Source organism: Lactuca sativa, chromosome 4 (assembly GCF_002870075.4).
Source record: "Lactuca sativa cultivar Salinas chromosome 4, Lsat_Salinas_v11, whole genome shotgun sequence".
Lineage (NCBI taxonomy): Eukaryota > Viridiplantae > Streptophyta > Magnoliopsida > Asterales > Asteraceae > Lactuca > Lactuca sativa.
In genome coordinates, this window is record NC_056626.2 from 172,657,341 (window position 1) to 172,729,429 (window position 72,089).

At 38.3% G+C, this 72,089-nt stretch overlaps 2 protein-coding genes across 2 annotated transcripts; both read left to right on the forward strand.

The window, feature by feature from the left end:
• The first annotated feature begins 32,340 nt into the window (after nucleotides 1-32,340).
• On the forward strand, nucleotides 32,341-32,718 carry LOC111904679 (uncharacterized). Its single transcript, XM_023900415.1, has one exon. It carries the CDS (start codon nucleotides 32,341-32,343, stop codon nucleotides 32,716-32,718), a length of 378 nt encoding a protein of 125 aa, XP_023756183.1.
• Nucleotides 32,719-33,261: 543 nt separating this feature from the next.
• LOC111904681 (uncharacterized) lies at nucleotides 33,262-33,867 on the forward strand. Its single transcript, XM_023900416.1, has one exon. It carries the CDS (start codon nucleotides 33,262-33,264, stop codon nucleotides 33,865-33,867), a length of 606 nt encoding a protein of 201 aa, XP_023756184.1.
• The last annotated feature ends 38,222 nt before the right edge of the window (nucleotides 33,868-72,089 follow it).

Genomic DNA, 72,089 nt, shown 5'->3' on the forward strand with positions numbered 1-72,089 from the left:
CTTAATGTGGTAAATTTTTTTGAGTTTGTGTTTCACTGTTACCATTATAGTGTTGTTGAAGAGATTTGATTGTTTTGGTTGTCGCATTATTCTTGTTCTTGGTTGTCGCTCAAGAGAATTTTAAGAGGTAATTCAATAAATGTTATTTAACTTTTAGATTTTTGTATTTGTGATTTATACATTTCAGATTCCAATTTCTGATTTTTATATTTCTTTCTTTCTTATTCTCATTTTATACATTTCAGTTTAATCAGGTTCTGTTTGGTTGATCAAGTGCAGGAAATCTACATAGCACAAAGGAAAAAGAAATTTACAATAAGAGGTGTTTTTTTCCTTTCTATGATATTTCTTTTGTAGTTAAAAACTATGAATATGGATATGAAAAACAGAAGACTTTTATGTATATTACAGGATGAAATAAAAAACTAGAGTTTTATGTATATTAGAGTAATATTTTGTTCTTGAAGTTTATTAGGAGATGGAATGAAAGACTAAATATTTATGTTTTATATTATTTTATATTTTACAATGTTAACCTAATAATATTTTGGGCTTTATTTTGTATTGGGTTTTATGATTGGGCCTTTTCGCTAGGAAACCCTAATTAGCTTGTCTATATATTATGTCTTTCATTTTCATTGTATTGTACTTCTCTTTGATAATAATATGAAACCCTAGCCGTTATATGTATTTCATTTGTTAGTTTACATGGTATCAGAGCTCGGTTGATTATCTGTAATTTTTTCGTTTTTTTGGGGGCGATTACTGTTCATTGACACTATTCATCGACACTGTTCATCGGAGTTACTGTTCATCGACAATGTTCATCGCGCGGTTACTGTTCATCGGAGTTACTGTTCACCGATTACTCTTCATCGACACTGTTCATCGCTGTTACTGTTCACAGTTACTATTCATCGGCACTATTCACGTGTACTGTTCATTGTCACCATTTGCAATTTTGGGGTATGCCTTTTTTGCTCGTTTCTGTAGTTGGTTTGGTTTAATTTGTTCGTTTGTCGGTTTTGAGGGTTTCGTTTTCGTCTAGCTTTGTTGATTTCGAGATCTTGATCATTTTTTGCTACTACTCGTATTTACTATTTGAATGATATTGAAATATGGCCCTAAGAGATGATTCTCTTCAGTCCATTAGTATTCAACTTGATGGCAAAAACTATGCCTATTGGAGTTATGTTATGAAAAAATTCTTGCGGGGCAAGACTATGTGGGGGATTGTTACAGGTGACAAGAAGAAACCAACAGACGAGAAGGCCGCTAATTATGAAACCTTACTGGATTCATGGGAGACTGATAACTCCAAGATCATTACTTGGATTAATAATTCTGTCATCCAGTCTATTGGTACTCATTTGGCGAAGTATGACACGGTAAAGGAGGTTTGGGATCACTTGGCTAGGTTGTATACTCTGTCTAACTTTGCAAAGCAGTATCAGTTAGAGTTTGATATTTGAGCCCTCCAACAATCTTAGTGTTCAGGAATTTTATGCAGCTATGTCGGATTTGTGGGATCAGTTAGCTCTTACAGAACCTGATGTGTTGAAGGCTTTTAAGCCTTATATTGATAGAAAGGAAGAGCAACGTTTGGTTCAGTTCTTGATGGCATTACGTTCAGATTTTGAAGGTCTGCGTGGATCAATCTTGCATCGTACACCTCTTCCCACTGTTGATTCGGTTGTTCACGAGTTGATTGCTGAAGAAACTCGTATCAAGTCCCATGCTGACAAAGCTCCCAAGACAGTCACTCCTGCTGTCTTTGGTGTTTCACAACGACCCCAATCTTCAAACCAAAATCGTTCCAGAGTTGCATTTGATGAGTGTGCTTTCTGTAAGAAGAAAAACCATTGGAAGGCAAATTGTCCTTTACTAACAAGCAAGGGAAATCAACAAAAACAACTGTAACGCCTGTGTTTCCGGGCTTGCCATTTTTAGCAATGTAATAGTCTAGGTTAACCTTTGTAACCCGTTTTGAAATAATATGATTGTATTATTTGAGTATTATGTGTTTTGTGCTTAATTGCTTAATTATGTGGTTTGATTAATTAAGAACAAAAATAAGCGTCCAAATTAAAGTGTAAAATAAACTTGATATCTTTGGATAATGTTGTAGTAGTTGAAACGAGGTTTCCGAATATATATAGAATGCCCAAATCTGACTTCGTATGAGGAAGTTATGATTTATCGAAGTTTCGGCTTAGCGGTATGCAACCTGTTTTACTCGATTTGAGATCGAGGGGTTTTTAGCCGAAGCAATCTAAACGAGGATCGAAGGTCTCGTTGTTGGTATCGAAGCGATAAAAAGTTAGGTGAGAACGGACGTCAAACGAAGAAGTTATGAATTTATAACGAAGTTTTTCTGTCCCGGCCTATTAAAAATAAATATTAAAAATAAAGTTAAATTTAGCCGACGGAGTCTAAACGAAATTTGTAGAGCGTAGTCTCACCTTCGCATGAATATAAAGAACGTCGAAAACGGAGTTTGTATGAAGAAGATATGAATTTCCGAAGTTTATTAAATATTTTGTATTTAATTTTAAATGGAAAATCCGGCATTATCCGAAGGAGTCACCGATCTGATCCGAAGTACGCCCCGTGTATAGCGTAGCATGACGACCCTCGCACTCGAGTTCTTCGGATGACGAACGCCATGACGTTTCAGAGCAGTACGCCCCGCGTACTCCGAGGCTCCAGCCTCCTATAAATAGGATGCGAGGGTAGCCGAGTTCTTTTGCAACATCAAACTATCTTCTGTTGTAGCATGAATCCTACTTAAACACTCTTTACCATTAAACTTATTGCCAATATATTGTCCTTTCCGTTCTTCCAGAATTTGATTCCCTTTATCACACAAGGGCAATTCATTGAAGTCTTGTCCCCCAATGGGCAACCCCATCGTATCATGCATTATCTCTTTTGTGATCTCAATCATAGAGTTTTGTAAGACAAGTCTTCTACTATCTGGATCATAAACATCTAAAAGATAGTAGCTTAGTTGTCCCGAATCTCTTTTATAATAATAATAATAATAATAATAATAATAATAATAATAATAATAATAATAATCGATCTAAATTGTGGAAAAGTGATTTTTAAAAAATTAGTATCATACAGAAAAAAGTGTTTTCACTTTTTTCCATTCTACCTTTTTCTTCACAATATACTTAATGGTTACAACTGTTATAAAAATAACTTAATGTCTATAACTACAACATGATAGAAAATATGTAGTGAAGATGATCTTATGTTAATAAGATGAAAATATAAAAGTGTGAAGAAGGTCCAAAGCAATACTCACTTATACATTCTGACCATTTTAGTGATTAAGACTACAATAAAAATCTTGGGTTAAAACAAACATAAGTTGAAAGATCTTAAAGTTATTATAAACAATAGTGACTAATGCAACATTTCTCACTAATATCTATTATGCCTTTCAATATTTATGAAATCAAAAAGAGAATGAGTCATGTTAACCATCTTGCAAAAACGTCTGAAATCAAAAAGAGTTGCACAATGAACAATGAACAGGAATAATTTCATAGATTCTTTGAATTTTAGCTACTTTGAGAAATATCATAAGCACCATATTCATTGAATTCTTTAATTAAAGAGAAATTAATTTATATATATATATATATATATATATATATATATATATATACACACACACACACACACACCTTAGGAATAAAAGACCAGACAAAAGTGATTGCTTGAAACCAGAACCAACGAAAAGACTAATGATCTCATAAAGCTTTCAGAGCATATAGAGATAGGATTACATCCAAACATTGTAGAAATATAATCTTTTTTAACTCCAAATTTAACTACAAAAATTGTCATATAGGTTGTTATCTCAAATGGTTGAAGTTTCATTAAGTCAGTCCTTAGCATTTTGAAATTATGAATCTACCTCTCTTTTTCATGATCAATTCAATCAATGACCTTTTAAAAATCTATCAAGTCAACCATATAAGAAGAAACCAACCAATCAACTCTTAATGCACACAACACAATCCATGTTTTCCAAAATTTATGCTTTGATTTAATCAATATTCATGATCAATTCAATCCCTAACATTTTAAAAATCAATGAAGTCACAAAGGTTGCTATCTGAGATGGAAGATATGCTGCTATTTATAGAAAATTTTATAAGTCATACTAGAAAATTAAAATACCCTTAATGGTTATTAAACGCGTCATATAAAGAAAAGTGTTACAAAAAAAATTAAAAAACAAAGTTAAGTTTTTACCTAAAGGATAAGCGGGCATGTAGACCAACTTAACCAAGAAGCATTTGTTGTCCATACTTAGTCAAATATATTATATTAAATTAGTTTCAACAAATATAAAAAAATTCTAAAAGATATGAGATAAAAGTTAGCATAAGTTTTAGTTGTATATTTGAAATAAGACATATTTTTTTTTATCTAAAATGAATGTTTAAGTACAAAAACATCAAAAACATGGCTAAACCTCCCTCTATCTCTAACTTAAACGTAAATCAAAATTACAAAAAATATAGAGGGAATAGTATCAAATCTATAAACACAATTTATAGATAATATTAGACCCTATTAACAGCTACAAGTTAACTATGATTAGTCTATACAATGGTAATAAATTTGAGATGATAGATTGGAAATTATCGGTTACCTTTTAATATGAGTAGTCTTTAGACTAAAAGAGAATTGGCTTTCATCTGTAAACATCGTCTTGCAACCAGATTAATTCTTATCATCCTCAAAAGTTGTAGTAATAAGAAATTGAATCAATATATGCAAACATTACACTCAAACTCATTGTCGGTTACCTTTAATGAGAGTAATCTCCCAACTTAAGAGGTCGACATCATTATCGTCGTCCTCTTGATGGATATATGTAAAAAGAAATCCCAAATCTAGAATTCATCAAAAAAAAATATAGAGACTTGTGAATACCAGAATCATAATAGTTGGAAATTCTTATTAATCCATTTTGTATTTTTTCTCTCAAGGAAAAGTCTCAGGATCATTTATATTTTACATTTAAAGTTGCTTATGTAACCTTTTTATTAGCAGATCTTACCATTAAGCTTGGTTGTATAACCAGTCTCAATAGCTCTACATCTTTTCTTTAGCAACTGCAACTTTTAATTTGAGGTTGATGTTTGGCATGTGTGGCACTGAGCATCTTGACAATGTTTTCAATGCTCTCGCTGCCTCCTCATAAACCTTCACCTGATGCAACGGAATCAGGTGAAGATAATGAGTATGGAACGTCTAATTTCCATAGACATTGCTCACTACTACATCGACCTCCATCAGAGATTAAACTTCTCATTTTCAAGATAATGATTATCGTCTCTCATTTTATGGTTCTTAATCTTTTGTTACCTTGAGTATTCTCTTGTTGATTTGTGTAACTCGAAGATTACAAAGATTACAACCTTTTAACTCATTTGTTACAGAGATTATGTTCCACCAGATCTCTCTTCATGGTGATAGATTTGAAGCTTAGAATCCATCATAATTATGGATTCTTCAAAGAATAAAACAATTCTCTCTTCTCCTATTGCATTTAATTATATATTTAGATGACTTTAAATGTGTGAAATGCGCTCTAACATGTCTGTCTTTTATAGCTAAACATTTGTGTGACAGGAATCTTGAAAATAGGAAGTAATTTATGAGCATTCAATTTAAAAGATACGTTAAATCAGGGTTTTATGATCTTACTGAAAAAGCTACATGTTTTTCTTTTTAACCATATCCTTGTTGACTGTTTCTTCTTATTTTATTTTATTTTATTTTATTTTTTGTTTTGTACCGTCTTAAAGGAATTAATGGATAATCCTATATTCTAGTTTAAAACTCTGACACTAAAATGTCCCTAGAAGCATTCTGATGAATGTGTCAAAATTTCTCTAAGTATCTCATCGGCAAGACTATATGATGAGATTGCAATGAGTCACTCACTCACGTTGATGATTTGACATTGTCCATATCTTTAGGGTGAGACTGTTTGGTCCTTTTCAAGAAAAGTTTGTTATAAGGCTTGGGTGTTTCTTTTACCTTAAATATTATCTTTTCATCCAGATCCACTCCCTACAAACATGTTTCCATATGTAGAAAGTCCAGTGTTTTGTTGAATCAGTGTGCATTACATAATGGCTTATCTTAATTACATTGTCATCATCGTAAGAGTTACTTTTCAGGTCCTTCAATGAAAAAGGGTTATTTGTGTCCATGACTTCTTAGAAACATGGTACCATTATGAACTGACGATGGATTGATTCCAAGACTTTTACTATCCACCTCCCTAATGTTTATGATTGGTTATATAACCAACAGTTATTGAGCAACCCAATGTCTAGGAACATGTTATACCACCCATACAATATAGGAGACATTACAAAAATATTGATTTCTAAGAACCTCTATAATAAAACATACAGTAGTGAGCATCAAACTTTCACATATCAAAGAAATATTGTATTACATCGTACAATAAATGAGACATAATTTGTCCCACCCTTTTCCGATGTGCAAATGAGCTCTCACTGATTATGTCAGTGTAGCGTATCTTCATAAACGTTAGGCAACAGTAAATTTTAGGTTAACATAGAAGAGTCGGTTATTGGGATTCAAGATTTCTAACGAACTTTTCTCATTCATGATTATTGATCACATCACAAGATCATCCTAATGTTTCCATACCTATAAAATGAAGACAGTTTACTTTTTCATGGTTTACGATCATTGTCTCTTAAAAATTATATTCAACAAAAACCCTCAAAGAACCCTAACTTGCAATCATGTCTTCACCATTTTACTTCTACATTCCTAATGATGATGCTATTAAGGAAGATAACACTCTGAATACTCCATTTTTGATCTTCGCCACAAATGTTGAATTCTCAAATGACATTCCCGTGAATTATCTGAATAGAGGATCAGAAGCCTTTGTTCAATTCTTGAAAAGTCATCCTCTTAGATATGCACGTGCTAACTCTGTTGAGTTCTTCCTGCCACAACATGTCTGTGAATTCTCTTATACCTACACCTATGATGATCAAACTGACATCATCCAAGGAACCATCTGTAATGGTGATCATGTCATTCACCTCTATGTATCTATTCTTAGAGATGCTCTTTGTCTCCCAAACCTAATGAATTTCTTAGACTCCTCTTCTGAGAAGCAGTGAAGAAAGGCTATTATGAAGTTAGGTTATGATTCTTTTAAGCAAGGAAAACACAGTAGTTTAATCTTGTGCCAATGTCTTTCTATTGGTTAGAAGTACTTGACGGGAGTTATTAGAAAGTGTTAAGGGCAAAAACCTGGAAGTTTTGACCAGTTGAACTTATTGGAGATGTGCATTATGTATGCAATGGTGAAGAACAAGAATCTTGATTTTTCTCATCTTATATTTTATCAAATTGGTACATCTATCTCATGAAAGAAAAGCCATTCTTATGTTCCTTATCCACATTGGTTTTCTCTTGTTCTTGCTCATATTGTAGTTGGATACATTGGAGGCGCTAATGATACAACTTCCAAGACTATAATATCCTCAGAGTTGATAAATATTTCTCCTTCTCCACAAGATCCTCCTATTTCTCAGTCTATAGCGTAAAAAATTTTACATCCCTATGAAGTTGTTATTCATCTATTCAATGCTCTTTGTATTCAAGCTTCACTAAAGGCATTTGATGAAGACTCATATGAATCAATGTTTATTAAAGTTATAGAAGAAGATGATGACGGTGATGATGAAGCATGAAGCTATAAAACAGATTCAAGGTCTTCTGAGGATTCTGAATCTCCATTAATTTTTATGATGAAACCTGTTTTGTGATGCCCTAATGTCTCTACTTCCACTACTGCTTATCACTTTCCACCACAAGTCAATACTCACATTTTTTTAGTCACCCTCCTTCTCTTAACAACAAACTGGACATGTCAAGCCATCCCCTGAAGATCACAATGTTGTTTTTGGAACAAATTAAGTTTCCCATGGTCCTATTGCAAAGGAAACTTAGTCAGTTCATCATCCTCAACCAATTGTTCAAGCTGAGAGGGGGCTTCAACATGAACAATGACATCCCCAAATTCATGGCTATTTTAAAATTTTTATTTATGCTTATTTGAAAATCAGAGTATTTATTTTATGAGTAATACTGCGGAATTTGTTCCCAAAAAAACATGATAAATATATTATCAAAGCATTTCTGAAGAAATGTATTTTGTTTATCTTAAAACTTTGGGATGTCATCGTCAATACAGAAACATAAGCATAAACAGACCTTATTTACACTAGTGAATTACATCTCCTTTAATCTCTTAGTGTAATGTGGTTTCGTATCGATACCTATGATATAAATAAACTAAGTGGGTCAAGTTGGAAAACCTGGTGAGTACATAGGGTTTTCTACCCACAATAATATAACTATTATGTTTCATCATGAAAAAATTAACCAAATTACCCATCCCCATTATCTTCTTTATTCTTAAGTATCTTTCATAAGAATCATCTATTCCTCAATATCTATTCCTAAGGATTGTCCTATGGAATAGGCACGAAGTCCATCATTGACAGGGATTATATAACAGGCACTAAGTCTATAGTTGTCGATGTTATTTGTTAGGCACTAAGTACATAGCTTCTAGGGTTTATCTCTTTTCTTCATAGTATTATTTTAGGGAGTCCACCCACAATACATGTCAATGGGTTTTTAGAGTACATCTGATGAACATATCGTTCACAACACCTACAGGTTGCTAGCCGGCTAGTGTTCCACTGGACTGTCTAGAATAGTCTGTGGTTGTCATCTATACGCTGCTAGATGACTGGTTCATCGCTTGGGTCAAGGCTTCTCATCATTAAGGTCATGGATTCTCATCATCTTTCACCTATCATCATCTATATCATCTTTCATCCACCCATCTTTACCCATGATAATTATAGGTATAAAATACGTATATAGTTTAGATCAAATAAAACATGTATATTTTGTTCATCCAACATATATATCAGGAGCACAGATAATATGCACACATAACACATAATTTATGTTAAAAACTTCATATCTATGTATAAGATGAAAGTAACTATGCACTCACTTGTTAAAGTGATGATTCCAAATTCGGGTAGCGCTTTGCTTCTAACAATTCTATTTTCCTTCAGCAAAACCTAGTATCATTACCGCTAGATTATAGTTTAATATTTATACCGCCTATTTACAAGTGATACTGTTATATAAGTGTTAAACAATATTTTTCAGCCACTATATACAGACAGGGGCCAAACATAAAACACCGGAGGGCAAGACCATTTTGGCATTTAAGCACTTCTGAAATCCAACAACCCTATGCGGTCCTTCAAACCAGATTCCCCGTATGGCAAGTAGTTAAAATATATTATAATAACACTTTGTATATTATATTTTATTATATATATATATATATATATATATATATATATATATATATATATATATATATATATATATATATATTGTTAATAAGTTCATAATAACAATATTGAACTTAAACATAAGTTATACTGAAAGTAGGGTAAGCATAACTCACTTACTAAGAGGTTTGGCTAGGAATCGGGCTCTGTGGGGGCTGAACTTCCGAGACAAAAGCTCTTCTTCTCGGAGCCTTCTGGCACTCTAGGATTTTCCTGTAGCACTTAGGAAGTACTAGGGAAGGGGAGGGATAGTTTTGGAGTGTTGAGACATAATGAATGGGAAATGTGTGAGTTTTTGGGGTGATTTGCACCTCTATTTATAGGTTGAGTTTGGTTCAAACACGGAGCGTTACCTTGATAAATGTTGGTGTTCATGGCTATGTATCATCATCTGGTGCCAAGCCTTGGTGGGGAAAAGTGGGTCAGATCGCACCACGTGTCGCTCGTTGGTTACTTAAAACTAATTATCTTCTAAAATCCGAAACTTTTGCATACGAGCTCCGTTTTTGACATTCTGTATATCCACGCGTAGGTATCGACCGGATCTACAACTTTTGTTTAGACTTCGTCAGCTAATTTTGACTTTATTTTTAAAGTTATATTTTAACAAACTTAGACAGTTAAAATCTGTTAAAAATTCATAACTTTCTCATCTGATGTCTATTTTCGACCGTCTTTATATAGTTAAGATCTTATTAATGAGATATCATTTAGGTTGTGTTGGCTAAAAATTGATCGATCAAAAATTCGATTTTAGGGTTGTGCACTAATATGCTAAATCTTAGAAAAATTATAACTTACTCAAACGAAGTCAGATTTGGACGTTCTTTTTTAGTATGCTCTCGGTTTAACATTTACTATGACTTTTGTTTAGATCACTAAGGCTAAAAAGTATTTTATCGCAAACTCACTTTTTACGATTCCCGGTGTCGTGCCGGTTTTGCCGTAAAACTTCGACAAGTCATAACTTCTTTGTTATAACTCGGATTTCAGTGTTCTTTATATGTACGAAACCCTTATGACATATACTATAACATGGTAAAGATTATTTATTCTAAATGATCTTCTATCAAAAAGTCATTTTTTGACGCTCATTATCTCTAAATTGACTAGCCCAAATCTACGGGCATTACAAATAACCTGTTAAGCTTAATATTGAATCTAGATCCTTGCAGCTCTATGTACTCTTATTGGTCAAGTTGATGTGTTTGGTGCTCATTTAAATAGATTATAAGCAAATGTTGCAGATATCAAACATGATATTGCTGCCATTAAAGAAGTTATTCTTCCATCTACCTCCACCCGACCATCATCAAGTAATCAACCACGTCCTCCACCACCACCATCTAATGATCAATAACCATGAAAGAATGAAAATAATCCTCCACCTACTCAAGCTTTTCCTTTTGATTATCATGTGGATGATGTTACCTCCTTGTCTCAAGACACTCCTTAAATGAATGTATCTCTAAAGGACTCAAATAATCCTACATATCCTTCACCAACTACAAAATTTTACTCTGATAATGTCAAAAATTGGGAGGATACAATTGCAATTCTTGTGGTTGACCTGTTGAAAACTGTGTGTGAAGAAATTTTGGCTAACAATAATGAAAGCTTAATCCCTCCTGAAGATGAAGAAGTACTTCTAGAACTAGAATTCCTTGGTGCTTCAGTTTAGGCCCATGTTATTCCTCTCTCAATAATTCTCCCAACTAATTATCAGGATGAGAGGGAGTCTCAACCTAAGGGGGAGCTTCAAGCTCAGGGGAGAAACATGTCAACAACGATATTGAATCAGATGATGATTGCCTCTTTCTAGAAAGTGTAAGTCCTCAACCTCAATCTCTTCTCCTGTTAAACGCATAAAAGTTCCCAACATTAAAAAGTTATCTGAAGTATATTCCATGTGGGGTTTGTCTATACAAGATGCCAGAGCTCTTGCCGTTGAGTAGAATGATGCTACACATTAAGCCATTCATCTTAGAAAGAGTTCTTCCTCGTCATCTCCAAAAGCTACTCCTACTAAAGTATCAACGCCATATCCCACTACTATAATTCACTTTTTAATGTTGAAGTAGACAAGAAAAAGATAGTTAAAGACATACTTACAAAGATTGACATATCCAAATATATTGATGCCCTCAATCGAAGATTCTCTTTATATCTAATTGTGAAAGTTAGTTCTAACAAACCCATGGGAGAAATAATTCTGACAATGAACTTAATGAGAAAAGACACAAAAGGTGAATATCCTAAAAAGATTCATGTGTCCAATCTTTTCAAATATGGATACAGTGAATTGTTGGAAATTTAGGCTATCATTAAAATCATAAGGGCATTTATACACAAGAGTGGAAGCTTGCCAACATCCTAACGATCAACAAAGTAAGAAATTTGGATTTAGTCCCTCTCCCTGATGCATCTTCCATGCCTATGACTTCATTCTCTGCAAGATCTGAAGGAAGGTCCCAACATTCAAAGTTCTTAGTTCCTTATGAGACTGTCTACATCAACAATTATCTTCCAGAAAATGTTGAGTGCATTCAACATATTTTCATAAGAGAACCTAAACATGGAATGTTTTATGTTGACAATGATCATGATATGTTCTTTCAATGATCTCTTGATATTCACAAAGCTCCATCTGAATATCTCTTTCATTTGAGATCATAATGAAAAGGAAAACTAGAAGCTAGCTGCTATCACTGGATTATCTCTTATAAACTTGACAAAAGAAAAGATGAATTAGCTTGTGACGATCACAAATGGATTAAGCTTGAGATCATCTCAGATGCTGAAAAGTCCTCTTAAGAGATATTTTGGAATAGGTTTCGATATCATCAAATCAGGGGAGATTGTAAGGTTAAACCTTATAATCTGATATGTAAAACCTTTATCATGTTGAAAACCATCAGTGCCACAAATGTTGATCGGGCTTAACAATACAGCGTGTTATATTACTTTTTAGTTAAGTATCATGATCCATTATCTTTGTGATAGGATCTATTTTGCATAGTATATATCTTTAATGTATGGTAATTATCATAGTTATTCAAATCCTTGATATGTAGAGATTTGAATCTAGAATATTCTCCAACCTAATATATAAGTTACACTAGGGTTGCATGTAAAATATAGCTTTGTGCACTCTCTCGTTGTGACATATTTTCTTAATAGAAATCTGTTTTTGATTAATCTCTTTATGTTCTTGTCATTTTCTATATCTTCTCTCTTATTGACCTTTCAGTTGGTTTCATTAGATTATATTATTTGCTTAATTATTAGCCTTATGGATCCAAATTATGATTTTATTAAAATAAATAGTACGGAACTTGATAACAACAATTATGCCTACTAGAAGTTATGAAATAAACAATTTTTTCCATGTGAAACATATATGGGGTATTGTCACTGGTGTAATAAGTAAACATCATATGATCATCTGATAATTATGTAGTGTTATTGGATGCATGAGAAACTAATATTTCTAAGATTATCACTTGAATAAATAATTGTGTAGTTTAGTTAATTGGAACTTAACTTGAAAAGTAAAATACAAATTTATATGTAACGTCCCAAAAATGTAATCCAAAAATTGCATTTTTAAAACAAAACAGTATTCCAAATACATTATCCATACAACCTAAATGAAAATAAGTGTATCAAACATCATATCTATCAGAGTAATATCTTAAAGGCGGAAACCGTTTGGTTTGTGCTTTGAAATCATCCCGAGCTCTTCCATTTGAAAACTGAAGTACTTGAAACATAAAATGAAAAGCATAACCACAAAGCTTGGTGAGCTACCCAAGATACCATATACCATACAAACATAAATCACATATTGGGCCCCCGCCCTCCATCAGGCCTCGCCCAGTATCGATTCCCACTCGGCCTCAAGCCCTGCTCGGTTTCGAGCCCTGCCTGGCATCAATCCCGCTCGAATTACAGATTTGTTAATCACCAAGTCCCGCCTGACATTGGGCCCTACTCGATACACACATAATAATATAAACATATAACCTTACTAGCACATGCAATAATCGAAAAGACTATAGCATATCATACAGTCATCGAGCGTCGCCCAACATCAGACCTTGCCCGATAAGCATAAAAACAGATACTAATAGCTAGCATACAATCTACTCATCAGGCCCTGCCTGTCGTCGGGCCTTTCCAGGTAAGCATACCCTACACAACAGTCCTTGTTAACCAAACACATCGTGTTGCCCCTTGGCCATGTTGTGTTTCCCCATCATCTAAATAGTCATGAAAACCACATCCAACACGTTGTGTTTGCCCGAGTTTCAACAGCTTAATACATTATGTTGTTTTCTCTGATTCCAAGAGCTACAAAGCTCAGATCTACTTCATAATATGGTCCAGAAGGATAAAGTTTCCAACTTTATCCATTGGGACTACCCAAAAAGGTTCAAAAAACAATCCATAAAGCTTAATAATGTAAGAGCTTAATCAAAAAGCACTTAATCCATAAAGTTTGAGGTCCATCCTTTCCAGGAGAGATTCAAACACCAAAACCATCCCAAAGGTTGGTGCTTTATAGACAGACATGTGCAATGCATGTCTTGAACCCGAATTAGGTCAAAATGGGGATTCATGACCTAATATATATACATGACATCAAACCTTGATTATAATCTAGATCCCAAACACTACTAACTCCTCTTGACCTGGAGATTCATAAAGTTGCCAACTTTATGAGGTCTAACCATTCCATCATTCAAGAATAAGAAGCTAAAGGAACAAAACTCAAGATCAAACAACTTGGAATGATAAAAATCGAGTCTTAGATGCTTATAAAGGTTCAGAAGAGTACCAAACTAAAGAATGAGGGCTCGCTTGATGGATCCTTGCTTCCTTTCGCCATATTCTTCCTTCTTTAGCTTCAAAAACACTAAACTGGCTCAAAAATGGGAGGAAAAGATGATTAGGGTTTCTTTCAAGCTTTCAAGGCTTGAGGGGCTAAGGATGGACAACCCAAGCCTCTTTATTCCTTAAAATAGAGGCAAAACCCAGAAGATTAGGGCTTTCATTCCAGTCGTCAACACGTCGTGTTGACCTTAATGAAGGCCACGCTTCTTCATATCTAGACATGATGTGTTAGCTTCTCTAACACGCTGTGTCCAATCCTAAAAGGGATTTATTCCCAAAAAAAAATTCCTCAAGATTCTGGGTGTTACAACTCTCCCCTACTTAAATTAGATTTCATTCTTGAAATCATTTCTTACCATCCCAGGCACGCCAGACAGCCTGAGGAATGCAACCACAACCCCGAGCATAAATCAGCCTTTCCAAGGCTACCGAACCTAACCTTAGCAGAACTCTCCAAAATCGACGATGAACGAATCCTTAATCCCTTACAGAAAACCACTTCTACCTTACCCGAAACCTAAAATCTGAAGTCTCAAGATGGTCTGACTCCCTGACAGACCGCCCATACTGAACCACTACTAAATCCATTCCACTTATCTCCCAACTAACTACTCAACTTCTGATAACTTGAGGTTCCCACTACAAAACATAATCACATACAAATTATTGTTGCAGAAACACTTATACTTGACAGAAGGCTCACATAATCCTTCGAGTAGATGACTTATCCCTACAACAGTTAGAATTAGATGAGAGTTGGGCAACAGGTTCAAATCATTTACTCTGAGATTATTTATTCCAAACTACAAGTGGCCTAACATATCCTCCGAAGAACAAAGGACTCCACACATAAGTACCAAATCAATAATATTACCTTGACTTATCTTGACGCGCTTCACAAATAGAACCAATCCAATACACGATCACAAGAGCTTAATCTACCATCCAAACTGAATCCATTCATTACCCTTGACCCCTTTAATTGATACCCCCGGCATATAGTGTTGGACTAGATGTCTAAGCCCATAACTATTATTGGTATGTACTCGACCCGAGAGTACCATGGTCCGTTTGGGTTGCATAACACCAGGACAATTTGTTAGGATGGACTCTTGGGAGAAAGGTTATATATGATCTATTATTATATTAATATGAAATCATATGTTTTAATTATTATTGATCTAGAATTAATTTGGAATTAATTTATTGATTAAAAGAGACTAATTAAATCTACGGGGACCAATTATGATAATTAGTTATATTTATATGTGTTGGGCTTATGATCCATGTTGGACCAAGTTTATTTATGGACACATGAAGAGTTGGGCCACATGAACCATGGATCATAAAACCCATGGGTATGGATTTGGGTTATACCCATGACCCTTGGAATCCACACATATAAATACATGCATCATGACCTAAAAACGACACTGATATATACACATGAAGTTCTTAGAGAATTATGGAGATTTTTGGGTGCATGGAATTCTCTCTCAAGAGTCACCTTTGTTCTAGGTGAGTTATGATTCCATTTAAGGTGAAACACTTGGGGCACTAAGTTCTTAAAGGCCAAAGTCTTTCTAGCAACATCAAATTCATAGAGACTTCAAGCCACATAAAAGGTATGTCACTCTAACTAGTATCTTGTATTTTTTATGACAAATTGGATGCTAGTTATAGGTTTAATGCCTTGGAAACTATTTGCATGTATAATTAGTGAAAACATAGATCCAAGGTATTTAGGATTGTATGTGCACCATAGGATGTTGTAGTATACAAAACCCATCAGTGGTATCAGAGCCATGGGTTGTTTTCAAGTTATACTTGCTGAAATGGCTAAAAATCAAAGTTTTTTGCTGTCTGGACAAGGGACTCGACGAGTCCATTGAGGGACTCAACGATTCCATGTACACACTCATCCAACTTGTCGATTTTATTCTTGCACTTGGCGAGTTGGAGCCCCTGACAGCATCTTTTCGATGTTTTGGCTGGAATTGAGCTAGAATCATTACCCTAACACGTTTTTGTATTTATAAACATGTTTTTGATGTGGTAATGATCATGCTAATCCAATTTCAAATATAATTATCATAATTTCAAGATTTGTATTTGTTTATATGTTCATGCTAATTTCTTGAAGATTGATGATTTGTATTATCTTGGTCTTATGAGTTAGTTTAGATTAATATAAATATTATGTGATAATTTGCTTTCGATCCAAATTGATCTAAAAGTTGTTCATAATACCTTTTTTTGTAATTTGTCCTCAAGTTATATGAAAAGTCACATTTATGATTTTTAAAACTCATAAGATTTTCATAAGTATTGAAAATAAAGAGTCTCATTTTTTAAATGTTTTAAAGTCTTCCATAACTTGTCCTCAAGTTATGGAACTTGAAGAGTTTTTCATTTAAACTACTTTAAACTCATAGGTTATGGAAACCAAAGGTTTTTGAATTGTTCAAAACTTTCCCTCAAGTTTTGGAATTTGTAAAGTCTCCCCCTATGAATACTTTAATTCCAAGTTAAACCCTTAGAATTTTAAAAGTTAAAATTCAACCCTTATACTATTATAATATTAATAGTTGATAGTTATATATATATATGTATAAGAACAAAGTCAGTCTTACTGTCAGTAGGCCTCATTCATGAAGCTGATCTATAAGGGGTATAAGGTTATCGCCTATAAAATGGCAGTTTAATGGGTGTCCACTCTCACCCACCGCTTCCTTGACTGGTGGAGGGTAGTTAGCCGAACGGGTTTGACAGGACTCTAATTCTCCCTTCATTAAAAGTATAATGATAAATATAAAGTAACTAAACTTTATTAAATTCCCAATCTTAGCTACTTTAGGAAAATGTGAATTTGGTCCTAACCCATGAAATTACACTTTGTACCTTACCAATCGTTGGTGGAGCGTGTGTAGGTAACCAGCACACTAACATGGACTACTAAGAGTGGCAAAGGGTGACTATGTGGCCCAGCTTGCCGTGCTTCTGAAATCAGGTGAAACCTTTCCAAGGTCACACCTTTAGAAACACCAAGTCTCCTACCTAAAACTCGAGGTTCGAACGTCGCCGGTCTGCATAACTTTTCAGTCGGCTTTGCACGACTCGCAACCTATTGTGCGCCTAATGAATCAAGTATGTAGTCTTGAGTACTACCTCAGTACTCCGCATGACCCGATGGCCTACCTCGTACCAGCAAACCGGGGTCCTACACCTCCTCCCATACAACATCTCAAATGGTGGTCGGTTAATACTGACATGATAATTATGATTGTATGAGAACTCGGCCAGAGAGAGTTAAGTGTCCTAACTTCCTCCAAAATCTAAAACACAAGTCCGAAGCATATCTTCGAGCATTTGAATTGTTCGCTCACTCTGACCGTCGGTCTGGGGGTGATATGATTTACTAAAACGAAATTGAGTACCCAACTCCTCATGAAACTTCCCCCAAATTTTGGAAGAAAAACAAACATCCAGATCTGAAACCATTGAGACTGGCACTCCATGTCGAACTACCACCTCCCGAATATAGATTCCGGCTAGCTTCTCAAGAGATATACTCTTAGCAATTGATATGAAATGCCACTCTTGTTCAACCTATCCATAATGACCCATATAGAATCAGCTCCACTTTTCATCCTTGGAAGTTTTGTGATGAAATGTATGTTAATCTCTTCCCACTTCCATATGGGAATGGGTAAGGGCTGCATCTTGCCACAGGGTCACTGATGTTCGGCCTTGACTTTCTTGCAAGTCAGACACCACTCGACAAACCATGTTATCTCCCTTTTCATGCAGGGCCACCAATAAATCAACTTCAGATCTCGATACATATTTATGGCCCTCGGATGGATTGAGAAATTTGACTTATGTGCCTCCTCCAGAACTATCTTTCTCACCCCACCAGTAATCGGAACCCATACTCTGCCACATTAAGTCAGCAACCCTCGACTATCTCTAAAAAGTAAAGGAATCTGACCCTGATTCGCTCGACATTCGGATTCTCCCTTTTCAATCCCTCCACCTGAGCCTTTTTAATAAAATCCTACAAAGGCAATGTAATAACTATCCTAAAAAAATCCTTGCTAGGAGCACCCATTTCCTTAAGGATTCGAGCATCGCCTACTACATTGTCCTTCCCAGGATGATAAAGAATATCGCAATCATAGTCATTAACCACATCCAACCACCTCCACTAATTCATATTCAAATTCAGCTTATCCATCAAGTACTTTAAGCTCTTGTGGTCAGTGTAAATAGCACACGTAACCCCATACATATAGTGCCTCCAAATCTTGAATCAAAAACGACAACCCCTAACTCTAAATCATGCGTAGGATAACTCGCCTCATGAGGCTTCAAATCCCTCGAAGCGTAAGCAATCACATGACCCCTTTACATAAGGACAACTCCCACCCCTGAAATAGAGGCATCACAATAAACCACAAAACCATCTAATCTCTCGAGAAGCGTGAGAATCGGGGCCTCGCACAATCTCTACCTCAAAGTGTCAAAACCCAACTGCTGATCAGGCCCCCACCGAAAAGTCACATTCTTCTTTGTCACGCAAGTCAAAGGCACTGTAATCTTAGAAAAATCATGGATAAATCTCAGATAATGCCCCGCGATACCTAGGCAACTCCAAATCTCAGATGGGGTCCTCAGAACCTCCTATCACATCACAACATCAATCTTGGCCGGGTTGACCAATATACCCTTCTGATTGGCCATGTGCCCCAAGAACTGCACTTCACCCAACCGGAGCTCATGTTTGGAGAATTTGACATATAGCCTCTCTCTCCTCAGGGTCTCCAACACCTCTCGCAAATGTTCCTCATGTTGTTCCTTGGTCTTGGAGTAGACCAGAATATCATCTATGAATACTATCACTAACTGGTCTAACATCATCCTACAAACCCAATTTATGAGATCCATGAACACTGTAGACACATTGGTGAGCCTAGAAGGCATCACCACAAACTCGTAATGACCTTCTCGAGTACTGAAGGCTTTCTTCTGCACATAATCATCCGTTACCCTTATCTGATGGTACTCCGATCACAAATCAATATTGGAAAACCAAGATGCACCCTAGAGCTGGTTAAATAAATCGTCAATCGTTGGGAGTTGGTATCGATTCTTTACCGTGAGCTTATTCAATTCTCGGTAGTCAATGCACATCATGTGTGAACCATCCTTATTTTTCACGAACATGATCAATGTTCCCAATGGAGAACTGCTTGATCAACTAAATTCCTTGTCTAGCAGCTCCTAAAGCTGCATAGAAAAATCTTGCATCTTTGGTGGTGCCAAGCGATATGGTGCCTTGGCTGTTGGAGCCGCACCAGGAATCAAATCAATTTGAAACTCAACCTGTATCTTGAGAGGCGCTTTTGGAAAATCCTCAGGAAATACATTGGGGAGATCATGAACGATAGGCACCCCACTCAACTCCGTCATGCCCTCAACTTGAGTGTCTGCAACATAAGCTAGGAACCCATAAAAACCTTGTTGAAGATATGTCTTGGCCCTCTCGACTGAGCAGAGAATCCACCCATGTGAAGCAACCTTGCCAGCAATAGCCAGTTCACCTCTGCTTGGGGTTCGATCTCTCACTGGTTGTCCCTCATAGTCAATCAAGGCCCCATTAGGGCCCAACCATTCCATGCCGATGATAACATTCGATCCTCGCAGAGGAAACGAAACCAAAACAATAGAGTATCTCTCACCAAAACAAATTCAAGACACAACCACAATGAACCCTCGACGCAATCACTGTACAATCATCCATAATCTCAACTTCAAAATCTAGAAACCCGGGAGTATCACAAAACTTCTTGCTAAGTGCAAGAGATACAAAGGATCGGGTAGCACCAGAATCAAAACAGAACATGAGAAGTCATACCGTTGATTAAAAAGGTCCATATACAATATCACATATAATCATGAGCATAAATAAGGAAAACAATAAAATATAAGGATGAATCACATACCAATAAGCACATTCGGTGTTGCACGAGCCCTATTGATGGTCAGCTGAGATGTCCTGGTCTTCACCATAGGAGCCTCCGTCTTGCCCTGGCGTCCATCAGTAATCCTTAAGGTGTATGGCGCAGGCTCTGCTACTGCTCCCCCTCAAAATATTGGAAAACCAGCCTTTTTATGGCTGGTCTGATTGCAATGAAAGAAAATCAGATCACCCATGGGGCAGTCCCTACTCATGTGACCTGACTGACCACAACCGAAACATATTGATGATGAGTTTTTAGCATTCTAACACTCTTATGGTTTGCATGCAACCCTAGAAACCTTGGATCTATGTATTCTCTATTATACATGCAAACTTTGGTATTTCCAAGGTTTCATTCTAACTAGCATATCATGGGGTATATGTAACACAAAAATCTAGTAGAATGACATACCTTTCATGTAGCTTTAATTACTTAAGACCTTGTGATCCTAGCACCCCAAATATGATGCTTAAGTTCTTCACACAACACCACTAACAATTGGAATAACTTGAGAGAAGACTGTATTGCAACAAAATCAGCTAGCCCTCACTTGTGTATCCTTAAGTGCCGATTTTAGAAATATGAGGCTTCTTTATATAGTGTGCTCGTTAGGTTTACACCATGTAAATCATGTCTTTCCACATTCTTCATGATCCATGGGTTTTAATCTCCATGGAGTATACATCGGTCACCACATGGGTTTAGCCCGTCGTGAAGAACTATGGATCATAAGCCCAATAAGAATGAATGATTTACCAAATCAATCCCCATTTATTTAATTAGCCTCTTTTGATCACAAAATTAATTCCAAACTAATTCTTGATCAATACTAATTAAATAATTCTTATTAATATATTAAAACTTATAATATATTAATAAACCATACATATCCTCTTCTCACAAAAGTCTATCCAAATTGTTCCGAAGCCATGCAACCCAAATAGACCATGTTAAATCGTATCAACTACATACCAAATATACTTATGGACTTAGACACCTTATCCAACAATTGAACCCGTCAATCGATACACCCTACCATGTGGCTTGCCACACTTATTGCAGCGGCTCCAACCCTACGTGCCTTTGGTGCATGCATTGGAAGTGTTGGGCCTCTTATCCTAGCCCACCGATGTTTGTACCTGCTCTAGCTTCCGCTTCGTCCAAAGCTCCAACTCAATCTCCCACTCACGGGACTTCTTGATCATATCAATCACCGTATTGCACCTCGAGAAGCTCACAAACTCCCTAATATCCTCTCTCAACATATCATGGTATCTCGTCTTCCTCATCTCCTCATGCACATCATACTGTGGAACAACAAAGCCATCTCCTTGAATTTGACGGTAATCTCCACCACGGTCTCAGTAGTATGGCGAAGGTCTTGGAACTCCCTTACTAGATGTTTCACCTCAATAGCTGGTGCAAAGTCCCTCTAAAACCTTGAAACAAAATCCTCCCAAGTAACGATTGCCACTGCCGCTGACCCTGCCACTCGGCTAGCATCGTCCCACCAGTCTCATGCTCGGTCCCTCAACGGGCAGGATACAAATCCCACCTTTTCAACCTTAGTGGAAAAAAGTCCGCTGAGTATTCTCCGTGTCAGTGATCCAGCGTCAGCTAGCGATTCGGCTCCTAAGCCCCAAAGAACTCAGGAACTCCGCAGGACCTGAACTCCAGGAATAAGGGAGTTCGAGCTCCTATCTGACCCAAAGCAATCTCAGCTCGAAAAGAACTAAGCGTCTCATCCATCAACCTTATAGTCCCCCTCCCTGACGGTATTTAAAATCACAGGAGTAGCATCCAGGATACCATGAGTAACCTCAGCCGCAATGAACTCGCGTAGCCTCTCTTCAACCGGGTTTGTGTCTGAGCCAGAACCTCCTCGAGTAATCATCAACATGCTTCAACTGAAACAAAAACATATAAACAATCATCAATAGACTCGTAGGGGAATCTCCTTATGCAAATCTCCATAGAGTCTCTAAGTCTGCTTTCGTCTCACGTATAGATCATGTGCTTCCAGTAGTATGGGCCCAATACTATCTTTCACACCTATATCTAGCCTCCACAAGTGTTGTCTTTATTCCTCTAAGTCACCACACTAGAACTATACACCATTCCTATGTTAAACATAATACATATCCTAGACTCTCCTAAGAATCCACAACTCCCACCACTCGCATCAGCACACTAGAACAACGTTGATTGCCTTATACATGCAAGTTATACATAAATGGAATCATATAGACTGTCAAGTGATGATTCTACCCTAAGTCGACAACCAAACTGATGGGTTTTGGTTATAAGAACATCCTATGTGCTCATACAAACCCTAATGCTTAGATCTAGGTTTCTCTATTGTAAATGCAAGTTATCCAAGACTATAAACCCTAGATCTAGCATATTATAATCAATATAACATATAAATTAGGGTTTAGATCATACCTTGATTGTTATGTAGCAATAACAATATCAAATCTTCCTTGTAATGACTTTAGAAAGCTTAGAGTCACAAATGCCACTCCTCTAATGGTTCACAAACACCAAGAGCAAGAGGATGAAGAAGAAAAGAGAAGGAGGCTGCCCAAAACATGTGGAAACCCTAGAAGGAAGCTTGTCCACGTTTTTGGGGCATAAGGGTTCTTTAAATATTGAGGCTATTAGGGTTATCTAACAAGGAAACCCTAATTTGGATGCTTAAGCCCTAAGCAACCCATGGGCTCCTTCCTTAAAGGCCTTGGAACGATTTCTAATGGCTTTCCCATAGAATTCGTCCACCCCTTTAATATGGAGTCCATTAGATCAATATTCAACTATCATACAATTGACAGTTCTAGTCCCTTAGTTTAATTAATGTCTTTTAGTCACAAACTTAATTCTTATTAATTCTTGACTAATATTAATTAAACAATATGATTTCTCCTTTAATATATTATTATCATAATATATTAATAAATCATATTTAATCCTTTCTCTCCATTATTCATCCTATCAAGTTGCATTGGTGAAGGCAACCCAAAAGGACCATGCACCATCGGGTCAAGTACATACCAAAATAGTTATGGACTTAGACACTAATCCAACAGTCTCCCACTTGGATAAGTCTAATAACTATTATGCGTGTGACTTCAGATCCTGATCTACAATCGTAGCTTTCCAAAGCCGATGTCAACTCTGATCCTATCAGATATGCGTGTCCTTTAGATAAGGGATCATATATTCCTCCATTCTAGATATCGTATAAGACATGATTTCTAATCATTCTTTCTATAGTATTTCTCGACTTCCGATTTATGACAACTAACTAATTGAACAAATCAAATTAGCCCTAGCCCGGCCGAGCATTTACGTTTGTCATCACTAAATCATCGAGGGGCCCAAAGATGTCGCTTTTATCCTACTTTGGATAAAAGGAACGAATAAACTTTGATTCAATGCTCGCTTGCACTCACTCACCGAATCACACACAACAATATGTCTTATGACACCAAGTTACTGGTGCATTTACAAATTATCAATGTGTAACCGATTCGCAAGATACAACTCACACATCTTGGTTTCAAGAATATAAGATGTTATCGTCTCACCAATCACTCGTGATACAATTCATGGAGTGATCCAAGTGAGCATGGGTTTAATCCAATGCTCAAATCATATTCATAAGCACTCATGAACGTTGCAGCAAACATTTGCTAATGTATAATACTCTTTAGACAATCCACACACCAATTCACGTCAGTCTTCATTCATACCTACTTCCAACATATGAACGACTGTGGCCCATTCGAATAATTTGACTGTTCTAAACCAATTAAATTATTCAGGAAGTCAAAACATGCAAAGTGAAACACAAGGATAATACTAATCTCATATGGCCTCAAACCTTTGAGTATAAATAAACACCTTTTATTTATCACCATATCGATTACTCATTATTTGTTGTTTCGAGTAATCAACTTCTTACTTGAATTATTACACTTGTCCCATGCTCTTAGCATGCACACAATGTTTACCTATGGTTCTTACTTTGTGAAATAGATCAAATGAACACATTTCCAATCATACTCATTTCACAACTCCCAATCCTTTTCACAAGTGAAAGAATATCAAATTCTTGCCACTTATGGAATATGTTAGATTCTAACATTTAATGCAATGATCCTTTTGTAATATCACTGTACTAAAGTCACAATGACTATTGCCAATAAAATTACAAAGTCCTTTATCGGAGATTGTTACAAGACAATTCCATAGTTGTGATGTCTCTTACTCAAAGTACATTCCTTTGAACATCCTTTTGCATAAAAGTTTCTAATCTAGACATTGATTCTGAATATCCAACTCCCAATATGGAAAACTTTCAATACTTACCATATGATAAATCATTCTCAATAGGATCTTATCTATTCATAATAATGTCGATATGGTCCATCCAATATCATGCTTCCAACTACTCACAAGCGACTAATCCTCGGCGAACTTTGGATTGTCCTCTGATAGTTGTTTAATTATCTTAGTGAAAACCGATTCTCGTCCTTTTTACCTCTAAATGCGCTAGACATTTGGAAAATTTTAGAATGGTTAAATATTATAGCATTTGCAATCAATCCTATACCCGAAGCGTATGGGACACGATGCAAAATGTCTTACACGAAGATTCGTTACTTTATCAATCTTCTGCCATAATATTTTATGTGCTACGTTCTCAAAATTCGAACTATGAAGAGGAATGTCGTAATCATAATCGGATTTTTAAGAACGCACTATGTTTCCTTGACTAAATGATTAACATTCCACAACCTAAGCCTTTAGATTTGAAATGAAGCATAATATTCTCTCCCTTAATTATAGCAAAACAACTTTACAACCCTTATGACTTTGCAAGGTGTAACTCTTGTTTTTCTATAATTAATATTGCTAACTTGCAATACTGGCCTTAATAATCATACAATCATAACATTTATGCTCCCATTATCATGATGATTATTATAAACTTAACACTTATGCTCCCACTAGCTTTGACATGTATTTAGAAACCAGCTTAACTTCAAAAAAAACAATACTTGTTGAATTTCTTAAGTTCATGTTTCTAATACTTAATGCTTTGATTATCCTTTATCTAAGCTTACACACCTTTCCCTTAGATAACTCATATGTGTGTCTAAACAATTTAGACTAATTCCCAAATCTAATAATTCAAATTATGGAAAGGGATACCGTAACCATAATTGAATTCGAGAATACAATTTTCACAATCACTATCCTTTTAAAATCTCTCTTAGTGAAAGCATTTCTCGCAGTCATTTTCATGAAGGAGGGAATCTTATGACACTTAGATTTTAATGGTGTATGTGTTCCTATCCATGTGAATTTTTCAAAACCAAAGTTTACGACAAATTCAAACTCATATGGACCGAACTTTCTTAATCTTGATTTCTTGCCTTATGGCAGCACAACTGCCCACCATGTCTTCCAAGTAGTTAAGCAGCTCACCCTTTATTATCAATGTACTTTTCATTGATCAAGGTCCTTGCCTTTTATGCATTCAAATGCGAACTCATAGAACTCATATGCATAATTAATTCGATTGGAATGGCACATAAACAAAATAGTGTCAACACGATAGGTTGTAAACCTCAACTCGTATGTTGGTGATGATCGTTAAGGTCTATTTTGGTTTGTTCTTGAAACCTTTCAACACCATTAAGACTCCCACTGACTCCTTGACATATAAGATTCTCTTATCAATAAACATTTCTTGACAAACAAATATTCAAGAGTTAGTGTAGTTTTTATCAAAACACTTCATAAATTGGTCCTAGTTGGTCCTTGTCTTATCCGAGACATCACAACTTTCCATATTTGATGAATGTTATAAACCTTCCTAATACTTGTCACTAAATATCACAATCTTGACTCTAAGACTTGTTTTGGAATGAAGTATGATTGACTTTCTGATTTAACCATTTCTTCAATTCTTGATTCCTCTTCTTAGACATACAATTGCACTAAGACTCACTTAGAGGATCAATTTAGATATGGTTCTTAATCATTAAGACATATCATAAAGCATAAAAGGTACTCTCCTTTCTTCTTAGAATAGAGAAACTTTTATCTTTCTACCTACTTGATCCTTCTTATTCGTTCTGCTATTGATTTAAACTTTTTCAATCAATTCAGAATTACACTTAATCTTATAAGTATAATCATATTTACTAAACCTTTAGTAAATCATGACGAATATCTTTGTTACTCTTATGGTGGACTTGATCAACACGCAACTTGTGTACTCGATTTCCTAGTCCTTTCACTTGACACCTTGTCAGCGAATTAGTCTAATTTCCAAATATGAAATTTCTCATTCATCATGCAACCAAGTTGCGTGATTCCAAATTTCTGTCCAACTGAAACTTGGGCGATGAGAAACTCTCCTTATTTGGTAAATTTTCGACATTTCCATAATTAAGAATCAAATCCATTATTGATAATAATAGAAACATTCTAACATCAATTTTGCATACACGCCATTGCAAGGATAAATAAATAATATAAAATCAAAATTTATTTTATTGCGGAAAAATTTGTCCTTACAATGCAATTCTTTGAAAAACTATGCTAATACATCTTTCTTAGCAATCTTATTCTAACTCTAAGTAGTAGCTCAAGAATCTAATCCTCAAGTAATGCGATCGAAATCCATTCCTTCATGGTTAGATTCTGCTCACTTCTTCCCTTAAGCTTCCTTTCTTTTCTTCGATCATACAAAACATCAATTGTAATCTTATCACATTATGTATTAAGAATCTTGAATAGAAGGTTAAAAGAGTTAGTCAATGGATTTTACCTAAAGCAGAGCCATACGTTTTGAATCTCCCATATCTTAGATCTCTTAGGTAAATAGGGCAGCTTCGTGTCCAATGCCCCTTCTCTTGGCAATAAAAGCAAATTGACTCTTTTGGAACAGGACATGGAACTACTTCAGACATTGCCTTTCTCTTATAATCAAACTTTTCGATCATAGCATGTCTTTCGTTGCCATTTTCTATATCCATAGAGGTCTTGAAGGTAGATTCACCAATCAACTTTGCTTTTCTATTGCGCCAAACCATTGCTGATTCAGCACCAATAAGCATATAGGTGAGATCTATAAGGATCACGTCGTAGTTCATCATATAGTACTCTCTTATGAACTCAGTATATGAGTTAGTAAGTGACTGAAGAACCCAATCAACAGCCATCTCCTCACAGACAACGGATCCCAACATTCTTAACCTATCAATGTGTGACTTCATCCCTAGGACGTGTGCCCACATCGACATTCCTTCTTTATGTTTACTTGCCAAAAGGGCTTGAGTGAGCTTGAAATTTTCAAGTCTTCAAACTTGTGGGTTAGGGAGAATAATTGGAGGAGGTGGAGGAAGTGAAGCATGATCTCTAGTTCCTCAATCGAATCATGGAATATCATCTTCATGCGGAATGCTTGTTCCGTGGGATTTGGGAAGACCATACTTGTCGTACTTTGACATCTACAAACGGGAGAAAACGAATTCAAGTTAGTTGATTGATTGAGTCCTTAGTAAATCACCCAAATGAGATACTAAGGCTAGGACCCAACACAACATGCTACAACCTAGAAAAGGGATGTCGTAATCTAGTTGCAGAATATTTGAAGGTAAGTGAATGACGATTCACTAATTTCCACCATGAAAAACGAAAAGGAAATTTAAGTTTTAAATCTATGAAAACTCCTAGATCCTTTGAGATTCATTGAACATTTCAATGGCATGTTTAAATCTCGATATGCCCCTCTTGTTTGTGACTGGGATGTCGAGGATCACAAAGCGGGTGTGAATAACCATGCAAACTTACATGGTGCCCTCACATGTTACAGTCACCTATTCGATGTGCCGGCAAACCACACACGCTCCACCGAACTATGACAAACATTGAGTCACCCTTTGCTACCTTTGCTTAGAACCATTTAGTGTGCCGGTAAACCACACACGCTCCACTAACGTCTTCGCATGGGTACAAAGTGTAATTTCATGGAATTGCATCAATTCACTTTTGCCTAAGTAACTAAGATTGAGAATTTGTAAAAAAAACATTTAGTTACTTTTGTACTTCATTATACTTATAATGGAAGGTTTCTGTCCTATCCTACCCGTTCGGCTAACGACCCTCCACTAGTCAAGAATGCGGTGGGTAAGAGTGGATACCCATTCAATCGCCATTTTATAGGCAATTTCCTTAAATACCCCTTATAGACCCGCTTCGTGAATGAGGCCTACTAACGGTAAGACTGACTTTTACTCATACATACATATATATATATATATATATATATATATATATATATATATATATATATATAATGTTAGACTTTTAATGTTATATATTGTATAGCGTGTATTTTACACTTTTAAAATACTAGGTGGCCAAATTTAACAATTATACTTTTAATTTAATTAGATTGTAAACCAAAACTTTTATGGATTTATTAAACCTCTTTTAGTTATACACCTTAATTATTTAATAAAACCATAAGGGTGTGATATGAACTTTTCAAAACAATACTAGGGTTTTAGAATTTAACATTCCTAAATTAAACTTTTAATCAACTTTTAAATTCCAAAACTTGAGGACAAGTATTGAAACATTTCAAAACATTAGGGTTTAGAATTTAAATATACATCAAATTAAACTTTTAATCTAGATTTAAATTCCAAAACTTGAGGGCAAGTTTTTGAAACCTTTTAAAAACATTTGGGTTTCAACTATTTAAATTTCAAAACAAAACTTTTAAGTTCAAATTTAAACTATAAAACCTATAGGGGATTAATAGAAACTTTTTCATACAAGATAATTCAAATCTAAATTACAAATAATCAAATATTATCTAATAAAACAAATGATTATCTAAATTTGACAATTATCTTCTATTTAGGTAAGGATAATCACCAAATATTGATAAAATTCTGATTTTATAACAAAAACATGTTTATGGTAATTATCCAAAGCCAAAACAGGAAGAAAATCACGAATCTGGGCTGACAGACCCTTTGACTCGTCGAGTCTGGACCTGGACTCGTCGAGTACAGCTGACTCGGCGAGTTCACCAAGTGACTCGGCAAGTCAAACATTCAAAAGCTCAAAAAATTGATTTTCAGTGCTGATTTCGATCAAATATGCATCAATACAATAGAAACCAATCAAGGCTCTGATACCACTGATGGGTTTTGGTTATAAGAACATCCTATGTGCTCATACAAACCCTAATGCTTGGATCTAGTTTTCTCTATTGTACATGCAAGTTATCCAAGACTATAAACCCTAGATCTAGCATATGATAATCAATATAACATATAAATTAGGGTTTAGATCATACCTTGATTGTTATGTAGCAATAACAATCTCAAATCTTCCTTGTAATGACTTTAGAAAGCTTAGAGTCACAAATGTCACTCCTCTAATGGTTCACAAACACCAAGAGCAAGAGGATGAAGAGGAGAAGAGAAGGAGGCTGCCCAAAATATGTGGAAACCCTAGAAGGAAGCTTGTCCACGTTTTTGGGGCATAAGGGTTCTTTAAATAGTGAGGCTATTAGGGTTATCTAACAAGGAAACCCTAATTTGGATGCTTAAGCCCTAAGCAACCCATGGGCACCTTCCTTAAAGGCGTTGGAACGATTTCTAATGTGTTTCCCATAGAATTCGTCCACCCCTTTAATATGGAGTCCATTAGCTCAATATTCAACTATCATATAATTGACAGTTCTAGTCCCTTAGTTTAATTAATGTCTTTTAGTCACAAACTTAATTGTTATTAATTCTTGACTAATATTAATTAAACAATATGATTTCTCCTTTAATATATAATTCTCATAACATATTAATAAATCATATTTAATCCTTTCTCTACATTATTCATCCTATCAAGTTGCTTTGGTGAAGGCAACCCAAAAGGACCATGCACCATCGGGTCAAGTACATACCAAAATAGTTATGGACTTAGACACTAATCCAACACAAACAAGGAACAAGAAATCAGGCCAAATCAATCATTCTAGGGCTATATGATCCTAGTCGTATACAACTTTGAAAACATACACTTAGCAATTAACTGAGCAGACATTAATTCCAAGTAATACATACCATCCACCTCCCATATGCTATAAGGTATCCCACAGATCATGAATTTCTATCATATGATTCCTTAAGGTGTCCCTAGCCCTACTCTAGCATGCAATTCACTTAGCAAGCATACTGATCATAACACATAAGTATGGGTAATTTGGGAACTACTTACTTGAGCACGACTGATTGCACATTCCTAATCAAATACTTGTATGCAAATATACTTTTGATATAGGTGCCGATAGAAGCTATATTACTTCCGAATTTAGGAAATTGTTAGACCACCCATCTAGTAAACTTAGGAAAGCCTATAAAGTGGAAATGGCTAACGGCCAAGTCAGTAGTACCCAAAAGATACTTATGAACTGTACCTTAACATAATACAATCATGCTTTTCTTGTCGACCTTATGCCAATGATCATTGGAGGTTTTGACGTCATCATCGGTATAGATTGGTTATCCGCTAACCACATTAAAGTATTATACTTTGAGAAAGAATTACCTCTACCCCTACCAAACGAAGAACCCATATTTGTCTATGGTGACAAACCCGTTAGACATCTTAGGATCATCTCCTGCATGAAGGCTAGCAAATACTTGCAGAAAAAGTATTACACATTTTTAGCTCATATTGTCGATAGGAAAGACAATAAGAAGAAAAAAATGGAGGAAGTACATCAAGTGTGCGACTACGCTGATGTATTCCCTGAAGATCTACCAAGTCTACCGCCAGCTCAACAAGTAGAGTTTTAGATCGATCTAATTCCAAGTGTTGCCCAGTTGCAAAGTCTTTGTATAGATTGGCACCATCAGAGAGGCAGGAACTCTTTAGCCAACTACAAGAACTTCTTGACAAGGGTTTTATTAGACCAAGCTTTTCACCTTGGGGAGCACCCGGTATATTTGTTAAGAAAAAGGACGGATCCTTCTAGATGTGCATAGACTATAGAGAGCTATATAAGGACCATTAAGAATAGATATCTACCACCCAAAATAGATGATCTCTTCGATCAACTTCAAGGATCTAATTATTTTTCTAAGATCAACTTGAGAACCGAATATCATCAACTTCGAATCATGGAAGAGGACATTCCAAAGACTGTTTTCAGAATGCGATACAATCATTATGAGTTTTTGGTCATGCCCTTTGGATTGACCAACGTCCCATTTGTTTTTATGGATATCATGAATTTAGTGTGCAACTCCTACTTAGACAAATTCATGATTGTATTCATCGACGATATTCCAGTATACACACGAACCAAGGAAGAGCATGGGCAACATCCTTGAGTTATCCTAAAGCTTTTAAGAAAAGAAACGTTGTATGCAAAATTCTCTAAGTATGAATTTTGGATAAGAGAAGTACATTTTCTTAGGAATGTGGTAAGCATCAGAGGTATTCATATCGACCCTTCCAAGATTGAAACGGTAAAGAATTGGGGAACACCCAAAACACCAATAGAGGTTCGTCAATTCTTAGGATTGGCTGGCTATTACTAAGATATATAGAAAACTTTTCTCGCATATCCAAACCCCTCGCAACATTAGAGACCAACAGGAAAGAGCTTTCCTAATGCTGAAGGAAATCTTGTGTAGCGCATCAATATTATCCCTTCCAGAAGGTACAGATGACTTCGTAGAATACTGTGATGCTTCACATCAAGGGTTGGGATGTGTATTAATGTAAAGGGAGAAGGTTATTTCCTATGCATCAAGAAAACTCAAGTTTCATGAGAGCAACTACACCACCCATGACTTAGAGTTGGGAGCAGTAGTTTTTGACCTGAGATTTGGCGTCATTACCTTTACAGAATGAAGTGTATAGTCTCCACGGACCACAAGATTCTGCAACACATTTTCGATCAAAAAGAGCTCAACATGAGGCAAAGAAGATGGTTAGAGTTGCTAAACTACTATGATTGTGAGATTCATTATCACCCAAGAAAGGCTAATTTCATACTTGACGCCTTAAGTCGTAAAGAACAAGTTAATCCACATAGAGTCAAAGCACTTATGATGACTATTCAGTCTAGACTCATCTTGCATATTAGAAGTGTTCGACTCGAGGCTTTAATGGAAGAAAATGTTAAAGAAGAAGGCCTCAGAGGAATGGAAAGACAACTAGAGAATAAGGATGATGGAACAAGATATTTCATGAACCGAATATGGGTTCTGAAATTTGAAAAGTAAAAGAACTAGTTCTAGATGAGGCCCATAGGACCAGATATACCATCCATCTTGTCGTAAAAAAGATGTATATGGACCTTAAAGCCCTTTATTGGTGGCCAAACATGAAGGATGAAATTGCGACGTATGTAAATAAATGCCTAACATGTTCCAAGGTCAAGGAATAATATCAACGACCCTCAGGATTGTTACAGCAACCAGAGATACACGAGTGGAAGTGGGAGCAGATTGCAATTGACTTTGTTACCAAATTGACAATAACTACTGCTTGTTACGACACTATTTGGGTAGTTTTCGATAGATTAACCTAGTCTGGTCACTTCATACCAATAAAAGAGACGGATAAGATGGAGAAGCTGGCAAGGATGTACCCTTAGAGAGATTGTCAGAATACATAGGGTACCCTCATGCATTATCTCTGACAGAGATAGTAGATTTACCTCTTGCTGCCAGTATAGTTTGCAAAAGTCCCTTGGTACTCACCTGGATATGAGTACAACCTACCATCCTCAAACCGACAGCCAAAGTGAAAAGACCATCCAAATGATGGAAGACATGCTTAGAGCATCTGTGATAGATTTTGAAAGTGCATGGGATACTCACCTTCTTCTGGTTGAGTTCTCATACAATAATAGCTATCACACAAGAATTATAGTAGCACCGTTTAAAGCACTATACGGTCAAAAATGTCGATCCCCTATTTGTTGGTTAGAAGTTGGCGATACCCAAATGTCTACAAATTTAGTAGGGAATACCCTAAGAACAGGCCCAGAGATTATCCATGAGACGACTGAAAAGATAATGCAAATACGAGAGCGCATGAAGGCAATATGTGACCCTCAGAAGAGCTATGCTGATGTAAGGCGTAAACCCCTAGAGTTCCAAGTTAGAGATAGGGTGATGCTCAAAGTATCTTGGTGGAAAGGAGTTATTAGGTATGAAAAGAGGGGAAAATTGAATATGAGGTACATAGCACCATTCGAAATCCTTTCCATGATAGGTCCAATTGCCTATCAACATATGTTACTCCAAGATCTTAATAACATGCATGACAACTTCCATGTTTCTACTCTTAAAAAGTGCCTTGTGGACGATACGGTTCTCATTCCACTTGATAAAATTCAGATTAACCCTGAACTGAACTTCATCTAAGAGTCAGTAGAAATCATGGACACAGAGATCAAACGAATCAAGCAGATTCGGATTCCCATTCTCAATTTATGATGGAACTCTATTTAAGGACCAGAGTATACATGGGAACAAGAGGAGAAAATGAAGGACAGGTACCCTCACTTGTTCGAACGAAACCCGACAATAAGATAAAATTACGAGATGAAATTTCCAAAACAGGGAGAGAATGTGACAACTGAGAGAATTCTTTCACTTAACACCATTAGGAAAGAGTAGTAAAAATAGATGTAATAGCTTAATATTGTAATATTTGATTTTGAGATAATAAAAATAAAATGTGTCATTAAATTTATTGTTAAAACAACTGTTAGGCTCAAAATTAAGCATCCAAAAAGTTGTACCATCTTTTAAGCTGGTTAAGGTAGTTGGAAAGTACTCGTTGACGTGATCCCAAGAATATAAGATTCATAAAAATCCATATCCAAAGAAAAGAGTTAAATATTTTATAAAAATAGAAATCAACATCGTAATGAATGTTGGAAATATTTTTATGTGATTATCACTTGAAATAAGTTGAGTATTGATTTACATTTTCTAATAAACATTATCAGAATGTTTCAGGTAGAAAATATACTGAAGATTCAACAAGTGTTTGAAGAATCAGATGTTAGAGCACTTGAAGCTTACATGGAGCACCTGCTGTTCACATGGATCACTTGCTGAAAGCTAGTTGGATCATCATGATCTCAGATGACACATCTAGATCATATCTGGAGCATCAAGACATTGATGAATCATTTAGAATATTGATGGCTCATCAGAAGCAGTGTTGACTCATCCACAACTCTATGACTCAACAAGAGTTGATGGCTCAACAGGAATACTTGGTGGCTCAATTCAAGTCAATAGATCAACATGATCACATTGATGGCTCAACGAGACTACTCAAGGCACATTATGTACAATAAAGGAACATCCAATTGCTCAAAGGAATATGAATTTCATCCATGGTCCATCATGAACATCTGGTGGTACATCCTCAAGTTCAAGACACAGTCCAACATTCACGAAACTACTCTACATGATCAACAACACTTCTGGAAGTTGATAACATCTAAGAAGACAATTGAGCAACATGATGCTCATGTGGCTGATCACATTTTCAATGTTGATCAAGAAGGTTCAAGAATTATGAAAACTCATAACTTGGATGGAACCCAAACAGAATACTAACAGAATTGGAATATTCCATCCATTCTCCGTTAAGTAGGGCAAAGGTGTCAACTGATAACTTAGTCATGATGACGTGTCAACACCTGATTAGTCAAGCCATGTGATGGGCTTTTCCAAAGCCTGTAAATAGGCCCCTTGGGATCCATTACAAAGTTGCTCTCTTCCTTGGTCATTTCAGATCATTCTGCACAATTGTTGTTTATATTAGTCTTTAGAGAGCCATTTGAGTGTTTTAGCTTGTCTATCATTCAAACACTTGTAACTGAATCTTGATGAATATGAGACACTTTTGAATCATTGATCATGAACATATAAAAACGTTGTTATCATTAACTTGGTGGTTCACAACTCTTTATTTTCCGCATTACATGCCAATAGATGATTCTGAAACTCTATTTCAGTATTTTCAACAATTGGACTACTCTAGTCTAGGTTTATTGAATTTTTCTCATTTCTTCAGTTGGTATCAGGGCTCGAGTGATCAACTTTGAGACTTAGAAAACTTTTCACGAAAACACTTTTTCAAGTTTCAAACTAGTATCACCTGTTCTCAATGGCAAGTGTTAAACAAAACCAAAATGTTCTCTATTTAGTTTTAGTTGGAAACAGTCTCGGAGCAGGAAATCGTGTACCTATCCTTGTCCCTAGTGAATACACTTCATGGGCAGATCACAACATGTACTACCTGGAAGGTCATGACTCTGACATCTGGACCTTCATCTCCACTGGGAAAAATACTCCATAATTTTTGAAGGACATTAGAGTTCCTGAAGCTGATGTCTCTCCTGAAACCTCCAAAGTTATCTCTGGATCTGTTTCCTCTGCTACTCAACTTCATGACAGGAAAATCAAGAAGTTTGAGGCTAAGGGAATGCAAGAGCTGTTATCTGGAATTCCTCATGATATCTATGAGCCACCTCCCGATGAAGACAAGAGTTCGCCCTTCAATGTTTGGAATGCACTCAAGAAACAATTTGAGGGAACTGATAAGATTCTTGCAAATAGGAAGAAAGCTGCATTGACAGACACGGACAAATTCAATATGTTACCCCATGAAACTCTCCTTGATGCATATTCTAGGTACAACATTGTTGTCAACAAGGTGAAGAAACTCAAAGGAGAAAGATCACAAGAGGATTTCAATTTGAAATTCTTAAACAGATTATCTCCAAAATGGGATACCCTGGGAAATTCAGTACCCATGGAAAATCATTCTCAAAACTTGATTGCACATCATAATTGAATCCAAAACCATTTTGCTGATCAGATTGCCAACCAAGGATATGGAGCATATCCTTATCAAAGTTCGAGTATGGCTCAACAGTACAACCAGAATCCGTACATGTCAACTCAACAACGTCTTCATATCACAAATGGGTACATGGCTAATCATCAAGCTTTCATTGGAACCACAATGGAATCTCCTCAAATCAATGAGGAAAAGGAGTATGAAGAATGCTTGGCACTCCTGACCAAGTTCAGTCCAAACTTCAAGAAGTTTGTGAACAAGCCAACTGGGAACTTTAGAGCACAAATCTATCAACAACCCCAACACTATCATGAAAACTCTGGAAACTTCCAAGGAGGAACCAACAGTCAACAAAGATTCAACTCTCATAATTCAAATTCTGAAAGTTACAATTCTCATAGGATGAACTCAAGGGTTCAAGATAACAAGTTGAAGTCCCATGATGATAATGAAGTAATCAGGTGCCACAACTGTCAAGGTGAAAATCATTTGAAACTTCCAAGGAGGAAGCAACAGTCAACAAAGATTCAACTCTCATAATTCAAATTCTGAAAGTTACAATTCTCATAGGATGAACTCAAGGGTTCAAGATAACAAGTTGAAGTCTCATGATGATAATGAAGTAATCAGGTGCCACAACTGTCAAGGTGAAAATCATTTTGCGAAGGATTGCAAAATGAAAATCAAGAAGGTCAAAGACGAAGCATACTACCTTCAAAAAGTGGAGCAGATCAAGAAGCAGTCAAAAGACAAAGCTTTTATGGTCATGGAAACTCCAAACGTGGAAGTATGGGAAACAGATGATGAAGTGGATCAACCAGAAGAAACTGAATCCTACCAGAACTACTTCTGCTTCATGGCCGATGATGACAAAGAGCCTTCTCCTCTCCATCAACAAGTTGTTAAAAAGGTACAATTTATGCTTCGTGATAATCATTTAAATATTGAGACTTTTCATGATGACATTGAGCATATTTCTGAAATAATCAAAGAATATGTCACCAATGTTGAATATCGTGTCAGCTATTACAAAGATGAACTGACCGACACTCAGTTCAGACTTGAAGAATTGAGATGTCGTATAGCTAAGTTAGAAAATGATCTTGCAATCAAAACTGGGGCACATCTTACGTCAGTTGAACAATATGAAATTGTATTGAATCAACGTGACATTATTGCAAAAGACAATCGTGAGATGTATGCCTAAATCAATACAAAAATCAATAGTTATAAGGCATCCAAAACACTTCTTGAACATAACTCACATGACATTCTCAAGGGACCAAAACCATCATGGATCAAATATGGTATGGGTTATGATGAAATGAACAAGGAAATCATGGGACTCAATACTCAACCAGAGTTGTTACCAAGTGATCCAAATCTATTCACTGGAGATAATGAGGATCATGAAGAGGTGATAACTTGCAGTCTTGATGTAATTGCCACTTCATCCTCAAACATCCCATTGGAAGTCACATCATCCCATGATCTTCCAGACTTGGACACTAATTCTGACTCTCCAGTAGAATTCTCTGTTGAATGTCCCACTATGGAAGGTTTCAATTCAGAAGATGCCACTTCTAAACAATCAAATATCCATGTCTCTAAATCTAGTGATAAACAACCCAAATCAGTTGAGTCAATAGGATACTCCAAGACTGAACCCATTGAATTCCTCATTCAAGAATCATTTCCATCTCTCACTGCTTCCGTCTCTGGAACAAAGGACTTAGGATGGAAATATTCTAAGAAACAACAGACTGGGAAGTCTCCAATTGCAGTTAACAAGGATGAAACCTTGAAGACTGTGAGTAATGAGAAAAATGTTTTTCAAATACTTAAGAGACCTCTTGTTCCAATCAAAATCTCTTCACCCAGTCCTAAACAACAGGAGACAATTGTACAGCCAACTAATGTCTCTAAAGATAAGGGAAAAGAGAAAATTGATGCCTCTAAAGAATAAGGTCCAACTGTAGGCCATCCTTCAAAACCCAAAGTGGTTAAGACTATAAATAATAAAAAGCATAAGAAGACCAAGGGAGTACCTAAGGCTAAGCAAAGCCAAGGGAAGACCATACATACCAGTCCTCCTAAAACTTCAAGGACTTAGAGAACCTCTCCTTCCAATCATAGTTTCTCAAATTCTAGATTTCCAAACCAAACTGGAACTCACTATTAGAATAATTTCAGACCTAACAACCTTCTTAATTTGTCTAAAATGATGAGACCAAGACCTGTTCAAACCAACCCTTTCATGTATCAGAATAGTACTTACCCTATGAATTCTATTCTTGGTCCATATTATGGTTTTTCTCCGTCCATAGGAGGGAATCACATGTTTGGGGGAAACTCTAGGTTTCCAATGATCAGTCAATTCTGGGGAAATACCCAGTTTCCCATGTTTGATCAATTTTGAATGCCTGTGAACTATGGATTTCCCTCTCTAGGAATTCCTACTTAGTTCACCAACTCTCCATTCTTCCCACAGACCAAACCTCAAAAGAAGACCACTAAAAAGGTCAAAACCAAGGTCTCTAAAAATCAAGCAAAACCCAAAGTGGTTGATGCAAAACATGAAAAGATTATCCCAACTCCTACAAGTCCGAAGGAAGCTAACACTCAAGGACCCAAACAAACATGGGTACCTAAACCTTCTCTCTAATTACAGGCTTTTTGTGTCGGAGTACCACATGACGATACATGGTACATTGACAGTGGATGCTCCAGGCACATGACCGGGCACAAAGGATATCTTAGAGATTTCAAGATCACAACGCCAGGTCAGTATGTTACATTTGGAAACAACATGAAGGAAGAAGTTACGAGACACGGAAACATATCAAACGAGAACTTTACCGTTAAGCGTGTAGCATATGTAGAGGGTCTTAAACATAACCTTATCTGTGTTGCACAACTGTGTGACAATGATCATGAGGTTTTGTTCACCAAAACCAAGAGTTTGATTATGGATACCAACAAGTGCTTCCTTGTTGATTCCCCACGAAATGGGAACATAAATCCTCTTGATATTGAACTAATTGAGGGAACTTCTGATATTTGTCATCTTTCCAAAGTTACCTCTGACATTAGTTGGCCGTGGCATAGCAGACTCTCTCGTCTCAACTTTGGTTATATCATCAAACTCATTGGAAAGGATCTTGTGAGAGGACTACCATTGTTAAAACTTGACAATGATATACTTTGTGCCACATGTAAACAAGGAAAAATCTCCAAATATCAACACAAAAGTATAACAGAACACAATGTATCTGAACCTCTTCAACTTATACATATTGATATGTATGGTCCCACTACAGTTACCAGCTTAAGTGGTAAGAGATATATTGTTGTGATTGTGGACGACCACATCAAATTCAGTTGGGTGTACTTTCTGCGAAACAAATCTAAAAGCACTAATGAGCTAATCAACTTCATTCGCTACATAGAAGTTAGGGTAGGCAAGCCACTTAGAAGACTAAGAAGTGACAATGGTGGCGAATTCAAGAACAACGCCTTAGATAGCTTTCATGTATCTAAAGGCATCGACCACAATTTTTCTGCACCCTAGACTCCACAATAGAATGGTGTAGTTGAAAGGAAGAACCGGACAGTATATGAAGCTGCTCGATCCATGTTGATCTTCACAAACCTACTGCAATACTTTTGGGCTGAAGCCACCGCATCTGCTTGTTTCACTCAAAACAGATCCCTAATCAACAACAGGCTTGAAGTCACTCCCTATGAAGCAATGAACAAGAGGAAGCCCAACGTCAAATTCTTTCACATCTTTTCCTGTTGTTGCTACATCAAGAACAATAGGGATCAACTAGGGAAATTTGCACCCAAGGCTGATGAAGGTATCTTTCTTGGATATTGCATTCATGCTGCAGCCTATAGAGTTAAGAACAAAAGAACCAGGGTGATAGAGGAATGCAATGATGTTACTTTTGATGAAAGTTATGTAAGGGTTCTGGATCCAAACCACTTTAGTCCTCAAATGGTAGTACCATTTGATAAAATGAACCAGCCATCACCTACTAATGCTTCTACTCCAGTCCAGGCTATTGAAGTAGATTTTGATTTCCTCGTTCCAACTCAACCTTCTGCCCTAGAATCAGAAAAGCTCACGAAAATAGCTTCTCCTGATGTCTCTCAACTTCATCGATCATCAAAAGTCTCAAGTTCCATCAAAGCTTCGGTTGAGGGGGAACCATCTTCTGAACCTTCTACCCCAACCTCCCATCATCAATCTGGACCAGTCATAACACAAGTCACTGAATCTTTCGAGGGGGAACCACCTTTGAACAATTCCTTTCTTAAAGGTACTTTACAATCCTCGCAACCATCAAGTCCATGGTTTCAGGGGGAACCCCACTCGACTGGTTCCAGTCCCTCAAGTTCCTTCACGTCTACTCCATCTGTTGAATTCAAGCATGCAACAGTTGACGGGGAACCACCTGTTTCAGGTAGTTCTGGACTCTTCCAAGATGATCTTTTTGAAGGAACATTCACATCTGACTACCCTTCTCGTCCAAGAGAACAATATGAGGTAGTTTGTACTCCTCAAATCCATAAGGAAGCTCGCCTCACAAAATGGACAAAGGATCATCCAGTTGATCAAATCATAGGCGATCTAGATTCTGGAGTAGTGACTCGTTCAACAACCAAGAATGAATGTCTATATGCAAGCTTTCTATTCATGATAGATCCTAAAGGAATCAAAGAGGCACTACAAGATGCAGATTGGGTAAAAGCAATGCATGAAGAGTTAGTTGAATTTGAACGCAAAAACGTATGGAACTTAGTGCCAACACCAGAAGGAGTATCAGTTGTTGGTTCACGATGGGTCTACAGGAACAAAAGTGATGAAGATGGAGTCATCATAAGGAATAAATCCAGACTGGTTGTCAAAGGCTACTCGCAACAAGAAGGCATAGACTATGATGAAACCTTTGCACCTGTTGCACGAATAGAAGCCATTAGGATTTTCTTGGCACTTGCTGCACACAAGAATTTTAAGGTCTACCAAATGGATGTGCAGTGTGCATTCTTAAATGGTAAAATCGATAGGGATGTCTATGTTCAACTACCTCTTGGATTCGAAGATCCAAAGTTCCCCAACCATTGCTATAAGCTTCAAAAGGACGTATATGGATTGAAGCAAGCTCCAAGAGCATGTTATGGAACACTGTCCAAATTCTTGGAAGAATCCAAATTTCAAAGAGGTTCTATTGATCCCACTCTCTTTTGGAAAATCCATAATAACCATCTGACCATCGTGCAAATCTACGTCGACGACATCATATTCGGTTCAACCAGCAAGGATCTTAGTGATGAGTTTGCTGCGTTGATGAAAAGTAAATTTAGAATGAGTATGATGGGTGAGCTCAATTACTTCCTAGGTCTACAAGTTCTTAATATCCTAAACGTATCTTCATTGGTCAAGAGAAGTACATCAAAAACCTGTTGAAGCGATACTCTATGGAGAATGCATCATCCGCAAAGACATCGATGTCTACTTCCTACAAGCTTGATTCAGACCTTGATGGAAAATCTGTAGATCAGAAGCACTACAAAGGAATGATTGGCTCATTACTGTACCTTACAGCTAGTCGACCAAACATCATGTTTTCAACATGTTTGTGTGCACTCTTTCAAGCCAATCCAAAGGAATCACATCTCGTAGCAGTCAAAAGAATTTTCAAATATCTGAAAGGAACTGCTTCTCTGGGTATATTCTATCGTGCTAAAGGCAACTTCTATCTCCAAGCCTTTATTGACTCATATTATGGCGGATGCAAGCTCGACAAAAAGATTACTTCTGGTAGCTATCAATTCTTAGGAAGTAGATTGGTCAGTTGGACCTCAAAGAAGCAAACATGTGTTTCAACCTCTAATGCTGAAGCTAAGTATGTTGTTGCCGCCAGTTGTTGTTCTCAAGTGCTTTGGACGCAAACACAACTGAGAGATTATGGATTCAAAATGCAACAGATCCTAATCTATTATGACTCTAAGAGTGCAATTGCAATCTCTCACAATCCAGTCAACCACTCAATGACCAAGCACATTGATATCAGGTATCACTTCATTAAAGATAATATTCAAAAAGGTCATATTGAGCTTCATTTTGTTCCTACAGAAGAAGAGACTGCAGATGTGTTCACCAAAGCTCTGGATGAATCCAAGTTCTTACACTTTCTAGGACGACTTGGCATGCTTACTCCATATTCTCTAGGCATTTGAAAAAAAAAATCTCACTTTTTTAAGAAAACTCCAAAAATATTTTATTTCTAATTCATTGTATTTTTGCTTTACTTTTTCACAAAAAAAGCCAAAAAGATTTTACAGTTTTACTTTACATAAGAGACAACTACAAAAAGATTTTATTTTATGTATTGTGTCTTTACTTTAAACAAAAGAAAATACCAAAAAGATTTTAACTTTTTTTTTAGGAAAATGCAAGTTGTCATCACAACTATGCAATTGAAGAAGTTTAGTTGCTCCACATTTTAACGATTTTTCAAAATACTAAATTCTGTGGTTCTTCAGTTTGCTTCAGTACACAACTAATATTGGTACTTCAGTGACCATTAATAAGCTTCATGGTTATACTCTACTTAGAGTTATAACATACATCAAGTACTAATGTTATGTGGGATAATTTGAGGCGAACTCTAAGGTTTAGTTAAGCCAATGTTTTCTAGTATATTGTGGCTTCCCTGTCCTAGTGAACTCATGAGACAAAAATGTGAACTTGTGTAGTTTGAGGAACATAAAAAGTTTTGCTTTGTGAATATCTATACCCAATAAAAAGCTTCTTAGTTAAAACAAATAGAGTCAAGTTCCAAGTATATTTGTTTAATTTCTGCACTTTGTCAGTAAACCCCACGGGATATTAAAAATCTCTCAACCTGTAGTACATTACCGCGGATCAGACCGAGAAGAAGTTCGCTACATGCGTTTTTCATAGAAAGTCATGGACTCCATTAGTGACCTAAGAGATTTCGAGCACTTCAATGAATTTCTTAGAAAGTCACGAACTAAAGTACAAATAGAAGTAAAGCTAAAAATTATTTGCTTGTGTACTTTATCAAAGTTAGAGTTATAAGAAAAGATTAAAAAAAAACAAAACAAAAAAAAAATTAAAAAAAAGATATATATATATATATATATATATATATATATATATATATATATATATATATATATATAGTTATATTCTTAGGTCAACTATTATAAATAGTTTTTTCTTTTAAATTCGTGTCACTTGGAATTTGGCGGTACCTTTTGAAACAAAAGGAGTAAATGAAAAGGTATAGGTGGTAGGAATGCCAAAAATGAATGTTGTTCAAAATAAGTGGGGAACGTTTATGAGGATTTTCAGTATTTAGGGCTTGGGAAGTAACTATGGCTTAGACACAAATATACGCATTGCGGTGAGACATAATTGGTGAGTACAGACTGGGTTATTATGTGTGATGTTAAGGAATTCAAAACATAATAATCAACAAGGAAATTCTTTACAACGCGAAGTGAAGAATCAAACAGAAAATTTAGTTGCTTGATAAATCTGTAAGTAACAGCAAGATAATCCTGAATGCCTCTAAATTAGTCAACTAGTGTTTCCTTAAATTTTTTATTTTCACACACAAACGCTTCACTGCATCTTACTATTCCCTTCTCATATTCTCTATCTATATGCACACACATCACTTTCAGAGTCAGATTATTTAGTGTTTGCACTTTTATACTTTCTGTTTAACTTATGCCTTAGAATCTAGGTAAAGCATCTAAGTTAGATACAGAATATCACTTACTTGATCATGGAACATCCTTAGCCAAGTGGAGCATCTTATGACAATGTATCGTCCTCTTCAAGAAAACCATATGTGTTTGTCTTGTTTTATGGAGCATTCTTGTATATTGTGAAGAAGGTCAAGATCAATATCCTTAAAGAACCATCTTGAAGCAACTTCGCGCTCTTGGACCAACATGGAACAACTTCAGGAACATGGACCAAATTTGGAGCAATAACATACAACTTGGACCATCTTGGACCATCTCCTCATCTTTGGACCAAGTGGACGAATGAATGAAACATCTTCATTCATTTCGATCATCTTGAGGCATGTTGGACTATCTTCATCAACTTGATCATCTTGAGGCATCTTAGACCATCCTCATCAACTTGATCATCTTGAGGCATCTTGGCACATCTTCAACATCTCGATCAACTGGAAGTACCCTGGAGCAATTTCACCAACTTGAAGGATCTTGATCACTTGGACCAGCTTGGAGCATCGTTAGTCATTTGGAGCATATTCAAAAACTTTGGACCATGTTCAACAACATTGGAGCATGATCAAGAACATAGGCACATGATCAACAACTTGAGGCACCTTCAGCCACTTGATGCATCACGCCCATGTAATTCATTAAGTCCACATAAAGCATAATAAATGTGCCATGCACGTTTTGAATAGGTCATACACGTTTTTAATGAGCTACGCACATTTCATGTAGATCATACACATCTCAAATGAGCCATGCACATTTCATGTAGATCATGCACATCTCAAGTGAGCCATGTACGTTTCAAGAAGGCCATGCACATGTCAATTATCCCATGCACGTTTCGAGTAGGTCTTTCCATAGGTGCCATGCACGTCTGAAAGATATTATCCATGCATGCACCACCTTTTTCTTTCTTGATTCTCAAGGCATCATTTTGGCGCTCGTGACTCAAGTTGAAATTCTCCTATTTATACTTGTGTACTATCCAAGCCTATTTCGGACCATTAAGAAACCCTAGAACCCTTCAACTATAAATACCTCACTTCTACTTCTCATTCTTGTTTTTCCACTTTCTCTTACTCTCATACTCGCTTGGATCAACAAGGCTTCATGAACAACAGACGCGTATACAACAGGCAACTTCATTTGGTGAGCAACAAGCAGCCTTGGCACAACAACAAGCTTGGCTCAACAACAACCCAATTTTCGAAAATCACCTCTTGAGCCACAAGTCATTTGTTGTTACAAAACCCTAATTTGGCTCAACAACCTACCTATTTTCGAAAATCCTCTCTTGAGCCACAAGTTTTTCTCGAAACCCTAGTTTGGCTCAACAAATCCTAAACGTGATCAACAAGGATTTTGGATGTCCTCTTGAGCCATCACTAAAAAGAAATTCCATCTTGAGCCATCACTAAAAATTTAATCCCCCTTGAGCCATTCGTAATCAACAAGGATTTTGTATGCCCTCTTGAACCATACGTGATCAACAACGATTTTGTATGCCCTCTTGAGCCATTCATGATCAACAAGGATTTTGTATGCCCTCTTGAGCCATTAATAATCAACAAGGTTTTTGTGCCCTCTTGAACTATCAAGTAATTTCAAAACCCTTCTTGAGCCAAACCCTAATTTCGAAATTCCCTCTTGATCCTCAACAACCTTCTCTTGCTCATCAAGTAAGTTTAAAACCCTTCTTGAGCCAAACCCTAATTTCGAAATTCCCTCTTGAGCATCAATAATTTCAAAACCACTCTTGAGCCATTCCAAATTTCGAAGCTCTTCTTGACCCACAAACCCTAATTATACCTTTTCTCTCTTGAGCCACAAGTATTTTCTGTTGGGTTTTGGTATACTACAACATCCTATGGTGCACATACAACCCTAAATACCTTGGATCCATGTTTTCACTAATTATACATGCAAATGGTTTCCAAGGTATTGAACCTATAGCTAGCATGCAATTGTCATACAAAGTACATAAAATACTAGATGGTGTAACATACCTTTTTGTGTGGCTGGAGGTCTTGATGTATTTGGCCTTAAGAACTTAGCCCCAATAGTGTGGAAGCCTCAAATGGAATCACAACACACCATGGACAAAGGATGAATTTGACAGAGAATTCCAAGCACATAAAAGACACCATGAACTCAAAGAAGATACAAGTGGCGATTTTGGGCAATGAAGTATCTATTTATATGTGGGATTTCTAGGGTCATGGATATAACCCAAATCCATACCCATGCGTTTTATGATCCATGGTTCATGCAGCCCAACTCTTTATGTATCCATACATAAAATTGGTCCAACATGAATCATAAGCCCAACTCATATAAATATAACTAATTATCATAATTGGTCCCCATAGATTTAATTAGTCTCTTTCGACCACTAAATTAATTCCAAATTAATTCTTGATCAATACTAATTAAAACATATGATTTCATATTAACATATTATTACTTATAATATATTAATAAACCATAAATAACCTTCTCTCAAAAGTTCATCCTAACAAATTGTCCTGATGATATGCAATCCAAATGGACCATGCTACTCTCGGTTCAAATACATACCAAAAATAGTTATTGGCTTAGACACCTAATCCAACAGTCTCCCACTTGGATAAGTCTAAAACTATTATTCAAGTATGACTCCAAGATCCCGACTGGCAATCGTAGCTCTTAAAGCCGCTGTCAAACTCTGAACAAATAAAATGACATGGCCATTAGATAAGGGATCATATATTCCTCCATTCTAGATATCATATGGACTGAGACATGGATTATAATCATTCTATCTGTCCATTTGTTGTTTCCCGATTTCTGATTTATGACAACTGACTAATTGAACAAATCAAATCAGTCCAGGCCCGGCCGAGCACTTACGTTTGTCATCACCAAATCATCGAGGGGCCCACAGATATCGCTTTTATCCTGAAGGTAAAAGGAATGGATAAACATCGACTCATATGGCTTGTTCTAGTACTTGTTGAATAATACACAAAGGCACGTTTTATAATATCGAGTTACCGAATTCATTTTCGTGCAATCAATGTACAACCAACTCATAGTAACAGCTCATATCTCTAGGTTTGAAGAATATAAGATATTATCGTCTCATGATCACTCATGATAAAATCCATGAAGTGATTCAAATGAGCGTGGGTTGGATCCAATACTCGAATCCCTATTCCAGGAGTACTCATGAATGTTGTAGTAACTCTTACTATGTCCACTACCTTGAACATCTACAAACCCGATTCATGACAGTCTTGCCTTAATACCTACTTCCAACGTATTATCGACTGTGGATGGTTTGAATAACTTAGTCACTCGGAAAGAATAACCTATTTATTCTGGAAGTTAAAACATGCAAAGTGAAATACAAGAAGAATACTAATCCTCTATGGTCCCAAGCACCTTAGAGAGTAAATAAAACACCTTTTATTTAAACACCATATTGATTACTCATTATTCATTGTATAATGTTTGAAATAATCAACTTTATACTTGAATTAAAACAATAGTTGTCCCATGCTCCAAGCATGTAAACTATGTTTTGTAAACACTAGTCATGCCATACATCAAGTATGCACACATTGTTTATCTATGACCTTTACTTTGTGAAATTGATCAATTGAACATGATTTTAATGATGCTTATTTCACAATCCCAAATCTTTATCGTAAATGTAAGAATTCCAAATCCCTACCATTTAACGAAATCCATTAGATTCTAAACTTATATGCATTGATCCTCTCGTAATGACTCTGCACAAAGTCACAAACACTTGTCAACAATCATTACAGAGTATCCCAATGGGTGGTGGTTGCCGCCTCCTGCTGCCACCGGCCACTGTGTCGGGTGGCGGTGTGCTTACCTTGTTGTGTTTGATTCGTATGGGATGCATGAAACCCTAGTGGGCCCAATGAATCCCTAATGGGCCCAAGAAAACCCTAATTGATCTAATAAAACCTTAATGGGCCCTATGAGGCCTAAAGTGACCTAAAAGCCCAAATGATTGACTAATGGACTAGTGTTGGGTAGAAAACCCTAAGTAGGGTTTGGAAAACCCTAATGGCTTAAAACCCTAATTTCGGGAATTGATCGGGAGACGTGCGGAAATTATTTAACAACCTAAAACAATAATTAACAATTATTGCAAATTAACCGAAGATAATGTTGGACTTAATGGATTAAGTCCTTAATGGAATAAGTCCTTAATGGATTAAGCCTTAATGGGTTAAGTAAGAAACACTTAACCCTAATCGTCATTTCATGTTGAAACCCTAATTTCAATTGGGTCTTGAGTTGGGTGCTTTTAGTGGGCTTTAGTGATTGGACTATTAATGGGCTTCCAGGAATAAGCTAATGGACTAAGTAGTTATATGGGCTTTAGGATAAGGCCCATTTGAGAGTCTTGGGCCCAATTTGGAAAATTGGGCCATTTATGGGCTATATTTGGGCCTTATGATTATGTGATATTGGGCCATGGAAATTGGATTAGAATAATTAGGTGGGCCTTAAGGAAAGACCATATAGGGTTCTGGGCCCAATTTGGAAAATTGGGCCATATATTGGGCTTTGGCCCATTACTTGACTTTTGTGCTTTTGGAATGTGAGTTAGACTTTGAGCTTGGAACCCAATTATTAATTGGGTGTTGTTTGATGTTGACAGTTCGGGAAGCTGTCAACCAGCAATTGGAGTTTATTCTACGGGACTTCAGCGGTGCTAGGTGAGTTACTCTCACTATATCAATAGGGTCTAATACACCAAGGCCGACCCTTTAAATTGTTATTAAGGTTATCATATGCTTGTATGTTGTTATGATCTGTTAGATCGGTATCATGGTACATAGGATGTTGTAACAACTCAAATTTTCAAATAAAATTTTCATTTAAAACAAAACATCATTATTCGACAAAAGAGTTTATTCCAAGTTTATTGCAAAAGTATAAATAATAAATCTCCAAGATCTTCAACAATGGCAGTGTGTACGTGTCACGCCGGCGCCTTTCCACGGTCATCACTAGTACCTGAAAAACATAAACACAACTAGTAAGCATAAATGCTTAGTGAGTTCCCCAGTATACGACTTACCCACATACGCCTTCCGGCCCGGACCTTTCGGTCCACATAACATTGCCTTCCGGCCCGTAACATAATCGCCTTCCGGCCCATAACATATCGCCTTCCGGCCCGTATTAAATTGCCTTCCGGCCCATAGTATTTTGCCTTCCGGCCCATAATAGTATAAAACATAACACATGTAACATAACACACATAACACATAAGTCATACATCATACCGTTCTTTCTATCACATAAAGTCTCGCCTTCCGGCCCGTATAAGCATACATCACATATAAGCATACATCACATATAAAGCATCTACCTCTCTAGACATAGCATAAATATAACACATACGACCTTCCGGTCTCACAGTCAAACCCTTCCGGTAAAGTATAGTGAGAAGACTCACCTCGTAGTATGCAAGCTATAAACCCTTTGAGCTACTCACACTCGATCCGTTAATCCGCAGGTTCCCTATAATACCACATACCTTTATTAATGATCTTATCAAACAAGACAATTGACCCTACTAAGTTACATCCAGGTCAACGGTCAATCTTGATCGGACTCGTCGAGTGAAAAGGGCAACTCGGCGAGTATAGACACCCCGACTCCACTCGCCGAGTCTAAAGGACGACTCGACGAGTTCTAGTAGATCTTCAAGCTACTCGCCGAGTCTGAAGAACAACTCGACGAGTCCTAGTGAATCTTCAAGCTACTCGCCGAGTCTGAAGAACAACTCGGCGAGTCCTCGCCATGCAGTCAATCCGCTGCCTCCTGTATTTCGCATGATTTCGAAGTATATAGATATGGGGCTTCCTGGACTTTCACATATACTATTACAGGGGTTTTTAAACACTTGTAACAACACTATAATCTAACAATTCCTTAAATGGGTTTCCTAAACCCTAAATTCGCATACAACGTAAAAGCTACAGATTATGATCCGAAGATTACCTGGAAACGTGTTCCCTGTGTCCCCAACCTCCAGTACTCGACTCCTTGGACTTCCTTTGATCACCACCTTGCCTCTCCTTGTCTAACAATCTCTTCAACCTTCCTCTAGCCCTCACTCTTGCTCCAGATGCCCACAAACTCCCAAGGTATCTTCAATCGGCCAAAAGACGCGACATGACGGCCATAAGATCATTATATACGATTCAGAATCGAAACGGCTAGGGTTCAGCTGAACAGCGTCGACTCGCCGAGTCCCTTATTGGACTCGTCGAGTCCAGTCGCGTATCTGCGACCAAGACCATGGCCCTACTCGGCGAGTCGTGCACCAACTCGCCGAGTCCCCTCCTAAATGTGCCCCAAAAATAATTTAAAGAAATACCTGAAATTCCGGGCTGTTACAGATGTTGTATATTATCACGATCTATTAGATCAGTATCTAGCTAAATAGGATGTTGTATGATGCTATGATCTGTTGGATCGATATCCTAGAAGATAGGATGTTGTATGCTGTTTAGATCTGTTAGACTGGTATCCTGGTAGATAGGATGTTGTTATGCTATTATGATCAGTTAGATCAGTATCCTGGTATATAGGATGATGTTATGCTAGTGGCCTAGTTAGGCCGGTATCCTGGTTATAGGATGTTGCTATGATTGATGACATGTTAGATTGGTATGACTGTTAGTTATATATGCAAGTGTGATATTTATGTACACATGTTTGTTTGATTTGGGGTTGGTTTGAGGCAGTTCTGCTTTGTGCTGAAGGCCAACATACCCAGGGCGGTCCGGATAAACTGAAGGCCCTGTAAAGGGATTCAGTCAAATCGAAGGCCTGGCAAGCGGTCCGGATAGGCTGTAGGCCCTGCGAGGCGGTCCAGATGTGCCGAAGGCTCGGAGAACAGTTTAGATAGACTGAAGGCCTGTAAGGCGGTCCAGTCAAGCAGAACAATTTAGATAGACTGAAGGCCTGTAAGGCGGTCCAGTCAAGCTGATGGCTCATTATGCATGTTGTTCTGGAATTCATATATGATATGAATATATTTGTATGGTGTTGGTATTTTGGGCGAACTCACTAATCTTTGTGCTTACGGTTTCAGTTTATTGTTTCAGGTGCTTTAGATGACTCGGCAAGGCGAAGCCGTGATCGTACACATCCTCATGTTTTGGACTTATGGTATCTGGTAAACTCTGATATTATACCATTTTAGAAATACAAGCGTAATATTTATTGGTATTGAAATGTTTCAAAAATTTTAATTTGGCTTGATTTTTATGGATGTTACAAGTTGGTATCAAAGCCTTGGTTTGAGTGAATTGGAGGAACATTTGTGTGAATCCAGTCTCAAACTAAGGAAAAAGATTTTCAAAATGATTTCAAATGGTTTTTAAAATGAGTAAAAGAGGATGCGAAGTGTACGATTAGCCGGAGGCAGTAAGTAGACCCCAAAATACCATACAGTCATTTGATATTATGATATGTTAGATCAGCATGCTAGTACTAGGCTAGGGATCTTCATGAATTGCCTTATTACATGATGTCTGCTAGCCTAGGGTTTCCTTATATGAGATTGACATCATTAGTGTAGTTGTTTAGTGTATTCATCACAGTTGTACATAACTAAGATCTTATAGCCCAAGAATGTTTGATTTGGTCTTATGTTCTATTCTTATTGATTAGGGCTTAGGGTAAGATTGGATATTCGAAAGTTTATAGGGTCCAACATTATGTATGGCTAGCATACACTAGTTCTATAGGGTTGGTGGAAGTTTCATGGGTAGGTTGTGTGGGACCGGTAAGCCAGTTATGAGATATTTAGCAATCCTCTAGGAGTGATGAATGAGTGCTCGCTATGTTGATGTATATTGTTAGGGTGTTATGGTGATACTTGAGAAAAATATGGGTAGGTCTAGAAGGTAGTATGGGTCCGTACTACTGAAAGAATAGGACCTATACGCGTATCAAGGAAGCCACAACCCTCTAGGGTTTGGTTGGGAGTTGGTCTCCTGTCATTGTATGGATTATTAGAGATCTTTATGGTGTTTTACCAGAATGGTGGTTACGATATCTCTTGAGTCGGATCCGGGACAGGATTGAGAGTTGGTTGCCAGAATAGGCCAATGTTGTCAAAGCATCATGTCGTTGAGATTATCCAGGAGGAGGTGATCGAGATTTTTCGAGGACGGTTGTCGGAGATGGTTGAGTCTATGAAGACCGCCATGGTTGAGTATTCGACGAGAGCTATACAACTAGTGCTGAGATGATTGTCGTGGCAGCTATAACAGCTATAACAACGGCAGGGAGAGGAACTGGTTGAGCTTTCTATTACCGGGATTTGCATATTCTAATGAGCCGAGGGCTGCAGTTATGTGAGATCAGGGAGATGTTCTGTACTCGTTATGTTCCGCGAATTGAGCGGGAGAGGCTAACGACATGATTTTCTGGATGTGAGGCTTCGGGGGTCTTGCTTGAGGCTGGAATGTGAGTCGTAGGGATTTCGGAAATGAGTGATGATTATGTTCAGCAGGGGGTTTAGTAGCTGGAAGTGGAATGGTTAATTGATAGATTGACGGAGGAAGGCGTCAAGGGAAGTAGTTTGTTGTTGAGACACTAGTTGGAGCATCTATCCTTGGACTTCAAGATTTGGGTGTGGGATCATTCGGGCATTAGGTATTGTCAGTTCCATTAGGATTCAAGAAGTGTTCATCTGGCTCTTAGAAGTGTGTGATCAATTGGGGGTGACTAGTGATGGAGCACTAGTATGAAAGAGTTAATTGTCATCGGATCGAACGTCGGAAAGTGAGAAGGGTCGGGAATTATCCAAATTATCATGTACTGTGAAGATTTAGTCAAAGCTAAGTGGGGGAGAATCGTCCCAAGACGCAGTAGCATGAGCAATGTTGAAAAAGGGATAAGTCTCACATCGTTGTCACGGAGGAAGACAACCCAAGTGGTTGTTTGGTTTATGGGTTGTGCGAATTGGGAGTTCGGTAAAACTCTCGAGCATATGTATCACGTCTTCTTGGTGCTTGATAGCAGAAGTCAGGAAACCAGGTTGGAGTTCTAGTCATTAATTGAGTTCAGTTTGAGTATTCGGTCGAGGGTGTGCTCGACTCTAGAAGTTTTGGATTGATAGATCAATGGTTTTGTTAGCCGCCAGCGCTCGGTAGTACATTCAGCATGGGTGTGCAGGTTATTAGTGTATGTGGTAGACACGCGGGTCAGGGAACAGACCACGGATCTCCGAGAAGATGGACGATCGACATGAGGCCTAGGGTTAGGTCGAGGTTAGAGTCCACGAAATGGGTCAGGAGTTTGGAACCCTAAGTGAGTGAGAACAGTCTACATGGGAAATATCACTAATGGGTGGTCCAAGGAGATGCACAACATTTTAGAGTGGTCTAGATGACTGAAGGCCTGGTGAGGCGGTCCAGTCATGCTGAAGACTCTGTTTGTGTTTGTAGATTTGTGTGTGGGTATTGAGTATGCTGCTATGTTATATCAATCAGTAGGTCTGTTCCCAAGTATTGAAAATGTTGTTGGAGTAGGCTGAAGACTCTGATGTATTTTTGGTGTGATCGAAAGTTGTTATTAGAAATCGGGTGGAGTACAGAAGACCTTGGTGATCTCATCAGTTTGGAGTGTCTCATAGGATTAATCTGCTTGGATTGGGAAATACTCCAATTATGGACCAGGAGTAGATTTGAATGGGTATCTGTCAGCTTTAGGAAGACTTGGGAATTAGAATGTCCTGTCGTTCAGGATCTGGGAATCGGATTAGACCTGGTTAAGCAAGTGATAAGACTGTAGGAGCGCCAATACAGTTATGAGACCAAGGAAGCAGTGGATTGCTTAAGGTTGCTCGTGATGTAAGGCTACCATTGGTCATGTAGCAATCGATTTTAGCCATGGATGTGGTAATGATAGGATTCGATGCATGGATCCGGAGGTTGTTAGATTCGCAGTGGCATGATAACTAGTGGCAACTAGTTCCAGGGAACGATTTAGTGTGGAAGTCCTTTAGCCTCGCGACCGGGCCGGGACCCGGTATGTTAGATGATTGGTGAACGAATTGAGACCAGGGAAGTCTTAGTAGATTTTGGAAATGCAGCCATGTGGCAGCATACTGCTTCAGGCAGATCAGTGTTCAAACAGTTTCCGTCTTTTGGGCGGTATTGACGAATTAGGTCTTCAAGCATATGAGAAGTATCTAGATGTTGGAACCCCAGATATCAGGAGTTGAATAGTTAGATGAGAGACAAGCGGTCTGGGCTCAACAATAATGATTTGGTATGACAGGTCGGTCAAGGAGCCAGACCATCTCGAGATTTCAGGTTTTGGATTGAGTAAATATGATCATATTGTAGGGATTCGATTATTTTCTTGGTTTTGGAACCCTGCGAGGGTTGGATATGGTTGCCTTGGAAGGGCTAGAGTTTTGCTCGGGGTTGTAGTCAAGTAGTTTAAGTTGTCTGGCGTGTAAGGAATGATGAGAAACGATTTCGAGGACAAAATCAAATTTAAGTGGGGGAGAGTTGTAACATCCCAATTTTAAAGAGAGTTATTAAATAATAAATCAAGAACCCGGGAAAGTAATTATTATTATTTTATATTATTAGAGCTCAGAAATGAAATAATAATTGGTTGTTAGTTTCGGGCAGCCAAATGACAAGAATTTAATCTACGGGGGTTAAAATGTAATTTCAGGATTTACATTGATAAAGATTTCCGAAGTAGGGGTGTGTTTGGTAATATTTGAACTTCTTATGTAAAGATTTTCAAAAGGTGGGTTTAAATGGTAAAATTCGGATATAAATTGAAGGAAAAGGGGGATGAGGGGCTAAAGATGTTGTTATGGACTCAAGTTTGATTAAGCTGTGTATATAACGTAACAATCCAAACCCTAACCCTAGACAACATCAATCGCCACCCTTATACCTCCCCTTCCCAGCCGCTACTCTCTCCATGGATCACCTCCGTTGTCGACCCGATATCGTCACCGCCAACCGCCATCGATCTCCGTCTTTCGCTATGTCGGGATAGCTCAAGGATGTAGTGAAAGGGGTGGGCCACCAACATCGTTGTTCCATTGCCGACAACAACTCATGTGGGTGTAGATGCTGTCGTTCATCGAGCGCCGCCAGGAGGATGGTAGCGGCCATATTCTGTGGTTGCCATCGTCGCTCGTGAGACTACTTCTCAGCCACGCCACCATCATTGTGGGGTCGCGAACCCATGAAGCAATCATCGAAGACTTAGGACGAACGCCAACTCCGGTCGTGGTTCTGTCAAGAAGGTCGGCAGCGGGCGTCGCTGTCGTAATTCTGGTGGGTGACCGAAATCTTTCATCTTCTCGGCCCTTTTTCCTGATGGTGCGCCACCGCGACTGCCAGAGACCATAAGACTAGAGTAGATTCGGGTTCTGTTGCGACTTGTCGGCTGCTGCTGCCGCCATGCGGCTACCTTTTCTTGGTTCCTGATCGTCGACCATTTCACCCCACCAGGTAGGTGGCTATGTTCGTTGTTATAGTTCGTTGAATGCTGTTGTCGCTAATTGTTTTGTTGGATGGAAATGTGAAGAGACCACCATGGCTGCCAGCCATGGTGGCTGCCACCGTATACCACCACCGGCCACCTCATAAGTGGTTGTATGTGTGTGTAGTTTTATTATTTTGTGTGTAGCTTAGTGTGTGTGTTATTGAAATTTCATTGTAAAAATGTAAGACTAGGAATAATGAAAAGAAAAGCTCAAACCACCACCGTAGGGTGGTGGTTGCCACCTCCTGCCGCCACCGGCCGCCGTGTCGGGAGGCGGTGTGCTTACCTTGTTGTGTTTGATTCGTATGGGATGCATGAAACCCTAGTGGGCCCAATGAATCCCTAATGGGCCCAAGAAAACCATAATTGATCTAATAAAACCTTAATGGGCCCAATGAGGCCCAAAGTGGCCTAAAAGCCCAACTGATTGATTAATGGACTAGTATTGGGTAGAAAACCCTAATGGCTTAAAACCCTAATTTCGGGAATTGATCGGGACACGTGCGGAAATTATTTAACAACCTAAAACAATAATTAACAATTATTGCAAATTAACCGAAGATAATGTTGGACTTAATGGATTAAGCCTTAATGGGTTAAGTAAGAAACACTTAACCCTAATCGTCATTTCATGTGGAAACCCTAATTTCAATTGGGTCTTGAGTTGGGTGCTTTTAGTAGGCTTTGGTGATTGGACTATTAATGGGCTTCCAGGAATAAGGTAATGGACTAAGTAGATATATGGGCTTTAGGATAAGGCTCATGTGAGAGTCTTGGGCCCAATTTGGAAAATTAGGCCATTGATGGGCTATATTTGGGCCATATGATTATGTGATATTAGGCCATGGAAATTGGAATAGAATAAATGGGTGGGCCTTAAGGAAAGACCATATAGGGGTCTGGGCCCAATTTGGAAAATTGGGCCATATATTGGGCTTTGGCCCATTACTTGACTTTTATGCTTTTGGAATGTGAGTTAGACTTTGAGCTTGGAACCCAATTGTTAATTGGGTGTTGTTTGATGTTGACAGTTCGGGAAGCTGTCAACCAGCAGCTGGAGTTTATTCTACAGGACTTCAGCGGTGCCAGGTGAGTTACTCTCACTATATCAATAGGGTCTAAGGCACCAAGGCCGGCCCTTTAAATTGTTATTATGGTTATCATATGCTTGTATGTTGTTATGATCTGTTAGATCGGTATCATGGTACATAGGATGTTGTATATTATCATGATCTATTAGATCGGTATCTAGCTAAATAGGATGTTGTATGATGCTATGATCTGTTGGATCGGTATCCTAGAAGATAGGATGTTGTATGCTGTTTAGATCTGTTAGACTGGTATCCTGGCAGATAGGATGTTAATGTTATTATGATCAGTTAGATCAGTATCCTGGTATATAGGATGATGCTATGCTAGTGGCCTAGTTAGGTCGGTATCCTGGTTATAGGATATTGCTATGATTGATGACCTGTTAGATTGGTATGACTGTTAGTTATATATGCAAGTGTGATATTTGTGTACACATGTTTGTTTGATTTGGGTTTGGGTTGAGGCAGTTCTGCTTTGTGCTGAAGGCCAACATACCCAGGGCGGTCCAGATAAACTGAAGGGCCTGTAAAGGGATTCAGTCAAACCGAAGGCCTGGCGAGCGGTCTGGATAGTCTGTAGGCCCTGCGAGGCGGTCCAGACATGCCGAAGGCTCGAAGAACATTTCAGATAGACTGAAGGCCTGTAAGGCGGTCCAGTCAAGCTGACGGCTCATTATGCATGTTGTTCTGGAATTGATATATGATATGAATATATTTGTATGGTGTTGGTATTTTGGGGGAACTCACTAAGCTTTGTGCTTACGGTTTCAGTTTCTTGTTTCAGGTGCTTCACATGACTCAGCAATGCGAAGTTGTGATCGTACACATCCTTATGTTTTGGACTTATGGTCACTGGGAAACTCTGATATTAAACCATTTCGGAAATACAATCGTAATATTTATTGGTATTGAAATGTTTTAAAATTTTAATTTGGCTTGATATTTATGGATGTTACATGATGTCTCACATAAATACATGATACTAGACCAATCTTTTGCTACAATATTTTTTATTTTCCATGTTCTCAAAATTTGACTATGAAGAGGGATGCCGTAATCATAATCGAATTTTGAAAACACAATATATATAGAATTTCCTTATGTTGAACCATTCCAACACAAAATTCATATATATATATATATATATATATATATATATCCCTGACTAAAGATGATCAAAATCTCAATCTAAGCTTTTAGAATTGAAATGAAGTATAATTTCCTCTCCCTTAATTATAGCAAAACAACTTTTCCTAATTGAAACCCTTTTGTTTTCTATAATTAACACTTAACATAATAATCATGCTCCCACTAACATGATAATTATTAGCATAGCACTTATGCTCCCACTAGCTTTGACATGTATCCAGAAATTAGTTGGACTTCTAGAAATCAATACTTTATTGACTCTCTTTCCAAAGTTCAGATTTCTGATACTAGATGCTTTGATAAAACTTTATCAAAATCATACACCTTTCCTTAGATAGGTCACATGTGTATCTAAACAATTTTATAGAAATATGAAAAGAGATGTCGTAATCATAGTCTCAATTTTTTAGACCTTTTCCATTTCTCACAAGTCTATGTTAGTGTGTCGGTTACCTACACACGCTCCATTAACGACTTTGAGAATGCAAATGTCACAATTGCTATCTACTAAAAATCTACTTAGTGAAAGTGTTTCCTCACCATCATTTTCATGAATCAGAGAGAAACCTTATGACACTTAGAATTTATGGTGTATGTGTTCCTTTCCATGTGAATTTTGTCAAAACCATAATGACAATACAAGGTTAATGACACTTCCAAATTCATATGGATTGAACTTGTGTAGTCTTAACTTCTTGCCACCTGGCAGCCCAAGGGCATGCCATTGCTTCCAAGTAGTTATGCAACCAATTGAGAACTTCCAAAACTCCTATGCAAAGCCAACTTTAACTGGAATGGGCACAAAAATATCGACACTATAGGTTATAAACCTCAAGTTGTGTGCTAGTGAAGAACTATAGGTTTTATCCTTGATTAGTTCTTGAAACTTTCAAGACCTTTAAGACTCCCACTGTCCTGTAGACATATAAGACTCTCTTGTCAAGAACCATTGCTTGACAAAACAAATATTCAAGGGAAAGTGCGGATTCTTATCAAGACTAACACTTCACGCAATTGGCCTAAGTTGATCTCTGTTTTATCCAAAACATCACAACTTACCAATTTCAAATGTACAAGAGTACAAAACATTTTATTCTTACATTTGACTAGTGTTAATAAACCTTCTTCAAGATATGTCACTCAAGTTAAAATCTTGGAGTATGACTCTAAGACTTTGTTTTTGGAACGAAGTATGACTCATCTTCTTGATTTAACCATTCCAACAATTCATGACTCCTCTTCTTAGCCATAAGAATGCACTAAGATGTGCTTAGAGGATCAATTGTGATATGGTATCTTAATCATTAAGATGATCATAAAACATGATACTAAAGTACTCTCCCATCTTTTCAGATTTGAGAAAGTTTTATCTTTCTGCCTAATTTGATTCTTCTCATTCGTTCTGTCATACATCGAATATTTTCCAATGTTTCAGAATTATACTTAAACTTGTAGGTATAAGCATATTTACTATACTTTAGTAAATCATGACGAATAGTCTTATCGATCTTTGTGGTAGACTTGACCAGTGCACACGAATGTGTACTCGATCCCTTAGTCCTTTTTCTTGACTTAATTTTCCAAAGATGAAAATTCTCATTCATCATACAACTTGAATGATTCCAAGTTTCAGTCCAATTGAAACTTGGGTGATTAGAATCTTTCCTTATTTGGTAAATTATGACACTACCACAACCGAAAGAATCAAATCCATTTTCCAATATTGCTATCAATGGAATCATATAAATAATTTTCACAAATGCCACTATAAGGATATTTAAAATAAATAAAATAAAACCTTATCTTTTATTTAAAACTTGCGAAAAAACTTATCATCACAATGCTAATGCATATGAAAAATTTGTTGTTATCTATTCCTAAGCAATATATCATAACTCTTAAGCAACAACTCACCATTTTGATCATCGAACCATGCGATCGAAATCCATCTTCGTGATCAGAATCAGCATATAGTTTCTTTATGCTTCCTCTCTTCGATTCTACAAAACATCAAAATGTGATCTGGTCACACTATGTATAAGAATCTCAAATAGGAACTTAATAGAGTTAGTTAGTGCACTTTACCCGAAGTAGAGTCAAACTCTTTGACTTTACCAACCTTATGATTGTTCAGGTAAATTAGGCAATAGAAGGTTTGGGAAGTTTCTCTTCTAATCAAATTCTCTTTACCAGTCCTCAAATCATTTCTGATTCAGCAGCACCAAGCAAATAGGTAAGATCATTAAGGGTCAAGTCATGGTCTGTCACATAGTAGTCCAAAAAGAACTCACTATGTGACTTAGAAAGTGAATGAACATCCAACTTTCTCAAGAATTTGACACCCAACTCTCCTGGCTTGTTAATATGTGACTTCATCTCCAAGATGTGATCACACATAGATCTTGCTTGCCAATAGAGCTTGAGTGACCTTGAACTTGTGGGTTAGGGAGACTAATTGGAGGGGGTGGAGGAAGTGACATTCCAAGAGATTTGGATAGATCATAGATGTCTAAACTATACATCTCAAATGGGAGATATTCAAGTTAGTTGATTTTTACGTCCTTAATATAACACCCAATATAAAATATTAAGGCTAGGACCCGACACAATATTTTATAACTTGGAAGAGGGATGCCGTAATCCAAGCTATAAGATATTTGAAGGTACGTGAATGACGATTCACCAATTTCCACCATGAAAAACAAAATAATTTATGAGGTTTTAATTGGATTTGAAACTCCTAGATCTTTTGAGATTCATTGAACTTTTCAACGACATGTTTCAATCTCGAGTGTGCCCTCTCAAATTTTGTGACTGAGATGCCGAGGATCACAAAACAAGGTGTGAATAACCATGCAAATTCACTTGGTACCCTTAATATTATCACCTAATCGATGTGTCGGTTACCCACACGCGCTCCACCGATCTGATAAGCATTAAGTCACCCTTTGTTATCCTTACTAGTCCAACTTAGTGTGTCAGTTACCCACACACACTCCACCAACGACTTGGTAAGGTACAAAGTGTGAATTTCATGGGTTAGCATCAAATTTACATTTTCCTGAGTAACTAAGATTGGGTATTTATAAAAGGTTTAGTTACTTAGTATTTGTCATTAATACTTTTAATGAAGGGAGAATTATAGTCTTTGTCCTACCCGTTCAGCTAATGATCCTCCACCAGTCAAGGAAGCGGTGGGTGAGAGTGGACACCCATTAAACTGTCATTTTATAGGCAGTAACCTTATAGCCCCCCCCCCCCCCCCCCCCCTTAAAGATCGGCTTCGTGAATGAGGCCTACTAATGGTAAGACTGACTTTGTTCTTATACATATATATATATATATATATATATATATATATATATATATATATATATATATATATATATATATATATATATAAGTATTACCTATTAATATTATAATAGTATAAGGATGTATCTTAAACATTTAAAATACTTGGTGGTTTAATCTATTAATTAAACTATACTCTTAATTTAATTAAACTTAAACCATGTCTTTATGGAATTATTAACTCTTTTAGTTAGACACTTTAATTAATTTAATGAAGTCCATAAAGTTTGAACTTTAACTTTTAAAGTTCTTGGGTTTGGAATTAAAGTGTATATGGGGTTTGACTTTACAAATTCCAAAACTTGAGGACAAGTTTTTGAACAATTCAAAAACTTATGGTTTCCATAACTTATGAATTTTAAAGTGGTTTAATGGAAACAACCCTTCAAGTTCCATAACTTGTAGACAAGTTATGGAAGACTTTAAAAGCATTAAAAAATGTGACTCTTCATTTTTTCATAACTTATGGAAATTTTATGAGTTTTAAAATTCATAAATATGACTTTTCATGTAACTTGAAGACTAGTTACAAAAACACATATTATGAACAACTTCTAGATTAATTTGGATTGAAAACAACTATCTCATAATTTTTCTTATTAATCTAAAAAAACTCATAAACATGAACATTCATAATCAACATTTTTCAAGCATCATATAAACATATATAAAACTTGAAACTTTGATTACTATCCTTTATTTGGATAAGAATAAACATTACCATAGTATCAACAAACAAATTTTATGAACAAAAACACTTTGCGGTAATGATTCTAATCCAAAACAGACCCAAAAAAACTCGAAGATAAGCTGTCAGGGGGTCCAACTCGTCGAATGCATGAACCAACTTGACGAGTTGGATGAATTTGTTCATGGACTCGTCGAGTCCATCACTGGACTCGTCGAGTCTGCTCTCCCGACAGCAAAAAAATTGATTTTTTTCAGTTTTTTTTTCAGCAACTTGCATCAAGTATAATTGAAAACAACCCATGGTTCTGATACCACTGTTGGGTTTTGGTATACTACAACATCCTATGGTGCACATACAACCCTAAATACCTTGGATCTATGTTTTCACTAATTATACATGCAAATGATTTCCAAGGTATTGAACCTATAGCAAGCATGCAATTGTCATACAAACTACATAAAATACTAGATAGTGTAACATACATTTTTGTGTGGCTGGAGGTCTTGATGTATTTGGCCTTAGGAACTTAGCCTCAATAGTGTGGAAGCCTCAAATGGAATCACAACACACCATGGACAAAGGATGAACTTGAGATAGAATTCCATGCACACAAGAGACACCATGAACTATAAAAAGATACAATTGGGGATTTTGGGCAATGAAGTTTCTATTTATATGTGGAATTTCTAAGATCATGGATATAACCCAAATTCATATCCATGGGTTTTATGATCAATGGTTCATGTGGCCCAACTCTTGATGTATCCATACATAAAATTGGTCCAACATGAATCATAAGCCCAACACATATAAATATAACTAATTATCATAATTAGTCCCCATAGATTTAATTAGTCTTTTTCGACCACTAAATTAATTCCAAATTAATTTTTGATCAATACTAATTAAAACGTATGATTTCATATTAATATATTATTATTTATAATATATTAATAAGCCATAACTAACCTTCTTTCAAAAGTCCATCCTAACAAATTGTCCTGATGATATGCAAGTCAAATGGACCATGCTACTCTCAGGTCAAATACATACCAATAATAGTTATGGGCTTAGACACCTAAACCAATATTTTCGTGATAAAAAATAAATAAATAAAAAAATTAATAATAAATAAATAAATAAACTGTAGCTCTTCTTGACCGTTCCCTTGTTGCCTCATCAACGCCACATCACTTGATCCCCAAAACCTCTTTTTTTTCCGTGATCAACAAGTCCAAATCAAAACCCTCTTGATCATTCCCTTCTATCGCCACTTTCCTCCTCTTCTTGAGCCTTCTCTTTCGTGTGCCACTCTCCATCTTGGGTCGTTGATAATCTTGGTGATCATCACTTGATCATCAACAACCTCTTGGTCATCAAAAGCCCTTTGTCGTCAACAAGTGACTTTGTGACCACTATCGTGTGCCATCATCATTGTTCATCAAGTTGGCACAATTTTTCTTGGTCTAGAACCGTGAGCATCAAATTATTATAAATAAATAAATAAATAAAAATAAAAATAAAAATAATAAAACTAAAAATAAAAAAAATAAAATAATAATAATAATAATAATAAAACTCTCCATATCCAAGATTGGCGCAATAGTGATCTGATTTAGTGCATCTCCTTTGGCACACCTTCATGTTAAACTCATTGGCGCATCAATCCCAACATCAACGATTTTCTTTGGCATCTCAAGACCTCCCTTGGCACTTTAGGTTTATTTCTTGGCACATCCGAGTAGCTGATATTCATTCTTGGCGCATCAGAGTTCGACAAGACATTACACATCATGAAGTCTCCTTCTTTGTGAATCTGGCTAGCAATCGACGGAATCAAGCATTGCGTTTCATTGTTTGGCACATCGCTCATATGGTCGATACACCCACAAAACCCCTGGCGCACCTTTTATTTAGGCGCAACACCCTAACTGATAGCCTTCTCCTGCGCCATACTCTAATCCTATGTGTGCCATCCCTACTCAACCCTCGTGAGCATCATCCCTTTCCTGATTTTTTTTGGTGCATCATCCCATCAGCCTTCTCCACCTCAAGTCCCCTCTTGCACCATTCCTTTTTTTTCTTATCTTGCGCAACAAGTACTCCTTGCCCCTTACTCCAACCTTCTTGCGCCATCAGTTCATATCTCACGAACCCATACACACGACACATACATGTTGGTCCAACCCTAATCAGTACCCTATCTTGGGCCATACATAACATCTCTTACCGTGTGCCCTATATATTCAAACCTCAAAACTCTAGATGGGATTTTTTTTTAGAAACCCAAGCCGAGAATTATCTATAAGAAAGCATCACCTGTTTGGCGCATCTTACTGATTTTTTTTAGCGCAACTTCTCCTCATCATACATGTCACGCCATCATCGAATACACCATTGGTTTGAACATCATTGTTTCTTCCGCGTCACGGTTTCTCAGTGAAAAATCGATCCAACTCTAGGGCAAAGACTCTCTCTCTTTGGCGCACATCCACTGTTTGACCATCCTTGGAGCATCATCTGTTGCTTTGCTCATTCAATCATCGTGTGCTATTTTCCCTTCGCACACCCTCCTGATCAAAACCGTAAGCATCTCCCTCGAGGTCACTCATAAACGTCTTCTAGTAAATATTCAAGAAAGATCATGAGAACACACACTCATGTGTGAGCTGTTAAAAATAATTTAGAAGTTTTATTTAATTTGTTGCATGTTTAAAATTGAGTAGAAAGAATAATTCAAGGCCACGTGACAGATATGCCCCTGGTCTTTAGCAAGTACCTGGTAGTTCCTACTTTTCTGTATTTTTTTTGTTTAAATTCTAGGCAATGTGTACGTTGTTAGCATCCCAAAAGTTTGCTTTCTCATTTTCCAATCAGTGAATAAAGATACTTTGCCTCAAATATCCTTTGTGCCTTCACTTTGTCCTCTGTGATGTGCAGCTTTCCAGAAGGCTGTTAATTCCAGTTTTGCCCTTCCTGTCTTTCATTTGTTTTGTCACCTGTTTAGTTTACTTTCTTGTGTCCAGTTCCCTGTTTTGGTGAAAAAGACTTTTGTTGCATCTGCAAAAGACCAACATTGTGGTATCAGAGCCTAACCTGGTGCATGCCAAAGTATCAACCTCGTGAAGAGATGACAGGAAACAACGGAAATGGCGAGAAAGAGAGTATGATCACCCTCCATTACCCTATGCTGTCAAGAAGCAATTATTCTGCATGGGCCATCAAGATGAGAGTTTTCATGCAGGCCCAGGGAGTGTGGGATGCAGTGGAACCCAGAACATCAAACACAGTTGTCGAGGTGAAGAAGAATAAGATGGCACTAGCAGCCATCTATCAAGGGATACCGGAAGACCTGTTACTGTCCCTGGCTGAGAAGAAAACAGCCAAACAGGCCTGGGAGGCGTTGAAAACAATGTTCATGGGAGCAGATAGAGTAAAGACTGCAAGGATTCAGACTTTGAAAACAGAATTCGAGGCGCTGAATATGAAAGAGACAGAGGGTGTTGATGAATTTGCTGCAAAGGTGATCAATATTGTAAGCACTATGCGTACTTTAGGAGACACAGTAGAAGAATCCTACATGGTGAAAAAACTACTAAGGGCTATGCCATCTAAGTTTCTCCAAATTGCTTCAACAATTGAACAGTTTGGAGACTTAGAGTGTAACGACCCGTTTTCGGTATGTTAATTAATTTGTTTTGGGCTAAGTTTTCAAGAGGGACTCGGCGAGTTCTAGCCTGACTCGCCGAGTCGGGTCACGCATCTTGGGCACGCGGGAGCCGGCGACTCGACGAGTCCATATCCTGGACTCGGCGAGTCCATCCGTCTGGGTGAAACCCTAACTTCCCGGGTTTGCTCACTATTTAAACCCCATTATAGCCTCCATCTCGTCACTTTCCCCCTGAGAGCACTGTGAGAAACCCTAAACCTTCCTCTTGTGAGCTTATAAGTGATTTTGTTCCATTTTGGTGAAGGAGTGAAGAAGGAGAAGAAGAAGGAAGCAAGGAAACGAGTTCTAGTGCCAAGATCCAAGACCAAGTGTGAACTTATTCAGGTATTTTCGGAGTCCTCTTCTGGTTTCATGCTTAAACTTCCATTAGAGCTCTTTTAAGGGCTATTTGATGCTTGTTCCAAGCTTTATGCTTGCTTGATTGTGTTATTAAGCCGAAATACCTTTGGATCTTAGTGTTGGGGTGTTGAAGAGTCCAGATCCACTGTCTTTTTGGGGTTACATTGCTTATTAGCCATGGATCTACCCTTATTGTGCATATTTTAGTCTTATTTCCCTCATTCATGTAGTTGTGCACGTAAAGTTGGAAACTTTACGTGGTAAAACAGCTTAATGGACCTAGATCTATCATTTGCATGTGTTGGATTCAAGAGAAATCGAGTGAAAATATGTTGCATGGCGGCGACTCGGCGAGTCGGAAGAACGACTCGACGAGTCACGTCGCGGGTCCCGAGTTCTCCAGTTTCTTCAGTGTCGAGTTGACTAGGTGAGTTAGGGAGTGGACTCAGCGAGTTAAGAGTAGACTCAGTAATGGAGGGACTCGGCGAGTTGTTCATACAACTCGGCGAGTCCAAGGCAATCTCCTTAAGGATTAAGAACAACTCGTCGAGTCTGTTCATCCGACTCGGCGAGTCGGATGAAGATCATCTGAGTTCTTGGATCCAGAGGGTACCCGTCGAGTCGATGCCACACTCGACGAGTAACAGCATGTAAGGGTTGAACGGAGAATCTAGGACTCGGCGAGTCGGGTATCCCGACTCGGCGAGTCAGCCCTGAGTAAGTCAACTTTGACCAAGGGTAAAAGGGTCATTTTACCCTGAGTATAGTGCTAGTGACTGATTGAGTGTGTTTATGGATTTGTAGCCGAGGAGATTCAGGAGCAGCAACCGTTAGCTTTCCGAGCCACACACTCATCCGCTAGCTTACGAGGTGAGTCTCCTTTCTGTAGGGACGGGTCTAAGGCCACAATGCCGGCCCGTCCAGTTAATAGTAGTTTCCGGACTTCGGCCCGATGTAGTAGTTCGTATGTTTGATGCCTTCGTGGTTCAGACACGTTTTATGTGCTATGTGTATGTGTTTGTGTTCCGGGCCACGGCCCGATGCAGTATGCAATATAAATGGTTATGATATGCTATGCTATGTGCAGTCAGTCCCGGACCTCGGTCCGATGCAAGGGACACGGTCCCAGCCAGTTCCGGACTTCGGTCCGATGCAGTCAGTTCCGGACTTCGGTCCGATGCAGCTAGTTCCGGACTTCGGTCCGATGCAGGGGACAAGGTCCCAGACAGTTCCGGACTTTGGTCCGATGCAGTTTCCGGGCTTCGGCCCGATGCAGTGGGCAAGGCCCAATATGTGTTTATGTGTTATTGTATGGTATGTGGTAGTTTGGGGGAGCTCACTAAGCTTCGTGCTTACAGTTTCAGTTTTGGTTTCAGGTACTTCCGCAAGCAAAGGGAAGAGCTCTGGATGACGGCATCGCACACACCACCGCCTCAGCTTTAGCCTGGGATTGATTTAGATGTTTATCTGATGTAGTATGATACAGTTGTTCCGCACAGTATTTTACTATGTTTTGGAATACATCACGTATGGTTTTATTATATGATGCTCTAATTGCAGTTTTGATTATATTAAAAACAAAAATTTTTGGGTCGTATTTTTGGGTTGTTTCAAGTTGGTATCAGAGCCCTGGTTTGAGGGATTCGGATACACTCTCGGGTGTATCTGAACTCAAACTAAGGGGAAATAAAAGATTTTTAATAAAATGTTTTTACAAAAGAATTTTGAAAACACTTAGGAGGAAAAAGAATTGTTTTAAGATAGAGGTGTGTGCATGCGGTCAACCGAGCTCAAGTAAGTACTCCCAAATTACCCATACAAGTTATTTGTTCAATTTCAGTTTAGTAGAACAGCATGCTAGAATAGGACTAAGGGTGTAGGAGGATGCCTTATGTGCCTGCTTATGTGTTACAGCTCTATGAATATTGCATGCTAGAATTGAGTAGACAGCAGTAGGATAGCCTGTTTAGGTTATGCCTGATAGTGTGAGCTTAGCATCCTATGCTAGTGCAATTTCTTGTTATAAGAATAGCTTGCGTGAGTCTGTTTCCCTTGTCCGAATGCTGCTTGCTTTGTGCTTAGTGGGATTCGAGTAATGGGAGTTAGCCATCAGGTGGACACGTCACACCACATGTAATCAGGTTTGAATAATCCCAGAGTGCTGGAACTGGCTCTACTGCGCAGCTCTTGTTTGAGTCCAACCGTTGTAGGGACGGGTCTTTTACTTGAAGGATTACCCGATCCTCATCACATGTGATGGTGTTCAGGTGATGGCTAACTGGCAGTGCAAGGAGACCTACAGCAGCTGAGGACCAGTCGTATTGCGCTCGAGTTTCCTCTAGGGCAAGCCTAGGGTGTGGGTAGAAGTGACTTGGGGAAGTCGAGGCAGTTCTTGAGGAAAGTACGGATAGATGTGGAAGGTAGTAGGGGCCCATACTACTGGAAACAGAGGATCCGTACTCGAATCAAGAAAGGCCAAGATTAGACCAGGAAGCTAGTAGTCGTATTATGATCCCTTGAAATATTTCAATGTTCTGATGTTGTTATGATATGTTTCAGAATGGTAGTTTTGCGTCCGAGGCCAGCAGCCGGCAGTTCAGATGCCGAAGGAGGATCAGGATCGGGATCCGACCCGGAGGTCGGACAGATGGATGAGCAGACCAGAGAGTTCCTTTCTTCTGAGATTACTCGCATCATACTTGAGCAGACTCTTGTGATCTTCGGTTCGATCAAGGAGGGCATTTTGGAGATGATGGATGAGAGACTGAGTACCTTCCGTACTGAGATGGCGGCCATGATGGGGTCGCGCACACTCACTTTCAGGGAGTTCAGGGCGTGCGGGGCTCCTGACTACCACGGGGCACGGGACCCCATAGCGAGTACCAGGTGGTTGGCGGATGTGGCCAACGCATTCCGCACTAGCAGATGTCCCGAGGGGGACAAGGTCAGATTGGCGTCCTGTCTCCTGAAGGACAGGGCACGTGACTGGTGGGAGGAGGTAGGGCATACCATCGGGGATGATGCGGCATTGGATGCCATGACCTGGGCTGATTTTTCTACCAGGTTCAGAGCGGAGTTCGCACCGGTCATTGAGGTGCAACAGTTAGCCAGGGAGTTCCAGGATCTTACCCACACTACCGAGACAGTGGCGGAGATCACCGCCAAGTTCAGGGAGCGGGCCCTTCTCGTTCCTCAGTATGCAGCAGACGAGGAGATGAAGAAGGCCCGTTATCACGAGATGTTGCGGAGCGACATTCGTATGTTTGTGAGCCGGTCCAGTTGCAAAACACTGGACGACATGATTGCTAGAGCCAGAGAGAGGGAGATTGATCTCGAGATGGAGAGGAAGAGGAAACCGGAGGCGGTTCCGGGTGCAGGCAGTGTGGGCAAAAAGCCCAAGGTTTCAGATCACAGACCTAGGAGTCAGCAGAGCCACGGTCGATGTGGCAAGTGTGGGAGATTGCACGAGGGAGCGTGCAAGGCAGGGAGTTCCGGCTGCTACAAGTGCGGTTGGATTGGGCATTTGAGTAGGGATTGTACGGCCCCTGCCACTACGGTTACAGCATCGGATCTGATTTGCTTTCAGTGCAATCAGAGGGGACACAAAAGGTCCCAGTGTCCCAGTTTAGCTGCAGCAGGGAAGGTGCATGCACCCGCCCCTGCTACCTTGAGGATCACGGATGGCCGTCAGGGCCGAGCTGATGCGCCGGTGGCGAAGAGCAGGGCATTTCAGATGACAGCAGAGGAGGCGCGAGCGACTCCTGATGTGGTGACGGGTATGTATCTTCCTTTTTATCTCTTTATTATTATTGATTAAATGTTGCTTATGGTTGTATGTTTTATTCAGGGTCGTTCTCTGTGAACGACATTTCTGCTTTGGTATTATTCGATTCGGGGGCTACCCGATCATTCGTATCTCTTGCGCTTAGCAAGAGGTTCAGTAGAGCTCCAGGGAAACTGGATTGTCCGTTAGAGGTGGAGATAGCAGATGATAGGACCGTGAGGGTCGACAAAGTATATAGAGGGTGTTCCCTTCAGATATTTGAGGAGCAGTTTTCAGTGGATTTGGTTCCGATTCCCCTGCGCGGGAATAAAGTTATTATGGGAATGGATTGGCTAAGCCCCAACGGGGCGGTGATTGACTGTGAGCTTCAGCTAGTGAGGGTTCGCACTCCCAGTGGGGGAGAGATAGTGGTTCAGGGCGAGAGGCCCCAGCGAGGATTGACCTTCTGCTCGGCCGCTAGGGCGAGGCGCTACGTTCAGCAGGGTTGCGCCGGTTATGTAGCCTACGTCTTGGATGCCCGGGATAAGGGCAAGACGACGATCGATGATGTTCCTATTGTTCGAGATTACCCGGATGTGTTTCCCGAGGATTTGCCGGGGATACCTCCTGAGAGGCAGGTTGAGTTCAGGATCGACTTGGTTCCTGGTGCGGCTCCGATAGCCAAAGCACCATATCGACTTGCTCCCCCTGAGATGCAGGAGTTGTCTACACAGCTTCAGGAGCTGTTAGACAAGGGTTTCATTCGACCGAGCAGTTCGCCTTGGGGAGCGCCGATCTTATTTGTGAGGAAGAAAGACGGGTCGCATCGGATGTGTATTGACTACCGGGAGTTGAACAAGGTAACGGTGAAGAACCGTTACCCACTTCCGAGGATAGATGACTTGTTCGATCAACTCCAGGGAGCGTCTTGGTTCTCCAAGATCGACCTACGCTCCGGTTACCACCAGATGAGGGTCAGGGATGAGGATATACAGAAGACTGCTTTCAGGACCCGGTATGGTCATTATGAGTTTGTGGTGATGCCATTTGGGCTCACCAATGCCCCAGCCGCGTTCATGGATCTCATGAACCGCGTGTGTAGACCGATGCTGGACCGGTCAGTGATAGTGTTCATCGATGACATCTTGGTGTATTCCAAGACGCAGGAACAGCACGAGGAGCACCTGCGGGAGGTGCTGGAGACTTTGAGGAGGGAGAGACTGTTCGCTAAGTTCTCCAAGTGCGAGTTCTGGTTACGCGAGGTGCAGTTTCTTGGGCATCTCGTTAATCAGAAGGGTATTTTGGTTGACCCGGCCAAGATTGAGGCCGTGATGCAGTGGGAGGTCCCGAGGTCTCCATCTGAGATTCGGAGCTTCCTAGGATTGGCAGGGTATTATCGGAGGTTTATTCAGGATTTCTCCAAGATAGCAGTGCCGCTCACCCGACTAACCAAGAAATCGGTAGTTTTTCGTTGGGGGCCTGAGCAGCAGGCGGCGTTCGAGACTCTCAGGCAGAGATTGTGCGAAGCTCCGATCCTTACCTTGCCAGAGGGTGTTGAGGATTTCGTGGTCTATTGTGATGCTTCGATCACCGGTATGGGAGCAGTGTTGATGCAGCGAGGCCATGTGGTGGCTTATGCTTCGAGACAGTTGAAGCCTCACGAGGCTAATTATCCTACCCATGATTTGGAGCTGGGGGCAGTTGTATTTGCCCTCAAGATATGGAGGCATTACCTGTATGGGGTCCGCTGTACTATCTACACGGACCACAAGAGTTTACGATACCTTATGGATCAGCCGAGTTTGAATATGAGACAGAGGAGATGGTTGGACGTGCTGAAGGACTATGACTGTGAGATCCTGTACCATCCAGGGAAGGCCAACGTGGTGGCCGATGCTCTGAGCCGCAAGGTGTCGGCGGCCCCTATCAGGGATTTGTGTATGAGGATGACGGTAATCACTCCTTTGTTGGAGCGGATCAAGGAGGCTCAGATGGAGGGTCTCAAGGAGGAAAGGCAGAAATGCGAGAGGATAGTGGGTCGAGTAGCTTCGTTCGACTACGACAGTCGGGGTTTGATGACGCTTCATGGTAGGGTGTGGGTACCGTACTGGGGTGGGGTACGGCAGATATTGATGGACGAGGCTCATAAGTCTCGATTTTCTATCCATCCAGGGGCGACGAAGATGTATCGAGATCTTCGACCTGATTATTGGTGGCCCTGCATGAAGCGGGACGTCGCTTGGTACGTTGAGAGGTGCTTGACCTGCCGGAAGGTC

Excerpts from the sequence above, each read along its gene's own strand:
- LOC111904679 (XM_023900415.1), top strand. The coding sequence starts at position 32,341 with ATGAAGTGTATAGTCTCCACGGACCACAAGATTCTGCAACACATTTTC.
- LOC111904681 (XM_023900416.1), top strand. The coding sequence starts at position 33,262 with ATGGAAGACATGCTTAGAGCATCTGTGATAGATTTTGAAAGTGCATGG.